This window comes from Oreochromis aureus, linkage group 8 (genome assembly GCF_013358895.1).
Source record: "Oreochromis aureus strain Israel breed Guangdong linkage group 8, ZZ_aureus, whole genome shotgun sequence".
Lineage (NCBI taxonomy): Eukaryota > Metazoa > Chordata > Actinopteri > Cichliformes > Cichlidae > Oreochromis > Oreochromis aureus.
Window position 1 is genome coordinate 2,946,242 of NC_052949.1, and position 71,513 is coordinate 3,017,754.

A 71,513-nucleotide genomic window follows, 5' to 3' on the forward strand; every position below is an offset into this window, starting at 1 on the left:
CTGTTCTGCAAACGATTGTTTTTATTTTTACTGTACATCTGATGGCCTGTCAAGGGTTTTCTCTTTTTTCGTTGTTAGTCACCGAAATGCTTGATGTGATTTTTACATCTAATGACCCCATCTCTGATTTTTCAAGCCTCATCGTTTGAGCTTTGGCTGCTGCCATGTCGGGTTTGCAGCTAAAAGTGACTACATCTGCAGAGAACTCAAAGTTTTCAGTCAACACTAGCACATGTTAATCAGTGCAAACTTCATGGATGATCTTTACTACATGCAATCGTTTCTTTAAAAATGCTCAGGTCAAACTTGCAAAGGTTTGTGAGGCGTAGAAGAAAACAAGTCCAAGAAAAATAAAAAGTGAGTGAGAGTGAAAATAATTGGCAAGTGGGCAAAAGGCAAAACCAAGTACAAAGCGCTGAGATCTGCAGGGGATGAGAATTGCGCTCCCCTGACTAATAAACCCGGGACTTATTCCACCGCCGCCCCTCCAGCCTCCTAATGCAGTCTTTGCAGGTCTATAAAGTGGGGCTGTTATTGTCAGTGCATCAAGGCAGCAAAACAAAAAGACACCTTGTGTGAAATGTTGAGATGGAAGAGGCATCTGGTAAAGCTTTTTACAACGTTAACTACATGTTAAAAAGCTCATTTTCCTTCTTTTAAAAGGGTAACTGCCACATCTAAAAGGTGAAACTGCAGTCATCATGCTCTGCTCAGACTCAGGTCCTTCTCCTCAGTAATGCTTTCTAGTTCCTCCTGGTTATTCCTGAGGCCCTCTCGGGCCAAATTATATACAAATATAATCTCTCCGGCGAGTTCTAGGCCCAACTCGGGGTCTTCTCCCAAGACGAAAGCATTCAGGACTGAAGCAGCTGATGTTCAAGCTCCGCCCCCTCTAAGGTTGAGCCCAGCCAACCTAAAAACTTCAAATATTTGTTCTAGAGGTCGATCATCTTTAAAACACAGCTATAGAGCACTAAGATAGTTTTCCAAAAACGACCCATCAGCTCATCAGTCTCTGTGCACTTACACTCCGAAGCTAATAAGCCTAAAATCAGTGACGGGAAAAATTGGGACATTCTGTCTATTTGACGGACATTCTGCAAACTTCCCGTTTCCTGAAATCCAACCGACCGTAGCAGGTGATGGAACCAGTCCACTGAACTTTTCTCCTTCCTATGTGCTCCATTCTTGAGCTCAGAGTGCAGGTACAGTGCTGTTAAAGCAGCGAGGCCAGGCACACCTTCCAAAAGATGCCCAGTGTTTTAGATTCCAGCTGCCTCGCTGGGCACTTACTGATATTACCTGTAACACCCCTGCTTCTATGGTAACCATTCAACCACAGCCTGTCAGGGATATAATCTAAATGAAAACACCTGTGTGAGTGGATCAAGTCTCTACCGCCACTTTCAGTAATCTCACTTCACCGGCTCTTCTGTTTCCATCAGAGAAAATGCTGCTGCAGTCAGCGCGGTGACAATTTGTACAATTTTCCCCTCAAAAAGACAAATTGTCACCTCATTTTTTTGGCTCAATATTTGCCTGCTTCACTCGCTTTTCCTCTGAACATTCACATACACGCTCACACGCACACACAGCTAGTTATGCCAGGCAATCAAATCAGCATCTCATTCACAGCTGGAGCTATAGCAGCAGGACACACTCACACACACAGAGCTCATCACCGGCCCTGCTTTCAGCTCCCTGCTGCCTTTAACTAACCTGGAATGCAAAATTGAGGGAATCGATTTTGCACACACGGTACCGTACGGCTTTAAAAACACCAATGAGCAGGGTGCTTTTAGTGACGACTGCCCACAGGTGCACCGTTCAAGTGACTGCAGCAGGAACTGATGAAACCGTGCTAGTGCCTGGCTCAGTCATTACAAGCCACACGGGTCAGGAAAGGAAATGCAGTCGCAGTTGGATCCAGAAACAGGTGTGGTGTCATTTTTTATGAAACGCACATCAGACTGAGCAGTGAACCACACAAGCCTCTAGGTGCCAATTTCAAGCTACATGCGCATACGTCCACGGGTCTAATGAGAGTGTTAGCCGTTGTAGTAGGGTGATTAATTAACAGAGCTGCTAAACAGACAGCATGATGAGAGTGAAAGGTTGGCTTGAGATGACAAAATTCTATATGTTTGCGCAATTTAGTAACTGCAGGGGCACAACAACCACAGAGACTGTGCTTCTGTGTGTCTGGGTGGATGCAACATCACAGCTCAGGCTAAGACAGTCAGCAGAATCCAGACCAGCAGAGAGTCGACAAAAATCAGCTCCAAGTCGCAAAGAGAGTCGAGATAGCATCCAAGTAACAGGGAACACAGTGTTATCCAGCATAGCTTCTTAATGGGAAAGATCGGCAACACAACGGGAAGGACAAGAAAGAAGATGCTGGACGTCTTTGCAGGGGCAGCAGTGCTTACAAATGTTAACAGTAACACAACCACACAACATGTGACTCTTACAGAAAGACAAAACTGTGCACACACAGGGGACTGATCAGACAAAAGAACCACAAAGGAGAGAGGACAAAGAGACAAAGTTAAAGCACAGGAGACGCACAGGAAAAAGCAATTAACAAAATAAAACAGGAAGTGGAAACTAGGAGGACAGCGGTACTCACGATTGGACAAGACAGAAACGAGTCGAGGAAACGCTGAGAACTCCTGCAGAACAGACTGTTGTGCTCATCTCCTGATTCATATTTTTTATTCTGGGACTTTATTACACTAATTTGCATGATTCACAGTTCAAAAACATCCTTATTTACCTTACACTTCATTACACTTCAATCACTCATTTCATCTTCTGTCTGATATCACCCGTTTACTTTCTTTCACTCTGTATTTACACCAAGAACGAAAGAAAAAAGAGGTTTAAAGAGGACTTGGGTGGAGCACCTGAGACAACCATGGGTATATCATCTCTGTGACGTCACACAGAGCCAAGAGTAGAAAAAAATGTCTCAAGCCTGAGATTTTGGTACACAGGGATTACTTGCACAAACACTTCATACATACATTTTCACATATATAGAAACAAAATAAAACCAGGACACATCAGGAAGCCAGGAGGCTGGACCGTTGCAGAGGTCACTCTGTGTTTGCGAGCTACCTTTTAAATTTAGACTTGCTGATTTCAGATCTACTGAAATCCAATCTGAGCTCTCCAAACTCATCCTGCAACATTTCAAACATCTCAGGAACGAGCAGTTCTGAACACAGACCATCCATCATGCAATACGTTTCCTCTTTAACAGGCGACCCGACCTCCAACACATTTAAAGTCTGTGCACTGGCTCACAGTTGATTGTGGAATTTACCCAGGCCCCGCCAGGGGGTGAGCTAGTGGGCCGGCCCCAAAGACCTATATGCACGTGTCATGAGGATATAAGTAATGAGAGTGTCTAAGATGTGGAATATAATTAAGATAAGGCGGCCATGAGGGCTCCGCCTGGAGTAGTCCTTACCTTTAAATCTAAGCCTTCTTCTTCCTCTCCTGTCCCATCTTTCTTATCTTTCTCCATCTCTGAGTGAAGTTTTTCTCTCCCTGTGAAATATAGCAGCTGGACCTTTAGCTGCAACACACTGTGAGACAAACTGTACACAAACATCCCAAAAGGTTGATTATGTTCATCTGGATGTTTTCAGTGGGAGAAACATTTGAATAAACTCATCCAAGTGACTTCTTCAGTCTCAGCTGACTGCAGGTTTCCCCAATCTTATAAACAGTACATTTGCACAACGACTGAAACTAGCACCACTGAAGGAACAATGGGCTGGGAGGTCAGTTCCTTCATCATTAATATGCAAACTGCCATGACCATTGATCAACAACCACTGATCATTGATCAATGGCCATGAGTACCATTCACAGAGAGTTGGGGAATGGCTGCAATCACAGCATTGTAAGATGGTGACAGATGTACCCTTAGGCCCCCTCCTCGATTCAGAGATGGTCTTTCCCTTTTCAAGTAAATGGTCTTGTTGACTCCGCGTTTAAACCAGCGCTCCTCCCTGTCCAGGATGTGTACATCCTCATCATTGAAAGAGTGTCCACTGCAAACAGTTTTTGTGTTTGCTGATAGAAACACTGCGTTTCAAATTACCTGACACTTAAAAAACACTCACTTATTTTCTGTAGCACTAGCTCGATGCTGAGGTAGCACAACTTATGGGACACCTGCAGTAGTTCCAGTGTTGTGCCAAAAGAAAAAGAAAGATGACCAACTATGGCACACAGTCTTGATTCTTTAATCTCTTTTTATGCCACATCTCCTGGTGATTAATAAATGAGCAGCACTTCCTTTCATGTTTTTCCTGTTTAGGCTCAAATCAGTTTGATGTTTGGAGGCTCGCAGTGACGTCAAACAATAACTCCACTAAAATGTGTTAAACCAAAAGCCTGTTTTTAAAATGTGAGGAGTAGAAACTACAGATACTTGTTTAAAAATGTCAGGAGTCAAAATAAAAAGCAATCCGAAAAATAAATACTCGAGTACAGATACCTGAAAATTCTACTTCGCTACTTCCCACCTCTGCCGGCATCTGATGTCACCTATTTTAAAAACCTTGTCATTAAATTCCACATTTGTAAAAATTCAGGTCAAAGTGTTCTTGAGTTGTTCATAACTGATGTAATATTTTTTCCTTCATCTACCTGATTCTACTTGTTTCACTTCCAAATGAGTGGAACGAGCTCCTCCACAGTGGAAGGATGACCCAAAAGTACCCCAAACATCCTCAGATCAAAGATCTTGAAATGTGATTTTTAAGAAACATATTTTAAGATAAATCTACAACGAAGAATAAGAACCAGGAAACTAAACTAAATCTCATTTTGTGGCCATAACTCCACACGCTCCCTGAACGCAGCGCCCTGTCTTCATTCAGGGTATCGACCCGGCGGGACGGAGACACACACTGTCACATTAAACAGGATGGATGCTCCTGGACCACACACAGGGAGCTATTATACCCAGTACAGCATCATTTATAACCACAGTGCACAGTGAAGGGGAGGTGTTGTTTCCAATTTATTAGAAACACATAATACAACACATCAGAGGCAGATTTATCCAGTCCTGCCATCCACTTTAAAGCATTCTACTTCCAATAATTTTACTTCATTTTAAAGAATATCACCTTATAATACAGTCGTTTACCTCCTTTTGGTGCATTCAGGGACCTTTGGACATCTGATGTTTCCTGTTTGTTTGTGAACCATCCATGCTAAATTAACAACAATGAATAAATGAAAATTAACAACAATGAAAGTGTTAAAATGGTCAGAGCTCACTACTCACTACTAAATCCTCTCAACATGTTTCTGTGTCTCCCCCACAAAGCCCTAAAGACTCCCATCCTCCTCCTCCTCCTCCTCCTCCTCTCAGACGGTTTCTCAGAGCCACAGCTCCCTCCTTTGGATCGCTCGTGCACTCTTTTACTTGTGAGGACCCCTCTGAGGTAACTGTATAAAATAATCCCACTCTCCTAAACTCTTCACTTCCAAAAGGATCTCGATCTAATTATCACTACTTTCCATAAATGTCCCCCTTTTGGCACCACACTTGTTAGATTCCCATGTTCTCTCACCTTTCTTAAACTTCCCAACTTTCCAAAAATTATCTTGACATTTTTTTTGTTTTGAAATTTTCTGTACATGTCCTCATTTCTAAACCATCTCCTTCCCTTTTTTCCAAGTTATGTTGGTTTCATTGGACATCAATAACGCAGAGAGACAGGGAAGCATGGAGGTGAGAGAGAATGACATCAGGCATCATAATCATCATCATCATCATCATCATAGAGTCATTTGTCGTCACTGTGGATTTTTAACTTATCGGGCGCCATGTAAGGCCAGCCAGCCTCGGGTCTAACCATAAGCTGCTTCACATACTGTAAGAATACGTGGAGAAAGATGAAAATGCATTGGCATGACATGTTAATGCATCACTGATACAAATGTAACATAAATACTAATTATTGATCCATCATATGTGCATAAACCAATGTTACTGATTTAATTGAATTCTTTCATTTTCCTTTTTTATTAGTTCTTCTATTAATTCACTTTTCCTCTAGTTTTAGAGCTTTGTTTCTTCATATAACCGCCATAATCGTCCGTCTGTCTGCTTCTTTCTTCTTCTTCTTGCAGCTGCTCCTTTTAGAAATCTCTCAAGTTCTTCACTACATCAATGAATCTTTTCTGAGATGCTCCAACATCCATTTTCTTCTGCTTGTCCTTATCTGGAGTCTATCCTAGCTTGCATAGGGCGAAAGCTGGAATACCGGCCAGTTCAGAACCACCTGTTAACCTGACATGCAAGCCTTTGAGCTGTGCAGGGTGGAGTACCTGGAAGGAACCCACACAGACAGAACCTGCGAAATGTATTATTCAAGAATGTTTTAAATCTATTATTCTCACATTATGTGCTATGGACAGCACTTGGAAACTGTAGGGAGAAAGAACTCCCATTTAACAGGAAGAGACCTCCAACAGGACTAAGCCCAGCCCAGGGGACTGATAGCTGAAGGCTCTGCCTCCCATTCACACAAGAGAGAGAGACGTACCTCTGTCTATTTAAGATTTTGTATGAGCCAATAAAGGGAACCTAATATGGCAAATGGTGCTCTTAGAAGACCAGCGTAAAAATGGATATCTGCTCTACAAGCAGGCTGACTGTGCTTGCAAGAAAGAGCCATCTTGATGATCTTGGACAACAAAAGAAGAGTTTATATAACCCAAGAATCTAGTCCCTTGCTTTCCAGATCTACATATTCATGTCCAAACACCTAACTATAAACATCCTCCACTGAATTTTGCTTAGAAACACAATTATTTTAAGGCAGAAACACATTAATAGAAACACGAAGAGACAAGTGAACATTGAAAGTTGTAATTTGACTCTGCTTCCTCTGATGGACTCCCTCTCTCTCCTCTCAGGCAGTATTCATAATCCAGGCTGACGTTTCTGTCATCTCCTCTCCCTCCTGCCTCGCGCTTCTATAATTAATCGCTGGTTGGTGGAGGTTACAGGAGCAGCGTCAGTCGGGGAGAAACAGGTAGAGGTCAGAGGGTCAAGTTATCACAGTGAGAAAAACACGGATCGTCTGTCAAAGGCGGAGACAGCTGAGAAAAGTGGGAGAGACGCAGAGTTCAGAGTGGCAGGCAGGAGGAGCGGGGTCAATAAACAGCGGATAAAAGGAAATCAGAAATGGCAGCAGCAGGAGAGGAAGGGTGGGATGTGAGGTACAAAGAAGGAGGTGAGAGTGGCGTCGGTGCAAAGACAAACGCTTTGTTTGTTATAGCTGCAGTTTGCAGATTTCCGCTAACGTGTCACATGCAGGCAGTCATAACATGTTTCCATCTCAGGACGGCGTCTTCTGGTGAAAGTGGGCGTTGGCATCATTACTCTTACACACCAACGTTATGTTACTTTAATTCTGTGAGGACGTTGTTATGGCTCAAACATTCAGTATGACTCAGCAGATGTGTTTGTAAAGAGCCAGCTCACTCATCATGTTTGGTGGCTGAGGAATAAAAGAACTGGTCAATCACACCAAACATAGGATGACAACCTCCTTGTGACAGGGATAAATCGGCCGTTGCACTGAATTTTTTTGCTTTCAGAGATGAACTGCATGTAGTTCTGATGACCAACCAGAGGCTGAGCATGCAACATCTGCACCTGTGCCACCTTTAATCGTTTTAATCGCAAGGTGATCACACAGGTCACCGGGTGGGAGGCAACCTGTCTCCAAACAATAGCAGTCTGACTCAGACTGAGTTCAATTACACTCTATTTTGCAAGTAATTGCATTTCAGGTTTTAAATTTAGACAGATTGGCAACACTTCCAATCGATCTGAGTCAGTCTTTGTGGATGAGAGTGACTCATCTGCAACACGTTTGCCAACTGGGCCAAAACAGAGATCACATCCCTGCAGTGTTAAAGCATTGCACTGGCTCCCTGTGCACTACAGAGTCCTGTATGAAGTGGCGCTGTTTGTGTTTAAAGCTTTAAATGATTTTGCACTTAAATATGTGGTGGATATGCTACATATAGTTAGTCATTTTTTGAGGTTATTTAGTAGAATAAAGGATACTGTGCTCGTGAATATACATACAATACTGATGCATTCTCATAAACATAAACATTAATGCATTAAAAATACAGGCTTGTGGTTTGTGGAGCCACCATGTTCCTGCACCATGTTTGAATACAGTGGCAAGAAAGACAGCTCCCTTCCAACTAATCATGTTTCACACATCTGGCCAGAAACCAGACACACATGTAGTATGCCAAAAGTGTTCGCAAACACCCACAACATCCTGCAGCTAAACAACAACAGCTGGTTATAAGCTAACATTATGCCAGCTAATGTTAGGCTCGAGTTTCCTAAAGATCACAGATTCCCTCTGATGAACAGTTTGATTACGTTCTGACATTATATGAGAGTTTATTCACTAAGTATTAGAAGACAACAATGTTAGCTAAACTTCAATGTCAGTTTCATTAATGCAGACTAACAGCAGCTAACAGAGGCTAACAGCAGCTTACCAACAGAAAAGTTTAGGCTGTGCTCGATAACTCACTGCAGTATCAATGTCACTGAACAGAAGTGAGCTTCACTGACTCTTTGGCTCATATTAGACTCCTTTCCCAGTTTTACAGCCACCCCCAGAGTGGATAAAGGAGGACACTTGTCCCCCAGCATTGTCAGCTGAGGTAAACAGGAGCCTGACAGCCTTGCACAGCTAAACTTTGGGGTGGATGCAGTCCAGAGTCACTTTGCTATTTGAGTGCACATACTACAGATGAAGGCTTGTCAGGGACACTGGGGTAAAAAATGTAAAATACTGCAAAATGTGCAACTGACCATTAATGGAGTGGATCCATGTTTTATTTCCTAATTTATTGCAAAGTGTTGATATTATTCAAACAGTAGGAGAAACCAGCGGGTACAGTCTTTATTTACCATTCTTGATCTTTCTTGGCTGACTAAAACTTGTTTGTCCTATAGCAGCCACCATAGTTAGGATTATTCACTTGAATTGGGAGGTCTGTCCTCTGTCTTCATGCTGTTTTATTACTGCCTTGATGCACCAAAGTCTCTTTGAAGATGGCAACTGACCATGACACAGGAATTATACTTCCACATAAGAGCTACGTTGTTTTCAATTCAGTTTTATTTGTAAAGCACCAAATCAAAACAACAGCTGCCTCTCGGCGCTTTTGCCATGTTGTAATCTACGCCACAACTGAAACCCCATTTTAACCCTACGCCGCATCCTTCTACGTAACCTGAAGTGCAGCTCCTGATAAATTTAAGTACACATTGGGACCACAATGACATGAATGGTGTAGAAGGTCGCGGTGTACAGATAAAAGGCTTTTCCAGTTACAACGTCAGTTGTAACTGGAAAGTCTAAATCAGGCTTGGCCAACTCCAGGCCTCGAGGTGTCCTGCAGGTTTTAGATCTCACCCTGGGTCAACACACCTGAATCAAATGATTAGTTCATTACCAGGCCTCTGGAGAGCTTCAAGACGTGTTGAGGAGGTAATTTAGCCATTTCAATCAGCTGTGATGGATCAAGGACACATCTAAAACCTGCAGGGACACCGGCCCTCGAGGCCTGGAGTTGGACACCACTGATCTAAATCAAGTTTAAGTGATCACAGACAAAGTCCCCGTTTTCAAAGCAACTATTGCAAGTTTAATGCACACAGTCACAGGGATTTTGCTGCATTCTCCAACTGCTGTTTTTTATAATGTGGCTGTGGCAAAAGCCAACAAGGAATCTCACAAACACAGAAGCACAAATGTATATTTGTTTCAGGAGTGACAGTGAATGCATCACAGCACAGTAGAGAAGCAAACCATCAATAAAATAAAGACTCACTTTTTATCTCTAACATGCACACACACACACACACAGCAAACATCCTGAGGGGCCGATAGAAGAGGCCGATCTTTCATTAGTGGGGCAACACGCCTGATTAAACTCCTCGTGGCCACACACACACACACACACACACACAACACTGAGCTGGACTGATCAATGATTAATGATTGGACCAGCAGGGAGAGAGAGCAGGAGGCTCCTGTGATGTGTAGTGAAACAAATAAGTGTGTGTGCATCTAAAGAAAGACACAATGAGGGAGGAAGGAAGGATCAGTGGTGTGAAATGAGACAAATGAGTGTGTCGGGGGCTTTGTGTATGTGTGTGTTCACTGTAGTGTGAGGCTGTTCTTCCATAGGTGTTTGGCTATTGATCTGCGTTTGTTTTCTCTGTGTGCGTGTGTGTGTGTGTGTGTGTGTGTGTGTGTGTGTGTGTTGGTGGTTCCTGTTGAATCACAGAATCAAAGCGTTTTTGTCACTCCGGAGTCCTGACACACACCAAGCCGGCGGCCGTCATGTGTGGACGACCGTCACCTGTAGCGCTTCCTGTGTGGCTCTTTCAGCATGTCAAATTGCAGCTCTCTGATTGGCTCCCTTTTCTTTTTTTTCATCTTTTGTGCAGCCGAAACTTTGTAGTCATGTTTGTTATATGAGACAGATGACACACACAGAACATGGTCGGCTGGTTCGGTCTGTTTCCTTCTTTCTTAGTTCTGTCTCCTCGTTAAGTCCAGCATATTTCCAGCTCCGAACGCTTCTTCAGTTCAAAATCAAAACTTCAAATTGGTCGAAATTCCTGAAATAACAGATCACTGTTTTCTTCACAGCTGTTACAATAATGTGTAGAAGACAGTGACATACAGTTATGGTCAGAAGTTTAATGACTTTAAAAAACAAGAAATAGGTGCACAAGTTTGAATTTAATTTAAATTTTTCTACAGGGTCTACAGGAACAACACAGGGTCAAAGGTCTACATCAGGGTTGTCGAACTCCAGGCCTCGAGGGCCGGTGTCCTGCAGGTTTTAGATATCACCCTGGGCCAACACGCCTGAAACAAATGATTAGTTCATTACCAGCCCTCTGGAGGTAATTTAGCTATTTAAATCAGCTGTGTTGGATCGAGGATACGTCCAAAACCTGCAGGACACCGGCCCTCGAGGCCTGGAGTTCGACACCTGTGGTCTACATAGAGGCTCAAATATACCAACATTTGGTTAAATTACACCTCGATCAGACAGTTTTGGTTTCCATCAACAAGTTTCTGGCATTTTCTTGCTGGATATTTGATTTTTAGAATTTATTTTAATTAGCTGGTTTATTGACACCGACAAGGCATTTACGTATAGTCTTAAAGGCCTTAGTATAAGTACTTAAGTATAAGTATAAGAAAAAGAAAAATGACTACTCCATGTGAGGTATTTCTACTGTTATGGTATTTTTATTTGTAGTACGGTATTTAAATTTTTTCTTATTTTATGTTCAGCACTTTGTTCAGTGCTCACTGTTTTTAAAGTGCTTTATAAATAAAGTTGGCTTGGCTGTTGTCCATCTAGCTTTAGCTTTAGCTGATTTGAGGTGAAGTTGAAGAATTTGGAAGTGGTCCTCCTTCATTATTTCATTCACTTTGAGCTGCCAGTGGTACCGGTACCAGAACAGGCCCAGAGCACGATGCTTGCATCACCATGCTTGGTACAGTAGTTTGTGGGTGGCCAAACAGCTCAGTCTTTATCTGACTGTAGAAAACTTTACCAAAAGACAGTTTGGCAAGTTCTAGAAGAAGAGCCATGTTACTTGGATGACACACTAGAATACATACATATTGTTCTTACATAAAATTGTTTGTTTCACAAATGTGAATTGTTTGATCTTGGGATCTGCAGTTGTTTAGAAATGGCTCCAAGAGACCTTCCCAACTTTGACAGTTCTGATCTTCACTGAGTTACTTGGACTTTTAAACTGTTCTGAGTATTGATCAGTCCAACGAGTGCTGTCATTTTTATGCTGCAAAGAGAAACCAATGTTAGTCAATCACGGTCAAAGATATTGTAGAACCTTCAGCATGACCTTGAAAATAAGCCTTTAATTCCATTAATGCTCATTAAAACTGAGTCTTGGGATTAAACATGTCCAGTCACCTTTCTCACTCAGTATGTGTTAACAGACCTCTCTGCATCGAATCATATCTGTTATTAATCTCTGTCTCTCTTCCACAGCATGTCTTTATCCTGTCTTCCTTCTCTCACCCCAACCAATCACAGCAGATGGCCCCGCCCCTCCCTGAGCCTGGTTCTGCCGGAGGTTTCTTCCTGTTAAAAGGGAGTTTTTCCTTCCCACTGTTGCCAAAGTGCTTGCTCATAGGGGGTCATATGATTGTTGGGTTTTTTCTCTGTATGTATGATTGTAGGGTCTACCTTACAATATAAAGCACCTTGAAGTGACTGTTGTTGTGATTTGGCGCTGTGTAAATAAAATTGAACTGAATTAAATACATTTTAATGTCTTTTTTAATGAAAGTGTCAAACTTTAAGGCAAACTTCAGACTTTTCTCAGCATTAGTAACAGCTCTCACGTCGTCCTACATGAACACACTCTTTGCTCCACATTCACTTTTTGGGATCTGGTTACTCTGCCCAGAGTGTACTATCACATTAGTGTGTTTGGTGCTAAATTGACTCAGACTGGTTTGCTTTTTAGCCAATTTGGGTGACTTCTAGAGTGTAATGGTGCTTGGAAAAATGAGGAAGCTTGTTAAGATTTCAGATTTTGGCAGATGGGTTTTCAGGTCGACAGACTCTGAGTGAAAATAACCTGCAAAGAGAGGCAAAAAAATGTAAGCATTTATCAGACAGCTGGTCTCTGACGCAAGACACTGAAATGAACATTAAAAATTACAGAGCGATACCACTGCGGTCATGCTGACTGACATCCAGCCTGTGTGTTACTGACACGCTGGGCTTCATGTTCACACTGCAGGCTTTTATACCAAACTCAACAAAAGAAGCAAAGATGAAACACATGCTTCACCCAGGCAGACATTTATGATTTTAGAAATCTTTTTTGGTCCCAGTATTTACAGCTGTGAGATAATTCATGTCACTTGTGAAAATGGAGTCATTGTGATAACGTGACCGTCTCGAGGCAGGGTCAGGTAGCTTCGAACGGTGGTGAATAAATGTGGGGTAAAAGATTTGAGTTTATCTGGACAGAAATGACTTGTTGTGTTAAAGTCCACTGTGGAGAGAAAGCTCAGCTGTGTTGCTTCACCGACTCTGTGGAAAAAGGGTTTGATCTGCAGCCCATGTCGGTCCGCTGGCTCCAACGAGCCATCTCATTGGGTTTAATAAGGCACAGCGTGTTAACGAGTGACGCCAAACCTCTTACTTCTAATAACCACTCGTTCCATGTTTGCTTCCCAAACAGAGGAATGCAAATGTGCTTTCTGTCAGCATCAGAGAGCAATTCATTCTTTTCATTTCAGGGCTTTTTGTTGTTAAAATACCTGCACATCAGTTTAGGATAGCAGCTCATGAACTGAGCGCATCTCAAAACCTGATTCTCATTCTTTTACACCACAGAGCTCAATTTTGTCCAAAAACTACTGGAAACACCCCCGTATCCCACCATGACGTGTTCCTTCATGGCCACAAACACATACACTAGTTTCTCTTAAGCCACATCCTGCTGCTGCAAATATGGAGACACAAATGGGGATTAATGCTCTGCAGAAAATGCAGTTTTTCTTCTATTTATGAAAAATTAAAGAGTAAAGACTGCAGTGACCACATGTATACACAAATAATTAAAAGAAAATAAAGCTGAAGGTGAAAGATGTTTCCACCTGTAGCTGATGGCCCGTGTGACATGTTTGCTACCTGTTTCATCTACAGGAGCAGAACACCTGTATGCTTTCCTCTCCTCTCAAATAATAATAATAACAATAATAACAACAACAACAAATGCACTGGCCTACAAATACTTAAAGGCAGATAAAGCAGAATAACATGTCAGGTTTTTACAGGAAACAAACAAATATTTATACTGTAAGCAATTTTTAGCAATGCATAGCTAAGGTTAGGTTGTGCAAAAGTAATTTTGAGTACTGTGTTAATTTTTGATCATTTTGTGGGAAAATCCAATATTTGTCCATCTTACTTTGTAGGCAGACTGTAGTGTTTGTCGTGGGCTGAATGATAAAGTTTTACCAAACACAGTAACATGCTAAAAAACCCTCAGTAATTCAAATTAAACAAAAACAGTCAGTTTAACTGAAGAATCAGAAGAACTTTTTAAAGATGTGAAGTGAGCTCGTGCTGTGCTGTGAAATCAGCTGAAACACACAAAAAGTGTTCATCTGTTTAACTTTAAAAAAAAAAAAAAAAAAAAAGGAAGTGAAACTTTTTGCAACAAGACCAGAAAAAGCCAAACTTGCAGATGTGCAGGAGTTCGGTGTGGCGTGTACGTGTCATCTGCACGGGCGCGTCACAGCGGTGGGAGGGTTTGATCTGCAGCCTGTGTCCGCTCTCTGGCTGCAATGAGCCATTTCATTGGCTTTAATAAAGCGGAGCGTGCCAGCAACTGTCAGCTAAGGCGTGAAGCCAAACCTCCCCACGTGCTCCAGATTGGAGAATAAAAGGAAAATGAGCCAGGGGCCCCAGACAGCGAGGGCCCCCCCACCCCCGGCCATAAGGAGTCCATTATGCTCCCGTGTGTCACGCAGCTATTTTTGTGGCATCTCGGTGGCACGCTGTGGCGTTTGCAAAAGCCCGGCCCGGCAGAGCGCTGGCACACGGCGGCCAGGACACGCTGCTAAATCCCATTAGAGTCTGTCCAGAGGATACGAGGCTGCCAGCGGCTGTCAGTCATCGTCAGGCTTTAACCTCCGGGATCACAACACTTTTAATTAACCTTAAAACAAGTTCCAGTGACGAGCTTTAATACATCAGACAAATGTCTCAGCAGCCTGCAGAGGGAAACTCAAGGACGCTACAGCCGTGAAACGCTGAGCTTTTTAGTGTGCGACGCTAACATCATCCCCCAACCATTTAGGAAAAATACTATTAAACCAAGAAAATGTCTTCACCTACGTGCTCTATGTGGTATTTATTCATGTAACTGTTGCATGAATAATTAATGCTCAGCCCAAAGTCGGACAGGATTACAAGGCTGGGACGAAAACCAAAAGCGGCTTCTTCCTTAGTCCTTCGATGGCTGGAGATCTGAATCTATATTTACACACGTTTAGTTGCAAAGTGCTTCACAAGAGGAACAAAATAAGAATTTATTTAACTGCAGTCAAAATGATTTCTCCAGTGAAAGTGTGGTTTAAGGCGCAGCCTCAGGACCCCAGCTGGAAACAGAAATGTTGTTCCAGGGACCCGGAGGCGATGCGAGGTCAGAGATGTAGTAATCATTGTGTCCTCTCCTCCACCTGTCCAGGCGACTTGTCCACCTGTAGAGAGGCAGGGAGACATTTTTGTCCTTTGCTGAAACAGAAAAGAGGCCTAACTTCATATCAGACCAAACGACTGTGCTCATCACTGCCGTTCCTTCAGTCTGGAAGCTTTAGCTGGTTCTGGAGGTGTTTCTAAAGATGATCCAAACATCATTTGTTTCACAGCTGCTTAAAATTTAATTTGTTATCAAACCAGAGTTCTCTGCTGCAAGCTTAAATGTCCCAACACAGGCGTGGAGGGAGAATCTGTTTAGCCTGGACACAAAAAGAAGGATTGAAGTTTTCTCCCAGCTGAATTCAGACAAAACTTATGATTAATTCTGATCTGAAGGACAAATGTGTTCGCAGAATAAAAAGTTACCTGAATTATGTGAGGATATTACAGGTAACTTTAAAAAAAAAAGCCACATGAAAAACGAGATCCTATCTGACCGATCATGAGGAAAATTATACTTCTGTAAGAAATATAAAGACAGTGGACTCTTCTTCACTGGGCGCGCCGGTGTTTCATCACCACAGAAGTAAGAAAACAAGTAAAATCATGACGTTTAAGAAAGGTTCAGCCTCAACATGTGAAAAAGAAACAGATCTGATGTCAACTTTCAATCAAATAACAGAAAATAAGACAAAAACCAGTGAAAACATCTGATTAATTACGATTAGAGATCATTAAACATGGCTGCTGTGTGACAGGACGGCCTCAAACTTTCCATTTAAACATGCGCAGATTGGGAATTTATTAATTATTTGCTTCCAAACCTTCACTCGATCTTCAGCTGAACCTCAGAGTTAATAACCTGCGTCTCTTTTACAAAGTTCACATTTAAAATTTGATTTTCTGAAACACAAAACCTTCAGAGGAGGATGATTAAAAAAACCCATAAACAACAAGAAAAAAAATTGGAGAATTTCCGTCACCTTTGAATACTGAATGAATGATGCTCCCTCCTGTGTGGACCACAGTGCGCCCTCTGGCAGGCCAGTTCTGGTCCCAAACCACATGTAGCTTTTTTTATTTTTTACTTTTCGGTTTTATTTTAATTTTACTCTGTTTCTCTTCTTCATTCAAACATTATTACTCTGCAATCTATTCATCTGCTGTTTGTTTTACAAATGATCCCTTTTCACTGATCTTCGTCAAATTATTAACTCAAATGAAATTTTTTAAAATGTGTTTGCATTAAATTGATCGGGCAGCTACACAGCATCAATGATTGTTCCAGCTGTTCCGTGTTGGGATAAATGTTTCTGTGTGAAAAAGAAACAAATCATGCAGATTTCTGATGACAGAACAGAGAAATATTTCATTCACTAACATCTGTGTGGTGATGGAAGCAGCGCACAGTACCAGCTGTACTCAGACTAACATACAAATACCCTTGTTTCCCTTCTTTTTTTAAATCTGAGTGCTAAAATGTTTCTCCACAGTTGAGGTTCACTTCAGTGACGTCACTGCGGTCTTCAATGATCTATTGCATGACACAAGTTTGCTTTCAGTTTGAAACTCTTATTATAAACTTTTTATGATTGAAAAACTTTACGTGCAGAAACTGTACGTGAAGTTTGTGTGAGTGAAACTTCACACCGTGGCTGCTGGCGCTCTCCGTCCTCTTCGGCCCTCAGCGGCGCACTGAGACGCTTCTAATCCTCTTTTGATGAACTCGGTTAATCGACTTCCAGCTGCGCATCTGGCAAAGTTCACTGAGCAGCACACGACCCTGTCCACGCCCCCGAAGCACGCAAGGCCCCCCACTCCATAAATTCTCCCATCAATGCCGAGAAACGTGAAGGGTCCCGGTGAGGCTCAGCGGCTGTGGCCGTTTGGTGAAGGAGGAGAAGGAAATAAGAGGAGGAGAGGAGGAAGAAGGAGAGGAAGAAGCAGACAGTAGGACAAAGACACAGAGTAGAGGAGAAAGGGGAGAGCGGAGGAGGAGCAGAGATGCCTCCACGTAAAAGCCTCTTCGCTCCCTTCGTGTCCGTGGACTCTGAGTGCGGTCCCGGTCCCGCGGTCTCGGCGCTCCACGCGGATCTCCACGCGCTGCTGCAGCGGAGCCTCGCACAGGACCATTCCGGGGACTACCGGGACCCCCCGCGCGCCATCGTGGAGCTCCGGCTCGGTGCCGCCGGGGGCGCGCTGCACTACCTGCCGCCGGACACGAGCGCTCTGGAGCGCGCGCAGAGACGCCGGCGCCTCGCGGCCAATGCCCGCGAGCGGCGCAGGATGCTGGGACTGAACGTGGCCTTTGACCGGCTCCGCAGCGTTATTCCCAACACGGACAGCGACCGGAAGCTGTCCAAGTCCGAGACCCTGCAGATGGCGCAGATCTACATCTCCACCCTCAGCGAGCTGCTGCAGCAGGGCGCGGGCGGAGCACCCAGCCCGGGCACCGACAAAGCGCCGGCGGCCGGGGACCCGCCTCGGCCCGAGAGCCACTTCCACACGGCCAAGAGCAGCGGCGGAGGCCCGGGGTGCCCCGAGGAGGACGTGCAGGGGGGACGTGAATATCTGTGATTCTGTCTTCGGCAGCGTCAGACTTTAAAGGACCAAAACGTGTTTCATGTGTTCGAGGACTCAAACACCGAGGACGACAGAAAGAAAAACTCTGTGCCAGAGTTACTCAAAGTATCAATTTTTATTATTTTAAAATTATGTACAGGTAACCAAAGACATCGGTCTGCAAATTGGTACAAAGATCAAGTTTTCCTGCAGGCGGCTCGTTAAGAAGCTTTCTGTCCGTCCAAAAACAACAACACAGCTGGGAGAAAAAGGCTTAGAAAAAAGAAAAAATAGAATCGGATTCAGAAAAGTAGAGTCTACGGTCTAAATTTAAATTTAACCCCGGCCCACCCGTGACCCTCCCCAAACTGCCCCCTCCACCCCAAACTCCCTCCATCATTCCCCTCCTACATGAGGAGGTCCAATCTATTTACAGGAAACTATGTACAAAAAGCTCTTCCATTCATTCTTCCAGACGTCTGTGAATAAAGCTCTTGTAAACTTTTCATAAAGGAGTGTGAAGTTTTAAGGTGTGTGTGTGTATGTGTGTGTGTGTGTGTGTGCGCTGATGTCCACAGACAAACAAATACAAAACCACATGAACAATGACACAATCTTTAACTTTAACAGGTCAATTCAATGTCATTTTTTTCCAGCTCTAAAGATGAAACAGCAGCAGGAGCTCACGGTGCTGATGACAAAACGCCAGAGCAAAAAGGAACAGATGATTTTAAGTGAAAACCTTAAATGTTAGCTTGCTCAGACGATGCTCTCTCTCTCTTAATCTGGACTTTTAAAAAATCTGTTTTACAGAAAAGAAATTCAAAGGCGAATCTTTAGCTTAAAGCAGGAACGAAGGAAATGAAGCTAGCGTCAACAACTGCAGGTCCTCTAGCATCCACTTGAGGCTCCAAAAGCGAGTGGGTCCCCACAGACTCGCATTAAAATGTGACAAATTTACAGCAGTAATTAACACGCGCAGCCTGCTGGAATTTAAAAACCTGTTTTGGTCTCTATGGACAGCTTCTGTGTCCTTTACCTCACAGCAGTGACTTTTAGTGTCACAGGTTTGCGTTTCAGTGTTGATGAGCGACTGTGGGGACCTGAACATGGCTGCAGACAAAGAGCCAACACTGAAACGATGGTCACGGCCATCTTTCTTCTTTTACTTCTTATTCAGGCTTCCTAGATAACAAGCTTATTAGCTGGAGGTTATTAAAGGGTTAATAAAGCAACTGAAGGGACACTTCAGTTTGAGGCGCCCAGTGAGAGTTAGACCGTGGCTGCATGGTTTGAATGGAGTGGGCGGGGCTTATCCGAGACATCTTCCAATGAAATTATTGGAAAAACTGTTTCTGCTGTGTGAAAGACTCACATATTCCCCTGGAGTTTCGCTCTTTTGCGAGTCTCCAAACTGAGGAAAACTTAAATAACTTTTTTTTTAGCTTTTTAACAACAATGAGGCTGAAAATCTTTTCAAACTAAATCATATCTATTTATTCTATTAATAAAGCCTTTAGTTACAACTCAAATGTGCTTCAAGAGAACGCTGCACTTGAAGGAAAAAGGAACAAAAATGACTCGTTTAAGGCTCCGGACTTCCCTTTCCCCCATCAGGGAACATTTCTGGAACTTCACTGACGGTGCACAGAGGACAGGAAAGGCGGGGGAGGTTAAAGCTACAAGTGCAATGGCTGACGTGTAATGAGTTGCTGTTTGTACTGTAAGTGCTGCTGGAGTTTTGACTTCTTCACACGTGTGCCATCTGAAAAGGCTTCAAAGATGAAAACCACAGAAGGCCTAACGGAAAAGCACGGGGCCGATTTCTATCATTTACAAATTCCCAATCAAATCTCAGGATCGCTGAAATGTACGTTAGAGAGTGATGCACTCTTGGAAAGTCCAAACACACAGGATTTGAAGTTAAACTGTGGGTTTGAGGATCTTGAGCTCCAGCTAAAGTGTTTCCTCCTAAAAACACCTGAGCAGGAGGGACAAATAATCGACCTGCTCTGTGAAAACCCCTCTGCTGGCGGCCTGGTTCAAAAGCAAAGTGCCTCGCCTTCACCTCTCAGACTGGGGGGGCTTCCTCGGCCGCCTTTGTGCTGTAATTGAAGGCTCCACCACGAGCAGCGAGCTCAAACGCCTGGCTGTAATTGAAAGGAGCAGGAGAAGGACAGGTTCTGGTCCGGAGGGCTCGGGAACCCGCTGAGACACGAAGCTTTTGATGTCGAGCAAGAGCGCGATCGATCGTTTGAAAGGGAAAAACTTTCTGCTTTTTGGAAGCAGAGGTTGTTCAAAGTTTCTAAAGCCCTCAAAAGCTTTGAGAGTCAGGTGTGAAGTCGGCATAAAGGTGCCGCGCGTCTCTTTCAACGCCACCACGAAACGAGGTGTCATGCAAAAACAAGCAGTCCCACCTCGACTTCACCGCGGGTCAGGCTTCCCACCCTCCGCCCACAAATGATCAATACGCGTGGTTTCTCAGTGCCAAAGCACCTCCTTCAGACAGAGCCAAGAGGTTACAGCAGCAAAGAGAGGAGAAGAAGAACACAGCGTGAGAGAAATGAGGCGGCCTGTGAGGAGCTGGGGTCGACGTTTTCAAAGTAAAAGCCATCTTTTCTTTTCTTTTTTTTCTTTTTAAAAAGCTCAGTTTGTTTGTTTGGCAGTTATCGGCTCCAAAAGGCCGCGCTCAGGGCCGCTAGGCTTTGATGGCAGGCTGGGGTGGGGGAAATGGAAGCTTCACTCCAATCTGCCATCGCTCTATACGAAAGGGGTTTTCACGAGGGAGGGGCTGAGAAGGTGAGGAGACGCTTTGAACAGGAATTTATCAGACAAGAAGAAAAACATCGCTCTGAGCAACTTTTTTTAAACTGAGGAAAAAGGAAGAAATAACAACCAAATACTGACTTGGATTCTTCAGAAAAACAAAAGCATGTGATCTCTGCTGCAGCTTTAAAGGGTTTATCCTTTAAAGTCACGTTTCCAACGTGCACGCTGACGAGGTGAAGCTCCTTTAAGAGGAGGAAGAGGACGACGTCCCGTCAGTTTACTCCAGCGGTCGACTGAGGTGGAGGTGGTGGTGATGATGATGGTGGTGGTAACGATGATGAAGGAGATGGTTGTGTTGCATGTGTCTTTTTGTGTGAGTACGTATGTGAGACTTCTCTCTAGCAGTGCTCCAGATAGTCAATGACCCGGGAGATGGACTTCTGTCCTGTGGTGCCGACGTCACACTGCAGAGAGGAAGCAGGGGTCAGTCATGAACACACACACACACACACTTCACAGATCGTTCAACAAAAATAAATCAAACGAATTCATTACAACTGGAAAATTAGACGTGCAGATCGTTTCTTTCTTACCATTTCAACAAACTCACTGCTCGTTTTTTATTTAAATCACAGATTTCACTCTTGAATAAACTCGTCTGATAATCGTCGTTGAATAATGAGTATTTTCTCTCATTAGTCTGCCTCTGACAGACGTCGGGCGGAGAGCAGCACAGGCAGATGAAGGATTACGTCGAACACTAATCAGAATATATCACTTTGATATTGTGGAAAGAGTTTCTTCTATCAGTGTTGCATTAGTCTGGACTTACAGCAGCCTCACGTCCACCTTTGTGAAATAGTGACTACATTTTGCAGACAGCAACAGCTGTGATAGTTCTGTTTGGAGGTAACGATGATGTATAAACACATTATGCTGAACAAGCAAATGCTGGAATTGTAGCTAATGTGTCCATTAATGTAACACATAACAGCCAGTATCCTGTCAGAGTAAATGTACGCCGTCTTTATTACCTTCACAGTGAAAACAAACGTAGATGCAGCTTCATTCATAAAAGTGAAGTCAGTTCAGAAGTGCCAAAAAAACCTGCATTCTATCTGATGGCCACCAGATGGCGATAACTGTGGTTGCAAGTCGACTTCTGGTCCTAAAGCATCCTATGGGAAAATGGCTCTCCGTCTAAGCCTCAGTACACAATATCCTGGTTTTGTAAATTTTGGTCATACCACGTTTCAACAAAGCCAATGGCGCTTGCTCATTGGCTAATGGCTTGTGATTGACAAGTCTTTAGCCAATGAGTAAGTGATTTCAGGAAGAGACCCACCCCTCCTCGTTACATCCAGTTTTTTGTGACAAAATGGCTTCAGAATAGTTGGCGTCAGCGTAGCGACGTCCATCCTTTATACCGTGTTTTTTCGCAGCTCTGACGCGTTTCTACAAACTCGCTCGGTTCTGAAATCTTCCCTCCTTCATGTATTTCAGTAAAACGACCCGCTCTTCTGGATTTATGTGCTCCAACATGAGCAGGATATACGGTAATTTGATAAACTAGCTTATAAAAAGGCCAGGGGTCAAAATTTCCATTTTTTTGTGTCTTATCTGCTTCAGCAACATTTCTTTATGTAAAACGATGATCATCTCCACAAGAAGTTTAAAGCTTTAATTTAAAAAAGTAAATAAATTATCCCCAAACATATTCAGAGTACAATTGGATCAGAATCATCAGGACTTTTCTCTCCGTGTTCACTAGAACAGAACTAAACACATTACAGGGATTCTTTTGTTGAAGCTGTGACTCACAGTGAGGTTCATGAAGTTGAGGAACTTTTTCAGCATTTCTGTCATGATGGAGAAATCTCCTTTAGGCAGGTTCTCTCTCACAGTAGTCACATTCATCTGCAGGACAGAGTCAAAAGAAATCGATCAAACACACAACAATAAATCAGACAAATCAAAACGAGCTCTGAAGCCTCATAACAACAAGTGCTGCTGTGAACTGTACGCCTCAGGTAGTGTGTGTCATGAGTCTGTATTTATGTGTTTTTGAGGGTAAATGTGTTTCTACTGTATTTAAAATGCAGGTGAAAACTTTAAGAAACTCCCTACAGACACACAAATCTGTCAGAGTCGCATTATGGGGACAAAAAGCACAAACCCAGCATGCAATTCATTCATGTTTTGATGTTAGTTTCCAGGAAATAAATGAGTCAGGGTGACATCTTCTCAACTTACAGATACACAACTCTGTGTGTGTGTGTGTGTGTGTGTGTGTGTGTCAGACTCACCGGGCTCCCCTGGCAGAGGCAGCCCAGCAGCAGTGCCGTGTAGGAGGCCACAATACTGTCCTCCATGTGCTTCCCTGCATGCTGCAGAGCTGGGACAGAGAAACGAGGATCATGTTTCACTTTGTCCTGCACGATGGTCACGATCATCAACAGCAGGAAGTAATCAAAGCCACACTCTGGTTGTACCTTTGTTTAGGTCCAGCTCCTCATCCTCCTCGTCATTCTTATTCTTCTTGCCTTCGTCCTGTTTGTCGGAGTCGTTGTCGTTGGCGACCCACTGGATCTCTCCGCCCGTCTCCTGCCACTCGCCGCTCTGGTCCAAAGCAGCTTTCGGCGCCTCCTTTATGAGGTCATCGGTCTGGGCCTCAGCCAGGACGGCGGCCCGCTCCCGCTGCAGGAACAGCTGAGGGCGACAGAGAACATCAGAACCAACGCCAACGGATTTATAGGCTGTACATAAACGATCATCATTTTGTATTCAATAAGATTTGAAGCTAGCCACTGAGACGAAGTCATCAGGAAAGTTTCACAATAACTTCCTCTCAGATTTCGATACCATCTGATTGTTTTTACGGAGGAGTCGCCCCCTGCTGGACAGAAAAAAATGCAGGTTTAACGCTCCACTTTTCAAATGGAGAAACTATATCCATAAAAATAGTTCACAGATGGTTTCCTGACAGGCAGTGACTGATATTTAGGACCGACTCCCCTCCCCGGCTTTTCCGCAGACGAGACAAACTCAACTCCGAGGATCGCGCGAGTATTAATTTTCACGCCAAAACATAAAAGTGAGCTTGAAATATTCCTCACAGCAGCAGCTGCTGCAGACATTAATCAGACCATGTTTGTGCTCCATTAATCAAAGACGCAGTGAGGGAATGATCAGCCTTTTCTTTTAATGCTGTGAATCATCCGAACATCAGGAGACAAATTAAATTCAGTCTGATCTTAACTGTTTTAGAGGGAAGCAGAAAACTAAAGTCTACACCTGACAGATGACACCAAAACGACGAGACGCCGGTCATACAAAGTTTTATTTTCTCCTTCCAGGCCGGCTGAGAAGGGTCCACTGAGCACCGAGATGAATCTGAATGAAGGTCAGCATGTGAGAAAGAATTTAAAAGCATCCACTATTATTTTGGGGGGAAATTTCACCTTTTCTGGTGAAATAAACCAACTGAAATGACAGTGAGTGCAGCAGATCTGCAGGTTCATTCGCTCCTCTCTAAGTTTAATACAAACGAAAACTAAAAAAATAACCTGATTTACCAAAACAAAACATTTGGATAGTTTGTTCCTAAAATATGAGCATTTATGTTTGTAAAATGGCGACTTCACTTCAGTCACACTCCTCTTTGGGTTTTTCCATCCACTCCTGAGTTTGTACCTGTACAAGAGCGGCGATGGCGCTCAGCGGGCCCGTGCTGGCGATGTCCTGGTGCTGAGGGTTGAGCAGGACGGTGGAGTCGCAGGGACCCTGTCCTCCTTCCATCTCCATCTCCATCAGGCAGTACCTGTTCCTGGCACTGTACTCCACCAGGTTGATAAGCAAACCCAGACCCTGAACGCAGCAAACACACACAGTGGCACTCATGGGTCAGTCATTTTAACTCCATCAGTTTTCACTGTTGTCATCATATTCCTGTTTCTTAAAATACTTTTAATACCACTTAAATCTAATTTTAACCCAAACCTGTGATGGAAACGGTCACATCACTCGTGTTTAATACGCACCAGTACTCTGATGTCGAACCTCTGCTCCTGAGGAAGATACTGAGGGACTTTGAGAACACAGTTCAGAGCCGTCACTATCAAATCCTCCTGCTCTCCTGTCTTCGTGCTGCCCCACTCTGCAGATGGAGTTTCACATGCGTTTATCCATCAGATTAACTATGTTTAAGCGTTTCAATAAGCCGCAGTAAAGCGTGTTTGGAGTGTTTTTGGTGCACCAACCGTTGTCGTGTGTCAGGTTGAGCAGGACTCCTATGATGGCCCTCATGCAGTCCTCCACCGCTTTCCCCACCGCGGCTCTGTCAGACTTCACCTCCCTGCTGTAACGCTGGATCATCTCCTCACACCTCCTCAGCGCCCTGACAGACAAAGAGAGGCCTGGTAACTTCGCAGAACTAGACTCAGTATTTTTCCTAATAATTACTGACCTTTCTTACCAAGTGCTAAAAACATAAATGAAAGTGCTGCATACTGATAACTCAGAACAAATGTCCCATAAACCTTAGTGTTACCAAGAAATTCAAAATGAGGCGGTCCGTGCGGGTTCACCTGGTCCTCCTTTTCACTTACAGTCACTTGATCGTCATCAGTGCAAACTACACTCACATCCAGATGTCTGAACATGGCTCGCCTTTTTCCTTTTCTACTCCATCATAAAACAGAGCAGCATTCACACACACACACACACACACACACTCATACACTCTTTCTTGAGGCCGGCTGCAACTGCAGAGGGGCAAGGCAGGGCAGCAGCTTGATGTAAATAACCAAATTAAATCTAATGACAGTGGTGACTGAAAACAGAGCAGAAACCAGAGTCTGAACATCAGGACACAACGAGAGGAAGAAAAAAAAAAAAAAAAAAAAAAAAAAGGCAGGTGGTGTGTCACAGGAAACTGAATGTGGGGTACAGAGGAGACGGTTTAAGTAGAAGGGAAAAGAGGAGAAATTATTTACACATGAATGTAAAAATGAGGCAGAAGTACTTGGTCCACCTTTGGAAAATGAATGTGGAAACTTGCAAATACTAAAAACTGCAGTTCGTCAAATGTCCACTCGAGGCCGGCTCTAGCAGTGAGTCAGTCCCCACAGACTGCAATGTTCAAATATCCAACTGTACAGCAGAAATAAACATGTTTACAGCCTGATACAGAAATACGGTTTAGTCCTCTCAATCGACCCCTTGCTGAAAATCAAGCCGATTTAAACCATTTTAAGGTTTAGAGTTTGCATTATTAGGTGCGTGACTCGTTTTACTGACACAGATTGCCGTCAGTGAACTGCACCTCTGCGCCGTGCTTGTGCTACTGGAGCCTTTTGGAGCATTTTAATGCAATTGTCTGTCAAATAATAAAAGACCATCCAAGAAGTCTGAGCTCCAGGTTTGGTGAATGAAATTCTCAGGTTTTAATTGGATGTTAATGAGCACTCATTAGCAGTTATCTGTGTGATGAACAACACTGTTTGTGTTGTTTGATACCTCAGCCTAGTGCCTCTGGGTGGAAAACCCAACATGATTGTGACCAAAACACAAACACTGAGACAAAAGGGGGTCAAATGTGTGACTGTATGGTGGCTACATCCATCTGTTAAAACACGCTACAGAAGGCACTGTTAGCAGATTTGCTCCGACACAGATTTTATGCCGGGTGTCCTTCCTGCCTTAAATCTCCCATTTATGGGGCGTGGAACCGACACTAGGACTGAACAAGCTTTGTGTTTCCTATTATGATTGCAGTTCATTGCATTGATTGTCTCGCTGCAGCTCAGAGGTGCTTCATCAGAGTTCAACAGTTCGAGACTTGCTAAGTCAGGCCTGAAGCTGGGCTTTCACTCTTCTGGTTCATTTACAGTGAAATACAGTCAAGACAACAAGTGCAGGCAAAATAAAACAAGGAGCATCATTAATTTCCTTTCCATGATAATTCTATCAGCAATGAGTCCGGGTCAGGAGAAGAGGGTGCAGCACACAGCTGGGCGCTCTGTGACAGGCTTCATATTCACAACTTTTACATTTCGCTCTGCTTAATTTAACACAGAGTGATGCGTTTGTGTCCAGATGCAGACGAGGCTCGTCAATAAGCAAAAGGACGGGTGTGTGTGTGTCTGTCTGTGTGTGTGTGAGAGAGATGGGGTTGTTATGGGGTTTATTAAATTAATCCTGCAGACAGCTGAAAGTCTGAAAGCAGCTCGGGGTCGAGTTTGGTTTGAAACAATGAGGGCAGCGTGTGCAGGAACCAGGAGGAGTCAGGAGGAAGAGGAGGAAAACAGGAGTGAGTGATGAAGAGTAAACACTGTCGGAGTGTGTGAGAGTAACTTCACAGTTTCAGCTGCGTGTGTGTGAGTGTGTGAGAGAGAGTTTAGATGGCGGTGCTCGCTCGCTCTCCCGCTCACCCTGCAGTTTCGGGGGTTAATCGAGTTAGTGCAGCGGACAGCTGAAGGCTCAGACTGAGGCCTGTGTCACCCGCCCGCTGAAACAGCGGCTCTTTGTCGAGCCATTTGACCTTCATCCTCATCATCCTCGACCCCCACCCTCACTGCAGACCTTCTGCAGAGGGCGAAGGTCCGGTCACACAAAGGACGCAGGAGGAGCGAGAAGGTAAATTAACTCAGCGCAGCGTGACAGATGCTTGAGTTTTACTTAATGAACAGTGAGTGCAGAGATTCATGCATCATTCTGCAGCTGAGAGGAGCTTCAGTTTACCGACGGAGGGACCCGACGCTGGGCTGACGTCAGGTGCTCGCTTGACTGGTTCATGTTTACGGAGTCGGATCAGCTGGGCCTCGCAGTGTGGCGCATGTTCTCCAGGTGACTGTGTTAAGCCCCTCCCACAGGCCAAAGATTCAGGTGAGATTAAATGGTGATTGCTGGATAAAGTGGTCATAAAGACCAGAAAAGCACTTTGTGCCGGTCGTACATTTAAAACCTGGAAAGCTGGTGGAAAATCAGATGTAACAGGACAGAAATCTGATGAATCCACAAATGATTAGAGGGGCGATTTTAACTCTGAGTGTTTATTCTTCAATACAAAACAGAGCATTTCAATCCTGTAGACAGCAGCGCTTACACGGCCAGCTGTAAAATTAAATTAATTTACTTAGAGTTTGTGGAAGCTCACTATGAAGTTTTCCTTGTTTATTAAGTATGAATTATAGTTAAATTTAACCAATGTATAAAACAAACCGGAAACGCACAAAATCTGGTCGGTCTGTATAAATCAGAACACCTCGACGACTCGAGGACTAAAACACGTTAAAGAATGAACAGAGACCACAGCGGAGACTCTGCTGACAGCAGGGGTCAGGGTCAGGGTCGAAAGGTCACAGCTATGACTGACAGGATGTCACAACCAGGAAATCAAGCAACAAAAAGATGATGGCGATGACACACACAGGATGTTCAGCAGCTGAGGTATGTGACCAGGTTTAAAGATTCTGCTGTTACAACACCACATTTACTGATTTTCACAATAACAGTGGAGAGCTTTCGTCCATCTCTGCTCAGAAATCCGACCAGAAAGGCACAAAAAGATGGTAAAAGAGGAAAAGGCAACAAAACAGCGAGTACAAAGTAGAAGTTTTCAGCAGACGTGCCACCTGATAAAAACTGCTGAATCTAAGCAGCACACTAAGCAGAGTAGAGCGACACCACAATGAACACATCAGGGGTGAGGACAGTGTGTTATCACTCACTTTGCAGAAGAGATGATGAGCAGCGAGTCCTTGTAGGCGATCAGGTAGCTCTGGTTCTCGGGGTTGTGGACGGTCACCTGTGAGTGCAAACACAAAGTCAGCAGGAGAGCACCAATGAACTCGCTTATTTTCCTTTAACTTGACTTCATGTTTTTCCCCTGGCTCTCTGCTCCACAGTGTGAGGACGCTTCTCCAAACAAAATAAGTTTGCAAAACCATCATCAGGTTCAAGCCAACTGTCAAATTTAGTGATAGTTTTGATTTTCAAACATCAAAACAGGTGTTAAACCTTTTCTGAACAAACATGTCGGGAAACGTGACAACGAGCATTCAGCCCGAAATCTGACAGAAGCTTCAACGTGACTGAGTGGGTGGGACCCAGACCACCAGGTCTAATGCAAACTGCCCCAGCTGTACAATCAAAGAAGTCCTCAAATAGCTCATTGGTGGTTCAAAAGAACCTGTAGTTTTATGCTAGCTAGGAAGAACCTAATTCTTCATCAGTATCATCTTAAGCTTCTTTTCCACAAGTACCTACTCAGCTTGGCTTCACTTGGTTTTTAGCGTTTCTCATTAGGCGGTAGTACCTGGTACCAGACACTGTTTTTAGTACCTGCTCAGGTGGGGCTCCAAGCAAGCTGAGAATGCAATAAACAGACAGCATACTGCTGATTGGCCAGGGAGTGACATCACTAGATGAGTCATGAGCGGTGACTCCGCAAGAATCAAACCCCCAAACAACGAGGGAAACGACCACACAAACCAGTGCCGTGGTCCAGCATCGATTTAGCATCACCTCGACGTCCTCCATCACCGTGACGGGGCTTTTGGTCTGCGTTGCTATAACGACAGCGTCCTATTTAAGTGGTACTCAGTCGTAATGGAAAACTACCAGAGACGAGTGGGGCCGAGCAGAGCAGGAGCTAGTGGAAAGGAGGCATTTGTCTTGTTTGGATGTTTTCAGCCAGACCAAATTTTGTGGTGCTTTTCTGGCTCGCCTGTAAATAAATAAATACAGACTACAGCTTTAACATAGTCCTACTATGTGATCGAGAGGGGCACAGGGGTGTAAACAGCAGCATTTGTGCAGCGATGCCACTTTAAGACTTTTTAAAAGGATTCATTCGAGGAGCTGAGCGGTTGTAGTCGGTGGTCTGCTTGTCACAGTCGTCACTGGTACAAAACATTTGAGCAAGTGGACCTCAGCAGGCCCAAAGACAATTGTAAAACTTTAATAAGGTTTCCTCACAGTTCATTTCCCCCTCCCATAATTTAATTTCTCTCTTTGTGTAGAATAACAAACATGTCTCCCAGCGAAGGAAGCATGTCGGCTCAAACTTCCTCGCCTGTTCACACCAGCAGAGTTTAAAATTGAACTCTTCTTTTCACTTTGTTACTTTATATTCTCTGTTTTTGGCATCAAAGTAATAATGTGTGTTTATTGCTGTTTTTTTTATTTCCAATTACATTTTACTCTGAGCCTCACAGGCTTATAAAAAAAGAACATAAGTTGACTTAAAAAAAAAAAATCCCAGTCATGTCTTTTCTTGTTTTTATTTGGCACTTACACTCTCCAGCACGCGTAAACACCTCTCAGCTCCCCACAAAGACGACACCAGCTTCTCCTTATCGTCCTCTTGGTTCAAGTTATCCACACATTCCTTCACTGCGGGCAGAGAAACCAAAACAAGGACACGAGGTCAGAAACGAAACGCTTCGACAGTTTTCCTCTTTCTCCTGGAGTCTGCTGGACTTCTGCGTAATGGTCTACCTTTGTCTACTATGTGGTCCAGTCCTCCCAGCAGCCGCAGCTCCTCTTTGAACCAGTCACCTGCTCGCTTCGAAGTCAGAGACAGCAACGTCTCCATGGCCAAATGACCCGTCTGGAGGGAGAAGGAGGAGGAGGAGGAGTCAGGAGCTTAAATCTAAACTCAAGAATCACTTCACACGTTTAACGTTTTACACATTGGAGTTATTTGGGGGTGCACCGTGGGCCGCTTCCTGTGGTTGTACAAGTTGAGTTTTGTGTTTTTCTGGCTCAGCTCTAACAGATCTGTGAGAAACATCCTGACACATGTGGGTGTCTGTGAGTCACCCCGACTGGAGCGCTGCAGCAGCCGAAATAATCGCTCAAAGCTTTTTCCGCCCTCAAAATAAACCCCCTCGCAACACGTGAAATTTTAACGCCGCCATGTGCGTTTCTGTACCGTGATGTTCTGCAGGTCCAGGTGCTTGTTGTGCACCGTGTCACACAGCTTCCTGATCTTCTCCTTTATTTTGGCGATCTCCTTGGCGCTGAACTGGACCGTGGAGTCCGCCCCATTCCCACCCCCCTGGTCCTGGTCCAGTTCGAGCAGGCGGATCATCAGGTCCAGGCAGGACCGGTCTAGATCCATGTTGAGCCGGTCTCTGCTCAGGATGTACATGAGAGAGGCTGTACACAGAGCCAAGTTCTGCACAGGAGACAGAAAAAGACACTTTAAATTATTTACTGTTGTTCTCAAACCTCCTTCAGCTCTCTCAGACATCGCCTTCTTTGTGTTTTAAACATTTGTTTCCAGATTACAGACACTGGATTTCAGCGCATTTACTCAGTACCCTGATGCAGAATCATTTCTCACCAAATTATTTGTTCATTCTGTTAAACAACAAATTCTGAATTTCAGATTTGAAACAACAAATAACAAAAGTGAACCGTGAGCAGCACTGAGTCTGGAGCTCAGTGCTCAGCTGCTGATCCTCACCGGGTGTTGTGGGGCATCGTTGAGCGTTTTGAAGACCTGAGCCACCTTCCCTCTGGCCCTGAGGTGCATCCTGAAGCTGGGCATGGCGCAGCGTGTAGCCAGGCTGATCACACTAAAGACACAACACAGAACATCAACACAAAATAACAATCACACAAAATGAGTTTTATTCATCAACAAGAATTTTTAAGTGTGAATTCTGAGGTTTAAATTTTGAAAATGTATCGCTCTGCCTCCTTCATTAGCGCCCCAATGCTGGCTTTCAGTGATTTTGATGTGAGATGGTGTCACTGAACCTCACACCCTTCATCCCATTGCGCCAAATTTCAAACACTTTTTATATCCCACTTCCCAAATCTGAACCCTGACGCATGTTAGACACTGCAAGGCAACCTTCACAGCTGGTTACATCTGATTTGTATTGTTGTTATAACCAGAAAGTGAGTGCACGAGGGGTGCTCTTTGTAAATATCACCTGGAATCACTGGCTGTTGGACTGTTGTTGGTAAATTTGGGAAAATTTTGACTTCCCGTGGAGACTCTCACCTAAGGCATCGCGTGTTGAGAGGTTGTCCACTCTTCAGACCAGTAGCCAGGTATTCAAAGTCATCGGTGAACTCCTGGTTTTCCCCAAACTCCACCACGTCGTTGAAATGCTTCACGTGCTGGACGACTGTATACAGCTGCAAAGCACAATGAGAAACAGTGATGTTTCTGGTGTTTCACCCAAACATCAGCAGGAACTCTTCAGCGTGATGTGAAGTGATCTCAAGGATAAAACATTTTCTGTGCACCTCTTTATGTTCTTTGTGACACTTGAGTGCAGTGACAGTGTCCTGGTATGGATCTGTAGGTACAGTGACACACTTTGTGACCTTTGGAGGAGGGGGCGGAGCCTTGAACACACCATCATCCTTCTGAGAGTTAGAGGGCTCCTTACTGGAGCCTCCAGCAGAGGCTGAGGCCTAGAGACGGAGGAAGGTTGACATGAGTAAGCTGCAGCTGCTTTGTTTTTGGCTGAAATCCAATGTTTGGTCTGAAAGCGAGACTTACAGGAGTCGTCTGTGAGCGCGCGAAGAAAGGTGGAGGGGGCTCCTCTTCGCTCTCCAGCGTCCAGTGCCTGGCGTTGTACACCGCTTTGGTGGGAGACTGAAAAACGAACCCAACCATATAAAAATGTAAACATCGCAGAAGCTGGAAACAGACATGCAGTTCCTCAAATGGCCACTTGAGGCTTCAGCTTGCGCTGTGCTGTGGGTGCTTTTTACAGCAGTATTAATGAAATACCTGAACAACAACAAGCCCTGCTATGTCGTGGGATGCTACTGAGCACACAAGTATCTGCATGTTTGCACAGCACCAGCAGAAGGATGCACTTCTACCAATCCAACACCATACTGTAAACTCGAGGCTTCAAAACAGGAGCCAACAAACCAAACAAATCTAAAGTCTGAGAAGATTACACTGAATAACTGAACTGTTACTAAAGCAAAGCATCTCAAATTCAGGAGATTTTGGCGAATAACAGAGAGAAACCAAGACACTCGAATCTGGAGTTGTTTAGAAACCAAAGTGTTTAATGTGAGAACCCACATCAGAGGATTTTTAGGGCAATATGGAACAGGGTCAATATTTATAAATACAGATCCATTTTAAAATGAGATCAAACTCTAAGCAGCTGTTGTGAACTCAGCTCCATTCACCTGAAACCTGTTATAACCAGTATGCAGACATTTCTGCACACGTGCAGTCGACGTCTCATCCTTGGTAAATCTCTTGGCAAATCATTTCAAAAGAGAAACGGAAAAGAAGAAGAAAACTGACTTAATTAATTTTTTTAAACCTTTTCTGACTCCCGATTTTCTCCAAATTTCTAAAAATATTAAATTCAATATTTCAAGTTCTGTATTTTTATTGTGTCACCAGACAGAAGCCTTTGCTGCTCACTGTGGACCAACTGTTCTTTTGTATCTTTATGATTTTTTAAAGAGAAACTTTGGAATAAAATCAATAAATAAAATAAAATCGACTTGAAACAATCGAGGAGAGCAGATAAATAAAAGCGGATAGAAACTGATGCTGAGAGTGAAGCAGAAACAGCGCATTATACTGAGCAGAGTTTGCCAGCACTGATCAAACAGCAGGACACACACGCACACACACTTAAAAAACAAACACACACACCCTCCCACGCCACCGTCCACCCTCATCCTTGGCTCGTCTCCTGTCCTCTTTGCATATTTTTGCCAAACCTGTGGTTGGTGGTTGCCGGGGCATTCATAATGAAAAACAAAAGAGGACGAGCGGAGAGAGTTGGCTGAGGCGAGGAGTGGTGAGGAGGTGGGGCGGGAGGGGATTTCTGCACCGCGGGGTTAATAAGCAGAGACAAAAGGGGAGTTTGGGGATGAGCTTTGCTGTGCTGGAACATCAACACACCAAATTAAAGCCTGCGACAGTAATCTGAATGACACAGGCAGACACCCAGCCCACCCGCCCCGCCCACCTGCTGCTAAGAAGTATGGGACAGATGAGAAGGGGGGGTGAACGTGCCGTGTCTCTGCTATGGGCCAGATTAAAAATATAAGAAAAAACAAAAACACGCCGTTTTTGGCATTGCGGGGTGTGCGTTAGGAGCAAACTACAACTTCACTGCCAAACCTCGTGAATTAGTTATCCCGACTTCATCGGAGGGGTCAGAGTGGCAGGAAAACGATGTCCGCCATGATCAGAATATGAAACAAGTGTAGAGTGGGGAGCATATTTGATTCGGACAGCCCTCTGATTCTGGCTTTCCCGCTAGCGCCCAGTGCCAGAGTGGACATGGTACTAAGAAAGCGAAGAGCAAAGGGCCAACAGTTTGGAGACGTTTCACGCATGCCGACAGATTTTCTTTGATAAACTTTTCTCTCCCCGTCAGCTTCTCCCTCTCATTATGCTCTGTTACCACTGATCGGGACGCTTTCGCTGCACTGATGCCAACATAACACGTTGATGTTAACTTGATGAATATCGTTTCATTTCTCCCGTCTGTCTGCTCCTCTCTGCGTGTTTGGGCCATAAATAACACTCAGTCTGCAGTAAAGATTCCAACAATGAGCTGAAATTAAACTAGTGCAGATAAACTGGGCGACAAATGTCAGTTTATTTTATATAAAACATCAGGACTGCAACGGCAAAAACGCTCATCTCTAAGCTTTGCCGTGGCGACGTCATCGTGACTGTGTCCATCGGCAGGACGGGTGATTACTCATTCCTGTCATCCTTCTCTCAAGCTCACTGCTTAGGGCACACGCACAGTTGGTGCTTTGCCACCCGCATAGCAGCAAACTCACGGAGGCGGAAAGTAAAATCAAATCCTATGTGAACATCTCCATCCAGCGGATACCAGCTCCGTGTGACTGAACCATGTAACGACGTGTCTTACTTTGTGTTAAAGAGCAGGCGCGCTCCAGTTATGCTGTCGTGTGCTTGTTTCAGCCCAAGCACCTATCCTCATTTGTGTGTGTGTGTGTGTGTGTGTGTGTGTGTGTGTGTGTGTGTGTGTGGTAATTTTGTAGATTTTATACAATGACAATGAGTCTTTATGGTACAGCAGTGGAATGAAGTGGAGAGGGTCACTGTTATGGATGTAATAACCGCTCGTCCCTTAAAAACATTCCCCAAACAAAGTCAGTGCCATCTCCTAAATATGGATGAGCCTGTCCAAGTGTTGTCATTATGGTAACATCTAATATCTCCCAGAGTCCTCAGCTCAATAACCTAACAACACCCAGGCTCAGCTGATGGCACAGTCGTACAGTTTACTGTAATCAAAGCAGAGTTCTGACGACTCCTCCGTAGGCCGCTCACTTCCGAGGGTTATTATTTTTATAATGAGCTGCACTCCTCGCTCGCTCTCGATCACGTTAATGGGAGATGGAGCGAGATGTGGGATGTACTGCGCCGGGGGATAATACAAGGAGGTAAAAAGTAAGATGAAGCGGTCAAGAGAAAGCGATGGAGACAGAAATTCAACTGAGAGGGAGGAAAGTTATTTTAGGAGTCAGAGCATGAAACTGGAGAACAAGAGAGGATGAGAGCGTACATTAAGTGCGTTATTATGCTCCTATGGGCACCGTGTCTTCTAATGCCATTACTGCTTGTCTGTAACATGGAGGAAATTAACTTCATACTTTGGCACTTCAAAAAGTTCTCTGCAGGTGTACAGATTCAAAAGCTTCAGACTATCAGAGCAAACCAATCGGGTCATTTAAAAGCATGCAACGAGGCTGCAGTGCATTAAATGAGTTTGTGCAGAAGACACGAGGAGCAAAATGAGCAAAGTATTCCCCTTTCTAAAGGAAAGCCTGTATATAAAAGAAGGCTGCAGAAATATGTCCCCCACAATGCCATGCTTTTTCTTTTTTTTCTCTTGTAGCCAGAATACACCGTGACAAGACAGGCTGCTGGAAGTGCTGTGGACTCTGAAGAATTTCAGTTTTAAAGTGTCTTGTGTTTCGGTGCGAGACTACACTGCTAAATTACCAAGCTACATGCAAGGTTAGTACGTTTCCCACCTCCAAAGTTCCTTTTTCATATCATACAATCTGTATGTATCAGAGATCTATGAGGTATGAGCGTAAAATTTAGATATAATTAGAAAGGATGAGGCCATGAAAACTCAAAAGGCTAAAAGACAGATAGCCACCGAGCTGTCACTGAAAGCACTAATAGAGTTTTTTCCTAACTCTATAGGAAAAAAATAAACAAGTGAGTAATAAAAAAAAGGGTTGTTGACAGTATAAGAGACACTGAGCACTCCAAGAATCCTGAGCTCAAAGCAAGTCTCCAAAGACGGGGTGGAAGGAGAACTTCCAGGGTGGAAAACGCCTGCCACTGCAATGAAAGTTAATTTAGATAATGTCCCACACAGATAATTGTGGCGTGGGACCCACCTGACATGCTGGAGGAGTATATGAGGTTGTATGAGGCAAATATGAGGCTAATTAGGCAGATATGATCAGCTGCGATCAACACATCTTTCTTTTTAATCCAGTTTCAGGATTTCTGCTACAACTTTAATTCCTTTATTGGCTCTGAGGAGTCTGCTCACAGTGCTGCAGCTGTCCTTTGCCTTACACGACCTTATAATAAGATGACTCCAATGCATTTGCAGCGGGTTAAAGTGAGGGGAAAACAGTACTGGATCAGCAGATTCCCAAAGATACGGCACTAAATTGGCAATGAAAGGACAATCAGCGTAGCAAAAACAGCCTGCGTTATTAACTCCAGAGGCAGAAACTCTGGTACAAATGACCACATTACAACAAATCCTGACACGCTGCCGCAAAACTAATCTGAATGCAGAAATCAGTCTTACTAATTAAAACGATAATCACGCATCACCTTTTCAAACAAAGTTAAAACGCCTGCAAACTAAAAAGAACACAATTAACAAGCGCCCGTAATAGAGAGGCGTCGCAGAGCTCATTAGGACAAACTCAGAAAAGTACGGAAGCAGCAGAGAGGCCTGATTAAAAACACTCCTACAGTTTAACGCGAGTAGGTCCAATTAATCTCTCACTTCAAGTTTTTCACCTGATGAGAGGCTCTGAACGCAGAGACTTGCAGGCAGGAGATAAACACCGCCTCAGGTATGAGACGCTGGCAACTCATTTACAGTAATATTAAGATGTGCACTTCCACCGCTGCGGCTCGCTACCATCGATCCGTCTCCGCTATGAAAAGGGGACCCGGCTCTTATGAGATCAATAGTCTGATCTGCAGACGGGGAGGTAGAGGCCATTAGCAGGCAGATAAATAAAAGACAAGGAGTCAAGAGATGTTCAGAAACAACTCTGTCCGTCCCTCATCGATGCACCGATAAACCTCAGCTCTGCCCGCCCCCACGTGCGCGCACACACACACGCACGCACGCACACAGTACTGAGTCATACAGGGCGTGGGTGGACAGTCTCGTCCCCACAGGTACATTGAGATCTCTTTCTGTAACGAGTCCTGGTTTTACATTTAGAGATGAGGATGTTTCTGTGAAGAGGTTCATATGGATTAACAAGCTTCATCTGTTGATTAGAATTCTTCATCCGTCAAAGATGAAACTCCTTTGTGTTTGGTTTAAGTTGATTTTCATTCACTCATTTTGTCTGAATTCTTGTTTTATGAAGATGTTCACTGATTGATTTTACTCCAATCTCAGAATGGGGACTAATTCATCCTACAAATGTTTGCTATCAGGTTGGATGACACGCTTTCTTCTAGTGAGCACACTGAGCACTTTGTTAAATGCTCCTGATTATAATTATGGTGACACTTTGACTCTTTGTTGTCTAGACTCTGCATATCACAATTCATGTTATCGTGCTCATTATCCAGCACGAACATTACCACTGTACCTCATGATCTGCTACTTGGCCTCTAACTAAGCCTAAAGGAGACAACAGCACCAGTAGATTTTATTTACTGATCTATAATGTATGCAGCATATTATGATTTTGGCTCTTCTCAGTGGCTCCTCAAATCCTAACTCTTAAGTTTAACTAGCCAATTATTTGTAAGATCTTGAAACTGCTCCTGCTAAGCCAGACTTCCTATTCTGCTCCTTGTTTTCTGATTTCAGTCTCATGTCTGTTTATGTTTCATATCTTTGTAGCTCTGTAACTGTGTGCTTCTTTGGATCTGTCCCTGTTGTAAAGGATTTTACTGCCAAGGGGCTTCCTGGTTAAATAAAGGCAAAATAAAGTTTTAGTCACGAGATTTCCTGGCCCACACGTTTGCAGTGCATCCAGGTGACATTTCAACACACTTAAGTCACTCTCAGCCTGTTACATAAACACTGTGAACCCTCATGTGACTCAGCAGCGGTGTCACGTCTGACCTTCTTTTGTGCACTGAAGATCCTCCGGAGAGTGTCCGGGTTCTTCTCTGCAGGTTTGCCCTGAGGCGGCCTCCTCGGGCCGCTGGCCACCACCCTGAGGCCGTCCTCTGAGAAGTCCAGGACATCTGCAGGGAAACATTTTTTTAAAAAGTAATTAAATTTAATATTATGTCACATCTATTTATAATTTTAAAGCCCTTCTCCTGGCCAAACTAATTATTTTTAACAGGACACATAGAAAGAAGTGATATACTCATGAGCTGCCCGAGTCTGAAAGCACACGCTTCCTCATCATGTTTAAATCCAGGAGTTTTTCCATATGAGAGAGGAAAAAACATGTTATCAGAAACAAGGTCAAATTAAACTGACTGTGTGTTTGTGAGCTTTAGCTCATTTCCAGCAGTCCTAACAGTGAGCGCCTGCTGGATAGTGAAACAGGATTAGCTGTTGTGTTTGTTGTTAGAGTGTGACCGTTTGTGCGTGTGTCCGTGTGTTCAGTCTATGCTGGCGTGTTGGCTTTCTCTAATGTTTATCCATACACAAAGCAACAAGAAAAGGACACACAGCCCAGTCAGGCTGTATTTCTGGTCCCTCTGCACAGCTACAGTTTTATTCCACCCGATCGTGCCATTTTTACTTTATTCAGCTTTTTTCGTCTTGTCGTATTGTAAATATATTCTATTGAGCTATTATATTCTTCTCCATTTAAGATGAGTAATGTGAATGCCCCTCAAACCACCGGCGCTCATAGAAGGAAATACAGTAATGAAAAGGAAAATCCAGTTTCAGGGACTCAAGAGTCACAGAAAAGAAAAAAACCTACAAGCTGAATAAGGTGCAGGGCAAAATGTGTTGGCGTATTTTGTGACGCTAACCCACTAAAATAAACTGTTCAAACCTACTTTTATGGCGCGCTTTGAGTGATAATACCTTCCATTTTCCTTTTCACCAAGCTGTGCTTAATGTTTTGGCTGCTGTTAGACAGTAACTTCCTTACTTTTGGAATAAATGAAATGTATCTCATCTTATTTCATATGGAATTATGGCACACTGTCGTAGCTACAGAGTCTATGATGGCCGTTTCACTGTGACCTTAAAATAATGACAAAATAAAAAAAAAATCAATGTTCACTGGGCGACTGCTAAGAATCTCTCACTCTCTCTTTGAAAGACTGTTCCAGAAACAGCGCGATGGACAAACTGGTGTCAGAGGGTTTGTCAGTCAGACTCAGAAGCATGTGTCAGCAGGCTCAGGGCAGGCGTGCAACAATCCTGTTTTATCATCACTTCACATATAAGGTGACGTCCAAATAAACTTGAACATCGTTTCGATTTTGCAAAACAAATAAATGTTATTCGACCAATTTATTTGAGTTTCATTTCAGTCTTCACTGCTGTCGCTGCAGTCCATTCCCCTCTCAGCTCACTCAGTACACACCTCACACACAGTGTGAAGCAAACAGAGGCGCCAGACATGAAATAACACAACAGGACCTTCCCAACAAGTGTTACACTGAAGAGGTCGAGTGAGCCAGTCGTGTCGGCTTACGTTACCACAGATTATACTTAAATCAGAAATTTCAAATATGAAAAGCCAAGAAGCACTCAGAACGCTTTTTAAGTAGCTCTATAAATCATTATCATCACTTTAACCTTCAGATCAATGTGTTGACCTTGAAGGAGAGGTCAAACTGAAGGAGAGGTCCATAATCACGAATCGGCGAGTTGGGATCAGGCTGTTATTTGATACACGCGTCAGCGCAGTCTGTCCTTAATTAATTGGAAGATACGCACAGGGTGAAAATAACAAGCCTGCTCATGTTACTGTAACACTTTGCACATGGCTCTTTGGCTGATTTTGTAAAAAGGTGGTTTCACTAGATATCCTCATCACTACCTCGGCGTTATCAGTCAGACAGTGTTGGTGTTTTAACCTGTTCGTATCCTGCTCTCCTGCTTCTCAGAGTTCTTCTTGCTTTCCTTGACCGCCGGCCTTTCCTGGACCTCCAGCCTTTCCTGGACCTCCAGCCTTTCGAACGGATCTGGTGGGTCATCAGCTGGCGTTTCCTCTACGGTGACCACCGGGGTCACTGTGGTGTTGGCGGCCTTCTTTTTGGCCCTCCTCCTCTCTTTAGCTCTGCCGTCGTCTTCGTCGCCGTCACTGTCGCTCATGTCGTCAAAACCAAAGTATTTGATTTTGTAACTGGACCGGCCATCCGTGCTGTCGGTACTGTTCTCCTCCTGCTGGGCCTCCGAGTCCTCAAAGCCAAACAGGTCCAGCTTACTGTCCTTCTTCGACTTGGTCTGGGTCTGCCTGAACCTGCGGAGAGGACATCCAGAGGAACGGCGTTAATATTCTGCTGAGACGACTTAATTAAAACTGAATTTTAATGTGTAAAAGTATACTTGTGAAGAGGATTTTTCAATTCAGGCTTCAGTCTAATGTGTTTCATGATTAGCACGAACATGAAATGGCAAACTACCATATTCTAATTAACACTTTTCTCAACCCTTTCCCTCATAAAATTTATCATTTTCAGCCCAGGTAATGAAAGCAAATTCAATTTAAATTTGATTTCTTGCAGCATTTTAAAAGAAAAACCCTGCGATTCAAATGGATGGACTTATCTGTGAACAAGGTCATTTCATTCAAATGAAAAAAATCGATAAAATCACCGAGCGCTCGTTCTTCTTGGCAAAACAAGGGGCATTACGCTTAACAGCCAAAATATTACAGTGGAGTGGAAGTAAATGAAGTCTCAGCAACTGAAATGAGACCAAAGAGGCACACAGGCTCACGCTGAGATGGAAATATGGTAAAGATGTAAAACGCGTGAAATGAAAGGCATCATAGATTGGTTTTCACTGAATAATATGTCCCCGTGCCTGTGAGAAGTCACACAGCATAAACAACTACCTACATACATTTTTATGTATTTGCTTTATGTTTTTCTCCTCTCAAACCTGATATTAAATGGCTTTTCGCTTGTTATAAATAAACTACTTTCAAACTGAAACAGTCTCATTTAAACCTGTATTTTCTCTCTCAGTCTGTTACAAATATTTTATTAAGTAGTTTGACATAAAATATTAAAACCCAACCATGTATTTAGTGGCTGCAATTTCAAATGAAGTACTCTGGATGTTTCGTGCTGGCATGTTCAGCATCCAAGTTCTGTTTATGGACCTAGTAAATCACTTTCTACCAGGTCTGTGGATGTGGACTAAAGATAATGATCATTAAGCTTTGTGTCCATCACCAGATGTTGCACACCTCAGTTACTTTAAAAAAAAGAGAGAGAGAGCGCGAGTTGTTTGTCTGAGGGATGAGGTCGATCTGTTAGATGAAAAATAAATCTGTATGTGGGAAAAATTGGGATAATTTTAGACTTCCTGTAGCTCTTGTGGGATATCAGCAGGTGTAGGCAGTTACACATTAAACTGTCCACACTGTGGAACACCCTGACACACAGGGTCCGCCGGTCCCCGTTAACCAACCTTGTATTCTGTTGTTCCGGCTTCTTCCGCTGCCATCCGGCCTCTCCCAGTTGCGTCGTGCTGCCTGAACCGGTGGAACCACTACCACAAGAGGGTGCTGCATCAGTCCCAAACTCCTCCACCACTCGGTCCTGGATGGTGACGTTACACATAGATATGGAGGACGGGTGCAGCACTGTGTAGTCCCTCGTCCTGCCCCGGTTCCCTCTGCCACCTGTTGTTTTGTTATTGCTGTCAGATGCGGATTTGGGAAGATCTGAGCCAAAAACAGTGGCTGCGAAGCTGCTGGAGTCTGAGGCTTTGCCCTGTTTGTTGGGCCTCCTGTATGTCCGACAGTTCGAGTTCCTTTCAAGTGACGATGAGGTCGACATCTGGGAGTAATCCGATGTCTCGGTGAGGTCAGGGTTGCCCTGCAGGTCCTCACTGTCGCTGAGGAGCAGCTGTGGAGGAGAGGGGGTCTTCTCGTGCCGGGTCTGCACCGGGTCACAGCCACCTGCTGTCGTGACGCCCGCCGAAGCCCATGACAGAGTAGGGGCGGGGTTGCGGGGTTCCTGTGTGGGAGAAGGTGGCCGGAGGCCCATTATAACATCCCACGAGTCGTAGGTGGATTCGGCCTTGGAGCCAGTCTTCAGGGTGGTGGTCTGGGCCAGGGGCTTCTTGTCGCTCTCAGAAACGTTTTGGTACCACGTGTAGCTGTGCTGGTTCTCTGACGACGAGGACAACGAGGACAACGAGCTCTGCTTGGACTTTCCTGAGAATGAAAACAGACTCAGAATCAGTGCATCAAAGTCACTGAAGGCATCGGTCATCTTCATGCTGGTCAATTTTTCACAAGCAAATTTGTATTAAAAATCAAATCAAATGGACTAAGCTTTAATATTTGAAAGAGGAAAAGGTGCTGCACAAATAACTAGAACAACAATGAAAATGCAGGCAAAAAAAAACAAACAAACAAAAACAAACATCATTGCTGACTGAAATAACAGTTAAAAACTAGATCTGTGTGCTTATACAAATAATGAAAAGAAGATAAAAATACACATAAAATGTCAGTTTTTATGCCTAGAGGGGAAAAAAAAGACCTTCATACTAGGGCTGCACAATGAATCGTTAGAAAATCGCGATCTCAATTCATACTTATGTGCGATCTCATTTCCAAATGACAACGATTTACAAAAAAAAAAAAAAAAAAAAAAAAAAAAAAGGGGATGACGATTGTACTGCATTTTGATCCGGGACATAATCTGCATGAAAACAAGCGCTCACTCTTCCTGCTCAACAAATGACAAGGGCGAAGCCTTATACCACGTGATACAGAAGCCAGCTGGCAGGGAAAAAAGTGAGCGATGAGGAGGCTGTAAAGGCCAAGAAAGTGACAGGAGAAAATCCGTCCCGGTCAACCACATCAATAACGGGAACCTTATACAGCGCTTCCCCATACCCGTCAAACTCCCGCAGGCACAAAGAAACTACGGAGGCTATCACTTATCACCTGGCTAAAGATATGGCTCCCATCAACACTGTGCAAAACGAGAGATTTAGGAAAATGATCAACACCCTAGACAAACGCTACAGAGTGCCGTCCCGCAACTAGGGCTGGGCTATATCATACCGTTCACGGTAATACCCGTGTAATTTTAGGCAACGATAGAAAAATGAAATGTCGCGATAGAATGTGGGTAAAACGCGCATGCGCACTGCCTATGTTTACATACGCACATGGCGGCGACGCAGAGTGAGAAGCGCGAAAGTGGATCGTTAAATGAAACGGATGAACCAGAACTGGTTTGTAAAAATGCTGCAACTTCAGTGGTGTGGAACTGGTTTAGCTTTCGTCCGTCAGATACACAACAAAGCACTATTTTTGGTAGAGCATGCTAGCGGGCCGTCGTTATTACCGTGTTGTTTGGAAAATACGGCACACTTAAAATCAATCCTTTGATTTTTCTGAAAATCGACAGTGCTCCTTATAATCCCGTGTGCCTTATGTATGAATTCTGGTTGTGTTTACTGACCTCGAAACGATTTTATGTACACGGCGCTCGAAAATCTGTCAAATGTTTCAGTACGACTTTGCTAAGCTACGAAGCCGCACTGCTTGATGGATTGTCGGAGCATTACGGCTAACGTAGGCAGGCAGGAGCCTCGCAGAGTGATACGTACTGTGCTTCAACATAATATTACCGAATTTTGTGTATAACCTCTTCTTAAGGTTTGTGGATATTCTACATGGTTATGCTGAGGATATGTCGGCCAATTTCCACTGGAAATGCCTTTTGGTTAAACTGTCAGTGAGGAATTTGCACTGTTAAATTTTTATATAACTTTAATGCACATAAAAAACAGCTGCTTGTTTAAGTGAAAATACATTGATGAGGTTTTTTGCACTAATAAAGTTGTGGAGTTGTAAAGTATTTTGTCTAGTGTCAATTATATCGTCAGTTATATCGTTATCGCAAATTTTCAAATGTATATCGTGATAAATATTTTTGGTCATATCGCCCTGCTCTACCCGCAACTATTTTTCAAATGTTGCACTACCTGCTCTATACACGCAGTGTCGAGCAACAGTGGAGACGGAATTACAAGCAGTACAACATTTTGCGGCAATGACAAAATGTGAGACATTTATTGTTTTTATGTTCATTTATTGTTTTTATGTTCAGTCTCAACTGTTACGAAGTTGATGTGCAGTTAATAAGTGCAATAAATATTTATACTGGAAAAGAAAATCGTGAGAGACTCATGATCTCAATTCTAAGCAAAAAAATTGTGATTCTCATTTTATGCAAAATCGTGCAGCCCTAGCTACAAGACTTTTGCGCAGTCATCAGTAAAAATAAACTGAAATTTTTTGTGTGTGCCAAACTACAACTTAAGGGTTTCAAGGTGAGGTTTTGCTTTTGAAACCTGTCGTGGTTCATCTACAAACCAGAAAAGACAGAATTTTTAAAAAACTAGACAACATGTTGGTTAAACTGAGAAACTTTTCTACCAACTTCCAGCTCCAATGTTCTCTGAGCCGGACTCGAAGGAATGAGACACCGCGTGGTTCTGCATGATGTGTTCTTGAAAACCGAATGCTAAAACTTGTTTAAGCAGCTTGGATCTGTTTGCCAAAAGAAAAAAAAGAAAAAAAAGAAAGCCCCCCCCCCCAACCACACACACCCCCAATATGCCCCACATTCACTTTACATTTTACCGCTGAACTTCACAGACACCTCGGCACAATGATGATGCACCCAAAGATTGCACCATTTCAAAAAACACCGTTACGCAATAAAAGCAGGTCACACACACACACACACACACACACACACACACACCTGGAACAGCAGCCAGGTCTCACAGCAAACAGTCATTCGCCAGCAGCTGTAATTCTTCAAGAGAATCAAAATGGGTCTGGAGCCACTTCCAGGACAATTCACGCTGTTTGATTATTAGCACCCCCGGTTATTTGTGTCACTTCTGCCGTGGCACATAACTCACAATGCTTCACTTTCCCCTCTGAGCAAACAGGAAATTGCTTCACGCTGTAGCATCACATAATACCAGCTTCTGCGGTTTTTGATTCAAGGTTGAGTGGTAGCAAATCTGGAAAGAGGCCATTTCAGCTTATGATTCTGACTTTGAGAAATTAAAAATAAAGAGAGAAGATCAAACGCAGAGAACGAGCGAGGCCCTCAGAGGACTGCTAAAGGTCCTTAAAGGCCACACCGTCAAATGACACCGAGCTAAAATCATGTATGTCTGTGGACACAGGTCTTTTTCTGGCTAAGATCTAAATGTAGTTTGTTTGTTTTTTACCAAAGTGTTTATGCTGATATCAACTGAGTGCAAAATGTATAAAGGGCTGTGATTCCTCCATTACTTCAACCATTTTACTGTATTTTCAAAGCGAGACGTGAACCGAGACCTGCAGATGAGTCATTTAGTCTTTTCTGCTCAGCGCTCCAACGATTTCTTCTAACTTTATCAAAACAAGTCCACGTGAACGACGCTGTGCAGCTCTGAGGGTTTCCGTGGCTACAACTCAGGTACAGACACAGGTTAGCTATTAGTGTCTGCCAGCTCTACGAAATTCTAGATTTAGTTATTCTAACTAAATCAAGTTTTTATTGGACATGAGACGATCACCTTCATGACGTCCAACCACAAGCAGTGTTGGAAGCAGGCCTTTCTGAGCGCACTCCAATCTCCTTCTTTTGAACATGCACGTGTAAAATGTCAAGTCTTAATTAAAGAATCTCAGATAAGCTCTGAGTTTGGCGTTTTTGGAAACCAAAGGGCTCGGGTTTGTTTTTCCAGTCATGTGCTGTTTTTACTGCTGACGCGGTTGCAAAATGTTCTAGTGATTAACACACTTTCAGTTCTTCGGCAGATGGCAGAGCGAGGAGCAGGCTGTACACACACACACACACACACACACACACACACACACACACACACACACACACACACACACACACACACACACACACACACGGCGTTCTGTAGCCTATGAGAAACTCAAAATGTTGCTCTGAAGCCGTTTGATGATGGAAGCTGATCACCTTGCATTCCTTTAAAGCCGGGCAGATAAAAATAAGAGTCTGGAGAGGTGACACCTCGGGAAGGTGCAAAGCCGGCAGTTTGCGTACTTTGGCTTTGCGAGGCAGATGGGGCTTGATGTCAGCCTGTGTGGGTGTGCAACTGTCTAAAGGGTTTGCAGAGCTGTGTGCATTAAAAACAAAAATTAAGCAGCACAGAGGTACTCTGTGTTTAATCTTTAACCAGGTAAGAACCACCAAGTCAGAAGGACTCTGGGCTCCAACCTGCACGAGCCTCCGAATGTTTGTCTTGAAATAAAAGTTTAAAGATTCCTTCACTAAAGGAAGAAGATTCCTACTCGTTACCCTCAATACCGTTTAATAACCCGCGTTCATTAACTGTGGAGCCAGCTGTTTTCCCCATCAACAAAGACTTGGTTTATCACCAGTCGGCTTCATTAGTTTCCCTTTTTTATCAGCATGAGTTTAGGACAGAGTTTAGTGTTTAGTTTAGGCTCTCGTCTTTGGCAATAACTTGTCTTCATTTTATTAAAATGCCTTCAAATGCAGCAACTTTGTCAGCTCTAGTAAGTTGGATTATTTCTACAGCAATGCAATGTCACAGAAAGTGACTCTGAACCCGGAGAGCGCAACACGTCTGTGACGGGCAGATAAGAGTGGATGTAATCATTAAGAGTCTCTTCTTCTTAGATTCATAGTATCTAAACTTTCCCAGCAGGACAAGTCCTTAAGAAAAAAAAAAATGTGTGGCAGATAAAAAATTTTTCTCCAAACGGTTTTAAATGATGATGCAGCACCGCTCCTAAACGAACGGGTGTACAGGGTGTAGCGTCTCAGAACGCTAAATATGATAAACAAGCAAATTTTCTCAATAAAGTTCAAAATCAAGCTGCATCTTTAAAAAAAAGAAAGACTTCACTGTGAGTCACCCTCACACTGCAGTAGTACAGTACAGTAGTTTGCATTTGTTCAGCTGATTATTAACCACCTGCTGGCGAAATGCTCAGTTTACTGGACAATCCAAGTCCCTTCAGCTTCAGAGCACCCTTTTAAGAAAGCACAACACCACCAACAGCACCACCTTCTTCCCTCCACTCTGTCTGTAAATGTTGACACAAGAAGCCTAATTTCTGATCGTCTGTGGCAACAGAAGAATGTGCAGTCGATCTCAGCGGAGTGATTCCGCTAAAACAATTTCTCCTGCAAAGTGAATTCTGAACTGTATTCTCCTCTGTTCACATCTGAAGGTGCGAGTTTTTGATGGGTTTTTTATCGTTACCCGTCACGTCACCACATCGCAGAAAGCACTTCCTTATCATTAGGTGTGAACACTATGGGGAGAAATTTGACTCAAAGGTTTGCTAATGTGTACGGTATGATCCACAAGCGTAAACGAAGACTTACAAATGTCTGCAACATTGTAAAAACAAAAGTAAACGTGTACGGCTTACCATGCAATTTAACCACCTTACCAATGTCTCGGTGCAAACCTGAATAAATACTCATCACTTAATCATAATTTCTAAAGTTCAGCTTCACTAATCAGATCATTTTCTCTTTCTAAAACATTTCTTTGCATACAAATGTCTAAAACTACAAGTAACATCCTCTCACTGACGCACAAAAGCTTAAATGTGTGTGGACGAATCTTCTGACATGCACAGATCACGTCACATGCCCTTGTGGAGTTTGGACACAAATTTCACGCTGCCAGCTTTGCACAGATCCACAAATGTAAGCTGCTGCTTTATTGGTTTTCTTTGTTTGTTTGTTCAAAGAAAGGCGGTCCTTCTAAATAAACAGAACAGCCTGTGACCCTCTACTAGAAACAGTGTTAATTACAGAAACTACTCATTAGCCTGTGATGGTTAAAATATGGTTTAAATAAGCTGCTGCATCCTGAAATGTTCAGGATTAGCCATTAAGCTAACAATAATGTAAGCCTGCTGTTATTACAGAATAGTAAAATTAGCATCAAACTGCTATTACCTTTACCTGGATTAAATCTATATTCAAAAGGTACAGAGATTAGCTGCATATACTCACTGTGGAGCACGATGCACAGTAAGAACAACCAGCACATAGCAGCAACTTATTTAAATAATGTTTTAACCTTTATAGGCTCCTGCACAGGTCCCAGTTTTATACTGGGACGTAAACAAAGCTGACTGATATCTGTGCGTATCAGGTGATTCGTACACTCGTATTAGGTTTAATAAGTGAGCGAGAGGGATGTTACCTGAAGTTTGACATTTGTTTGGACAGAAAGCTTTTTGTAAGAGAAAAACATCTGTTTGGTGAAGCCGAATTTAATATATCGGGTGTAAATGAAAACTAGTCCTGTGTGTGGTCAGATTTGCGTTTGGATTGAAGCATGCATTTGTGAGTCCCTAAAAATTACACACAAATCACTGCACACTGCTTGTGGATCATACTGTATGCATTTGTAAGCCTTCTGCGGCAAATTTCTCTCCATATAAGATGCTGGTACAGCACTGAAGAAGGTAATCATCTGGGAGTCTCCCAGTGCTACTGAGGATCAGACGACATGGACATAAAAAGAAGAGCTTTCAGCGAAGAGCGGGAAAACTAATCACAGAACTTCCTTGTTTCTGTAACTCGAGTCCAGCTATGAGTTGTATGCTGGTGGCGAATATCTGTAGGCATATGAGGCAAAACCTCATATGCCTACAGATATTTGCCTCTTAAATGTAATTTATGGTCTTGCAAATGTGTCTGTCTGCGTACACGTTTCCGTTTGTATACTGAGTGGAGAGACATTTTCACCTATAGCACTCACTCCTGTGTAGTTCTCACTGCACATCGCTGGATAAGGAGTGTGTATGCATCTACCAAACCGCTGATTTCTTGACATATGGGCCAAAACAGGGAACAGAGCGACTGCAGAGTTCGCGAGGAATGGGAGAACCATGGGAAAAAACTTTGTAGATCGTAGCCTGAAAAGCAGATGGTGGCTGCAGTGGATGCTTTTCATTGTTTTTAACACTCTTCTTCACCTCAGCTCATTGCATGTTATAACTTTGCTCTTCTTCACAGCTGACCGATGGACAAACGGCAGCACAAGCAAGTGTAGCTCACAGACCTGTGTAGCACATGCATCAATCGACAATAGCTTTTTCTGCAGGTAGACAGGCCATCCACAGACCCCAGTCGACTGCGAAGATGCTAGCCCCACTGAACTACAATTCTATTCCACAGGGTAAAGAGCTCAGAGTACAGCTGCTGCTCTTCCAAGAGGCTGATAAAGCAGTTCAGGAATCCGACCGGACGCCTCCTGGATGAGGTGTTTCAGTGACGTCTTAGCTGAAGGAGACCTGAGAGAGGTGTGTGCCTCTGCTCATATTTAATCCTTGTTAAATACAACCACACCAATGTTATGTAGGTCCCATAAGACATTATTAGAGTTTGAAAGGAGGAAAGTAATCAGCCTGCAACTAAACCGTGCTGGAGTCTGTTTAAAAACCACAATACCCCTCATCTTACCACTGCAAACACAACAGTGGCACATTCAGCGTACCTGTGGTGTAATAATGCCAGCAAAATGTGCTTGTTACTCACAATCTTTACAGTCCTTTGTAAGCCAACAAGCTTTAATGTACTTTTTCTGATTCACAGCCACGTGCTATTGATTTGTTTAACTGTACAAAAATACCACTCTGAAAGAAGCAGTCGTCAGCCCTTTATTTTATAAAAAGAACCATTTTATCAATGACATTACCATATTTATCGAGCCAACATCTCCAGCCTTTGTATGCAGATAATACACATGTTTATGGCAGGGTTTAACTTCAGTGTCATGCTAGCTTCCCGTCAGTGTGGCTCGGTCTACCATCAGTGTGAAAACAGCCCTCTGAGCCATCTGAGGTGCTCGCTGGGGCACAGCTCGCTGTGAGGAGCGAGCTCGCATCTCTGGCAGGCGGCCAGAAGCAGTCACAGAAAGCTGAAAGCGAGTCAAGCTGACAGGGAACGGCTGAGAGGGGGTACAAACAGGGAAAGTGATTTCTCTGTGTCTGAAAAGATATCACAGCCAACTGAAAGGGAAGCAGCTGGAAGAAAATAACAAACATTAATCGACTTTTCTTCCAAGTTTAAAAGACTTCACCCTGATGTGCTCGACACGCGATGCAGGACGCCCGTCTCCTGAGCTTACTAGCTGGCTCATTTAAACTAGTACCGCTGTGAATGTCACCTCTTTGGCGTTATACTGACACACTGCAGATTTAACTTTCAGGGAATTATTAACAGACTCTGTATTACCTGTGCTGGCACTGCTGCTGTTGAAGAACCGAAGGGTGTCGTCCATAGCCCTCGGCTGGGTCTTAGATGCTCCCTGGAGGCTGGACCTGCTCCCCGTATCTGGGGACACCCCGGGTCGTTCTGCCTGGGGTGGCTCTGCTGAGGCCGGCTTGGCGGGAGACGACTTGCTCCCGCTCCGGGATGACACGGGCTTGGATTCCTCGTCACTGTCAAACCCAAACGGGTCATCCAAACTGTCCCCGCATGGACGGGGCCTCTTATACACCTCCAGGACTGAGTCATTCTTGGGAGCGCCGGCACGCTTCGACCCCACCTTGGCCTTGTAGGTGGTGTCGCCCCATTTGGTGCTCAGGGTGCCTCTCTTGGTGGAGAGAACTTCATCAAACTTGGACGTGCCCTCACCACCCTTGCGGCTGTAGGTTTTACCAAATCTAGACGTCATTGTTGCATCTGGGTCATATTCTCTGAAAGAGGAGGGCCAAGGAGTAGAAAGAGAGGGCATCTTAGGCGAGACGAACATTTATATGATTCTCTAAATGTAATTTCTGGTTTACAACCTGATCAGGAGCCGCGAAAGATAAATACACACACAATTAATATCTGTAAAATACAGCTCTACTTTTTTTATTTTATTAGCAGGCAAACTAACAATTCACAAAAAACATATATTTTTGAAAAAGAAAGTCGTTTATTCTTATGTTAATACAGGGCAGAAGTGCCAGGTAACAGCCGGAGTACTTCTCAGCCAGCTGGTTATACAAAACAAGGCTAACATTAGCTTAGCACCATGCTAACGTGCTCATTTGCAGCTTTCTGCACTGGTTGGTCGCTAGCATAAAAATTAATGAAAACATAACAAATTTTACAACTGGATATCACGCAGAGCAGACTGAGTGTCCATGTAATTGCGTGGTGAGAGCTCTTCTAGATCCCTGAAGTTGGTATTCAAGCAAGTCGAGTGTCAGCCGTTAGCATTAGCAGTAAGCTCAACACAGAGAGCGGAGTTAGCTCGAGGCTAGCGGCTAACAATAACTAAAAACTGACATGGCCTTACGTCGAAACTCCAAAAGAAAAACTCTGAGAATATCCTGCATTAAAACCGGCGCTATCTGTTTTCTGGTATTTTCACTTACTTGGTGAGCTAAAGGGCCGATCCGCACAAAACACGCTCCAGCCGCAGGACGGCCGTTAAACGGGCACAGGAGAACCGGGCCTGCTTCCCCGATTCAAGCAGCCCTGCACAGTATAAACAAGGCCGAGCGGGCGCCGTTATCGGCCGATCGGTGGGTTTGAAACCGAATGTGACAAACCACAGGTCAAGGCTGTTGAGAAAAGGCGCGGTTTAAAGACCCATCTAATGAAACCAGCTCCGCTTTCGAGTTAAATCTCACTCGATTGTCTCCTCCGGGCTGCGACGAAGGCTTCCATTGGACTCCCCCGCGGTGTCAAGCGAGCCGCGAAAATAGTGTAACCGGAAGTCATGCTGCCGACATTTCAAAGTAAAAGCATAAAATTGGCGTATGTGAAGGTAATTTGCGGTAAAAGTAGCTGATGTGAACGCTTTTGTAAAGACAGAGTAGTTTGAAAATGTGGATTTAATGGTGAACTCTTCGCCAACATATTATTCACTGTGACGTGGATTTATTATTTTGCTAAGTTTCTGTAAAACCGAAGTTTTTTGTCTAATTTTACATTTTTTACATCAAGCGGAACTGCCTTACGTTACATTTCAAACTTCACACAAGAGGCTTCATTAATCTTATCGTTTCAAATGCTGCGTTCAGGTAAACTCGCAAAATTTCCTCTTGTACACACAAAATGCGACACGAATAATTGTAGAGGCTTTTGGAGTCTGTAAAGTTAAAAAAATCAAAATGAGTTCAAGAATCACCGAGTTAATAATCTAGTGAATTACTAACGTATTGTTTGCAACGTACTGTTAATAATTCACTGGAAATGCAAAACTACTCTTATTAACTTTGTATTCACAGTTTAAAAAAGAAAAATCAGAGTTATTTACATGATGACCAGTTTATTGAAAAAGCAATCTTCCACTGTTCACCAGGCTCTTCATCAGCTTTTAAATAAAAAGCAACAGAATTAATGCAAAAATACTCAAATTCATTAGTGCACCTTGCTTACCTGTTCATATAATAATACACAAACCAGCATTGAACAACCAGCTGTGTTCATTGTTGCTTTTTGTAAACAGATCCCTGCTATGATTTATATAGGCCTTATAAATATTTTCTAAGTGTTCATTTAAGGTACCACATTTGACAAAATTACATTTAAAGTCAAAATAATTTGTTGTGCAACACAAATAGTTCCTCTGTTGTGTGTTTCATGTGACAGCTGTAACCCAAACTGACCCAGTTCTGGTTGGAAACATTCAATATCCTCTGCTGTGTCCCGTGGTGCAGTCCCACATGAGAGAGCGGTATCGATCAACCAGACTGAGGCCACGGCAGTCTCCACGTTACTTGTTAGAGGCTTGAAACTCGTTAGCTCAAGGAAAACAATGCCACGGTCACACCTGTGCTGGGTGGAGGGGGTGATGTCCTGTCTCAAAATGGAAAAAGCTACACTGTGTGACAATTTGTCCACTCTTTCAAAGATGAGCTCCCCATTATTGATAAAATATAATATTTTTCACTCTTAAATCCACCAAACACGATACAAAGAATAACATCTCAGAACATGAAGCAGCATCTTTGTTTTTGTATTTTGGACTGTTGGGCGCTACTTTGATTATGTGATATGCCCTGAAAATCAAAAAGATTAATTATTGTTAGATTAATGGTAACATCACAAAGACACATAAAGATGATGAAAAAACTGAACACTAGATGGTAGTTATACTTCATATAATTATGTCAGAACCCATAAGTGCTGCTTCTGCTTTAACCTCTTCAAGTTACTGGAACTCTAAATACACTTGTATGGAGGACAAGAGCAAGTCTGTGACCTAAACTGTACAAGACAGGCAATTATTAATGATATTACGTGACTCACTGTCGCTCTATTGAGATTTCCTTGGAGAATATCAGGGCCACCATCAGTATACGGTAAGTGTCGTACTCGGTGCTGTGTTGCGTCAGGAGTGTTTCCACAGAGGGTGTCACCGGCTCACCTGGAAATATGATTTGTGCCCATGCCACCCACACCCATGCTACTGGGCTACTGTTATTCTTACATTGTACAACACCACCGAATAGGAGCGTGGAATTTAACTCAGTACTTTTAGGCTTCAATCACACAGGCCTAGAGACCTGCTGGCAACCTCTGGTTGCTTCACAGTCGTATAGATGTTGGTAAAATCATCTGCTGCTTAAACTTTTGTACTACTGCTACTTTTGCTTAGGTAAAGAGTTATTGCAAAACAGTAATTGACTACACTTCTTATCATCTGCACGAGCCTGTTTTCTGCTCCAGTTTTGGTCACAATCCTGGAAACACTCCTGGTAGCAAACTACGATAAGTCAACTAAGGTAGCACAGTGTATATTTGCATTTCAACTTGCCAGCATGTGCAAACTGAAATGCAGCAGTATTTACACAGTAACAATGCGCCCTGACATGGCTTTATGAAACCATTCAGGTATGAGTATGTTGACGAAGAATGCCAGATTTGTGTAATTGTGACTGTGCACCGATCTGACCTTCCGGCGCAACTTCCGGCGCCCCTCCGTGTGCGGCAGCCTGTTACAGCAGCTCTGCTCATTCTGAGTTTCTTTCTTTCTTATCTTTTTCTTCTCGTAATTTTTTATAACTACAAATTTCCCACGTGTGGGACTAATAAAGGTTATCTTATCTTATCTGTCCTGTTTCTAATCTGTGATCTAAAGCTGTACTCTTACATGGTAAAAGCCCAGCTAGCCGTACCTTCACTCCTCCTGATCTGTCAGTTTTCTCACACACACTTTTACAGGCACTATTTTCAGAAGCTGTGGGTTCCTGGTGCAAAGATAGGGGCACAGTTTTTCAGTGAATGTGTGTGTGAAAGTGTGCATGTGTGTGTTTGTATCAGGCTCCAAAAAAGACAGCTTCCCTTCGTCCCAGTCCAGATGAACTCTGACCTTCTTGACCTTCTCTGTGACCGAGAGAGCGATGTATTTGTTGGTCGGGGAGTACGCTCTGTATCCAGCGTGGCTGCACTCTACGCTCCACACTGTGGAGCCCACAAATTCTCTCCTGCACATAGACTCTGCTATCACCCCAACCTCCCAGTCCTTGTTGTCTCCAACCTCCACATCCCAGCTGTGAGTTCCCGAGTTAAAGCCCTCCGAGCCCAGGACAGAATCCCAGAATTCAAACCTCTCGGGGTTTTCTGGAAGGAGCCTTCTCTTTCCGTGCCTCACGCCAGTCAGATCTTCGGACAGGATGAGCTCTGGATTGGCTGAATTTGGATCCAGAATCACAGGACTGTAGGAGACCATGCCTTTCATCTTATTCCAGATGTTGAAGGTCAGGTTGCCCAGGTGTTTGGCCACATCTATCAATGCTCCTGAGCCCAGCTGTGGATCATCCAGCTGGGGGTGCTGCTGGACTCTTTCCACCACAGCCTTGTAGGTCCTCAGGAAGGATGGATCTCCAGCTCTGAGGTGCTCCTCTGTGGCTCTGACTGTGTCTGAAAGAGCCGCCATCTCCCTGCACAGAGCCTCCATCTTGTCCTTCATCACTTGGCTCTTCTGCGCCTCTTCCTCCCTCAGAGCTAACATCCGTACCTCCTCTTCCTCCTCTAGGAACTGGCGAAGCTTCTTAAACTGCTCCTTAAGCCTCCTTTCTATCTGCAGAGCCTGCACTTTAATGTGCTCTGCTGTTTGATGTAAGTTCACTTTAACTTCATTAAAAAGCTTCAGCTTGTGCTGCAGGGGGTTCAGGAACATCTGAAGCTCCTCTCTGTGTTCCTGTGCAACTTCATCAATGGGTCTGAACTGATGGTCAGCGTGGATTTTTGCATCCCGACAGATGATACACGCGGGCTGCTCATGGTCCAGACAGAAGAGTTTGAGCTTTTCAGAGTGCAGACTGCAGAGACTGTCAGACCCTGATGAAGCGCTCTGACTCTGCAAAAATCCCTCACAGAGGTTCTTCAGTGCCCGGTTACAAGGTGGGTCACTCCACTCACACACTGTCCGACAAACCGGGCACTCTTTGATTTGCTTCTCTTTCCACCAGCTCTGCAGACAGGCTTTACAGAAGCTGTGGCTACACAAGAGGAGGACGGGATCTTTAAAAATGTCATGACAGGCAGGGCAGCATAAATCCTCCTCTGAACGGAAAGCCATTTTCCACTCAGCACCAAAGACACCAGGCAGGGACGGACAGCAGGGAGGAGGCGGTGCCAAAACTTTCTCAACAAGTCTTGGGGAAAATCTTTCTTTCAAGCGTTCTTTCTTAATTTGTAAAATCCCAGTGCTCCCAGTATTCTTTCTGCTGCTCAGCGCGTCAGTGTAAAGGTGACGCTTTCCTTCCCTTTACTGTCAAGAAGTCGTGTTTCCTGATAGTCGTGTTTGTCAGGTGAGCCAGAGTGGGTGGAGCTCTGTCAAACAACTGTAACACTCCAGCGACTTCTCTCACACCGCTCTCTGGAAACTGCAGGTGCTTGCACCTTCCACATGCTCTTAGCTTTCAGTCATGCACAGAAACCAGCGGCATGTGTGAGCATGCTGTAGATCTGGTAAATGAGTACATCAGATATACACCATCTTTTGGATGAGAGAGCAGAGTGATAAGTTCTTCCATAAACACAGATATCTGCTAATCAGTGCAAAGTAGCAGAGTAATAAATAAAAGTGCACTCTCTAAAACTGGAAGCTTCTGTCTGCCACAGAATTCCATTAAAGAAATGCTCCAAAGGGCACCAGCATTGGAGCGGTCCAATTCAGTTACTCCAGCTGTGTCAGAACACCTGTCAGTCAAAGAGGCCACGCCCCTAACTCCAGTATCCAGGTGAACCTGCAGAAAGAAATCAGCCAGGCTGTAAATGTGTTTATTTTAGCTGTAAAGTTTTCACTTCGGCAATTGTGAGCAAAGTTTGCCACAAAAATCACTTTTATTAAATTAATTTCCTATTTTTCCCCCTGGTTGTCTTTGCCTCACCTGCTGCATGTCAGTGGGGCTCAGCACACAGTTTGAGGAACACTGTCTCAAAAGCAGTTCCAGATATTTATTTTGTCCATCTCACAGCGCACCCCCTGGTGTTATTTCACTAAATTACAGTACAGTTGCATTTCTAAGAAGAGAGCATGCTGTCTGCAGACATGCTCTGCTGCTCTGATATCTGACATTGCTTGTTTTGCTTGAAAAAAGTAAAATTATGGGCGCTGAAGATGCTTCGCTGTGGTTGCTGCATGTGCAGAAACACGTGGCAGATGTTAAAGTGGAAAGTGTTTCAGCTTGAACACAAAGCTTGCAGGTATGCTGACTTAACTTCACTTTAAAAGGAAGAAGGTGTGGAGGAGGCAAAAAACTGGGCTATCCGGTATGTTCTAAACTAACGCCAAGTCAGACCTGTCTCACACACACCCAGCAGGCTACATGTTACATGTTACTGCATTACATCATAGATTTATTACCATAAAGCAAAGAAGAATTTTCAAGAAGCAAAATTTTCCCATGAGGCTGAAGTCGTACCTCAATTATGTGTCACTGAATGTGATCTGTTCTGCTTCTCTTCGTATCCTGCCATGTGTACACCTCTGATGGTGGATATTTGCATTAAATAAATTATAATGTCCATTATGATCCATAACATGGATGTGGCCCAGATTAAGATGCAGAATGATTATTTTGAGCACCAAATGAGAATTTTGCATTTGAATGCTTTGTGAAAAACTAGTTTTTGAAGAGAGATGGGGGGACAACATCAGAGTTGGAAGGATGTCCCAGTACTTGTTGACATGCACCCCGCTGTGGCTGTCTGTTTCTCCGGGCCACTCAGGTCATGTTGGCAATGACCCTGAAAAATCTTTCCAACAGTTACTGAGGAGCACTAAGCCTGGCTGAAATCCCTGAGTGGCATGCTGGGGCCCCTGTGCCAGCATCAGCCTTCCTGCCAGCCTTCAGACCAAAAGTTACTGTACCGGGAGGAGGGGTTTGATATTCTGACAATAAACAGATCTCAGATCTTCACGCTGTTGCCAAACGCTCCCTGAGCAGGAGCTGGTTGTTGAGAACCTGGCAGAGCTTTGCAGTGACACCTGGAGAGCTCAGGCTTCACACAGCTCTGAAGAATAAGCTGGTACAGCAGCTGGCATCAGCACTGGCAGTGGCTTCTTTAAAAACAATTAGGCCTTTGACATTCGGCAGACAGACAAAGAGAAAGATGAGTGCAGCCAAATGACTTACCACCCAATTCACTCACTTTCTTAAAGAGATTAAAATAGAGGATTCTGTGCAATACAGTCTGTCCGCTAACAGCCGAAAGGGCTGAATCTGACATATAATATATCATCGTCTGCATACAAAGAAACTTTTAGTTACAGAATAACTCTTTGTCAAAAAAACAACAACAAAAAAAAAACAACTAAACTAACAAAAACATCAAACTCACAGGTAGCCTATTTGTTTTAGTACAATAGTTTTTATGTAACGAAAATGAGATACACAGCATGAACAGGAAGTGGGAGGTGTTCAGTGTCCACATTTCAAGTATTTCACAAACTGCTTTGTTACTTTGTTGTAAAATCAGGGGCTGGATCATAGTGTTAGCGACTGCTTTTACCAAAGGAAGCAAAACTATCTGAATAAATGAATCTCTGCTCCTGGCTTTTGTGATAGTGAACCAATTTAGATTTTGTTTTTTTGTTTTTTGGCTAACTATGCAACTAAAACTCTGTTTAAGTTGGATTTTGAGACCCTCAGAGCTGAAAATATTAAGCTTCTGGACAAAAAGTGGCATGGAAAGCCTTGTTTGGGTCCTTTTAATGGGTGATAAAACACATACATAGTGGCTGAAAACCTATAATATCAGCAGCTAAAACATACCGAAGACACAGAGGCGTTCCCAGGTGTAATCTCTCCAGTATGTTGTAGGTCTGCTCCTCCCAGCTGGACACGAGGCTCTGCCCTGTGGGGGCCTTCAATGACTGTCAGGCTTTCAGTCACTATTTACAGTCTGTGGCTGTGCTGTAGGTGAAGGCAGGAATGGTTATTGACCCCAAAGTGGTTCTAAATACATTTTTTCCCCTCACACAACCTTCCACACAGATATAGACAGGTACATCCTCCTGTTAGGCCTAAATCAGGCCTTAGTGATGGATTTATCACTGCAGTGATGTCGTCACAGAGTGAGTGAGTGGATTTAAGATGGAACAAAAGAAGAAGAAGTCAAATATCTCAAAGAAAGCTTTTAGCTATTCTATGCTGTGATTGAGCAGGAGTCTCAGGGAAATTTGGATCAGTTTTGCAACACTTCCAGCCGTAGATGTGAAAGAAAAGACATTGCATCACTGTGATTCTAGTCTCTCACCACTAGATGTCAGAATTTACAAATAATCTGTTTCTGCTTCATCGTCTTGTTCTTCTGCCTCAGCCTTTTTATTTTTCCTTCATTTTTGCACCTGCTGATGTCTCAGTTTCTGTCAGTGTGTGTGTTTCGGGGGTAGAGATGTGCATTTTATTTGACGACTCACATGTGTAACAGCTTCTCATACTAATAACATATAAAGGAAAATATAAAAATGCAAAAAAAGAACATATTGTGCAAACTTGCATTTAAAAAATCTGTGAAAAATAAAAATTTTGATATTTGGAGTGGGAGCACAAAATGCACAGGTGAGCAATGAAGCGATGATTGTGCCTTAATGTTACCTCTCGTTGGTTTGAGGCTTAGGGTTCATGTGTGGTCAAGTTTTCACAGGTCTCTCTGTAGTGCTGTGAAAAACTAAATACGACCCACAGCTCAGCAGCTTGTAGAGGCTCCTTTAGCAGCAGTAAGTCGAAGTCATTGATGTCTGCATGACTTTATTGCTGTGGAGGAATTTTGTCTCACAGTGCTTGACTTCAAAGAGGTTTTCATTTATGCAGAGCTCTCTGAAGGTTGCACCACATCATCTCACTCAGGCTGAGTTCTTTTTCAGCCATTTTCTTGTAGACTTGCTGCTCTGCTTTCATTTTCCTGTTGCATGACCTCATTTTGGCCAAGCTTTAGCTGTGAAGCAGGTGGCCTCACATTTGCCTCAAGAATTTGGTATGCAGACGAGTTCATGGTCAAATCAGTGACGCAAGGTGCCCAAATCATCGTGCCTACTCCACTGTGCTTATAGGTGCTGTGTGTTCTTTTTAGACAGCAGATGTTTCCTCCTGGCAGCCCTTCCAAACATGTTATGTTCATTTGCTTTTTAAAAAAAACTGTACTGGCATGAACATTAACCTTTAACATGCTATCTTGCGCTTGCAAAACTGATTGATGGATTAATCAAGTGCATTTCATTAGCAGCACTTATCTTAATTCCTGTGGAAGCAGCAAGGATGGAGTTTATGTCTTTCAGTTAATAAGAAAGTATTACATTTGAATCACTGAGTAAAGCACAGAATTGTTTTTAGCACGTATAGAAGATGACAACCTTCTTCACGTTTTACCTCATCTTTGAACAACATAGAAGCAAAGTTAAAAGACATTTTTTATTGTAGGGCTGTAGGTCCTGGTCTGTATCTATATATATCACAGTTTCACTGTGTTTTTAATAGTTCACACAGGAAGTGTAAAAGACGAAAACCAGACTGATAAGAAGGGAGGCTTTTTATTGGAAGTGCTCACAGCCTTTAGTTTGGACAAATGAAGACAATCAGGTCTGAGAGAGGTGACTGTAAACACCGCCTGTCTGTGTGTGTTTGCACGTTTGTCTGCCCACCTGTTTATTCGGCTCCGTCCTGTGTATGTGTGTGTGTGTGTGTGTGTGTGTGTGTGTGTGTGTTGGTTTTGTTTTCTTCCTCCTCATCATCGTCCTCACAAAGAGACTATCCACACGAGGAAACAAATGAAACAACACCCACACACACACTTAAGGCCAGTCACGGGCTCTGGGAAGTCCCCTGATTGTGTATGAAATGGTATACTAGATCATGTTTCCTTCTGTGGGGTATGCATTTACTTTGCATGTTTGCAGTAACATAAAACATCCAAGTCATTAGTTCCAGGCCTCAGAATTGTAATATCGGAGCAGATAATTGAAACGTTTCCCTGTGCACATAGATCTGGATGAATACGTCCTGCTGAAGAGCCCCTCTTAAGCACGTCGAAGACTCTGTGCTCGCTGTCCTTCAGCTGACCTGCTGACATCCTGCTGCACAGGGCCTCCGTGCTTACAGCGCTCTGTTATTGTTTCTGTGCATCTACCATAATCCTTTGCAAAGAGAGCGAGAGACGAGAAGGTAAAAAAAAACTTCATCTCAGTTGATTGGCTGGAAATCTGCATCATGATCAAGCTGCCAACGGCAGGAATGTGTCACATGTATACTCCCTTCAAAATAAAAGCAGAAATGTGACCATTCAGACAAAATTGGACAACATTCATATGTTTCTATGAATTATGAGTACTGGAAACAATATGTGAAAACGTAATAAAGAAAGACATGTAGACCTATGTTGATTCATTCACTTGTCTGTCTTGGATTGGATTGCTATTTCAAAAAGAAATGTGAATAAAATATGATATAGTTTAAGATTTTTCTTCTTTACAGCTGAAATTTGACGTTTAGCAAAACATTCTGCTTAGTGTTTGAGCAGTTTTTCTAACATAATCACTGTAAACTAGGAAAAGATGAAATAGTCTCCCCATTAGCACCTTTTAAATGAAATAATTTCCCCCCATAAAATAGAAAAATTGTTTCATTTAAACTTTGTGCATTAAACACATCAAAGGTATTCAATGAGGTAAGATGACATCAGATGTCTGTGTTACAGGAGCTAAAACAGTGAAGAAAACAGTAACAAAAACAAAACAAAACAAAATATCTCAGCAATATTAAAAAAATAGAAAAACTAAATTAAAATATTGTAGCTGAAGCAACATAAAATAAGTTTAAAAAGTAAAATAAAAAATAATTTAAGTATTTTAAGTATAGATAATAAAAGTGAATGTAATCCAATAAAATTACTACATCGAGTAGGAAAGGCTCAATTTAAAAAGAGAGCAAAACTATTCTCAGAAAAAAGAAAAAAAAATAAAGCAAACGTTTACTTTATGTACTTTATTTTGAAGTCCAGAAGAACGTAACGTAGTCGTCAGCAGAATCTTTTATTTTCAAAGGCTGTAAGCGGAAGCAGTGTGGGTTTATTGTGGTGTAACTTGACGCTGGTGCCGGACAGCTGCCACACTGGACTCAGACTGAGCCGGACTGTGTAAGTAAACCTGAAATCCGTCGCTTTTCCTGCCGCGGTGCCGCTGGACGGTCAGACCGTGTTTGTAGGGATGGTTTACCCGGGCAGCAGCGGCCTGGTTCAGGCCACAGGCTGTCGGAGAGACGGTTAATGTAGGCGGGAGAGGAAATGGGTCGATGTTTTTAGGCCTGTGACTACAGTTTGAGCTCCACGGGGAGGAATTGAGCACTGGTGACAGTTTAATAGGCATATTTACCACAGTGAATATTATATCTGTACCAAACACGGCCGGGTACTCATGAAAATGAAAAGCAGAGGATTTACAGCAGTGTAATTACACCTTAAATGATTCAGGCTGATCTGATTCATGAGGTGAATGAGCTGTAAAATCAGGGTTTATTCAGCTTTTGTCAGTAAAAAATTTATATATTACCAAGAGCGATTGTAGGATTCTCATGGGGTTGCACATTTACTTTAGTTTTTTGTTTTACTATTTGTTATCTTTTTGTTTGATTTCAGCTCATTTTGCCCGTTTTGTTTGTTTTTTTTATTTCCATCTTTTGTTTTTTTGATAAAAAAGTTATTATATATTTAAGGCCCAGAGGAAATCAGAATACCTGATCTGAAATAAATATAATGTAGAAAATTGGTGTTAAAAAGATTAGGCGGTATTTTCAGGCTCACGTGCTGCCCTGTGGCTTCGTGCAAATGTTCTTACAAGAAAAGAAGTGAATAATTTTTTGTTTTGAATAATTGTTCAGGTAGTGAAACAGTGTTTAGACTCAGAGCTTTCTGTGGGATATCACTAAGACTGTCCAATCCAGTGTACTTCTTGTCATTCCTTTGTGTGTATTGTGTGTATTTTAATTTATACTTATTCTTTTCCCTCTACTGTAATTTATTATATTTTTTATTAATACATATATTGTATTAGTTTCATAAAGGAAGTCTTTGTAGAGTCTGTATAAAGTTTTTACTTGATGTGTCGTATTTGAATGCATCACTCGGGCAGATGTTCTAAATTTCATTGTACACCTGTACGATGACAGATACATTCAGTCTATTCTATTCTATTCTATTCTATTGCTTAATCAAAAATTATAGTCCTACAATAGTATAGAAGTCTTAAAATCAAAGTTAGGGGTCGTCAGGTAGCCTCAGAGTCATATTTCAAGTAAATATGAGCATTATTGTGTATTAGTAGTTACCCAGCAGTATGTACAGTGACATCATCAGTCAGATGTGAGAACAAAAGAATAGCTGTGTTTTCCCCTGAGAATTTGAAGTAGCAGTTGAATGTAACTTCTTAACAAGTTTTCAGTAACGATACATCAAGCTTGTAATCTCAACAGAAAGCCTTCTGCACGTCATAAAACTGAAAGTGAAAAATATCATTGTGGGGGATTTAAAAAAACAATCTTGGGTCAGGATTTTAAACCTGTTGTTTAACCCCCATCATTAATTTCCATTTACTGTTTGCTCTTCCTGTCATATAGATCGCAGCTAGCAAGTGCTCCTGCGATATTGTGGCAAAATAGTATCAATACAAATATCAATATTTTATTAATTAATAAGAAAGGCTTAGCTAACAAATCTACCTGCTAATTCAGAGCAAGCTAATTAGGGGCTTACATGCAGCCCTCACTGTCAGACATGCCTGGGCTTGCCTCATTATAACATAAATCCATGGTGTCACTATATCATTGATATTGTAACACTTTTATAGCATTTTATAGTATTATTGTGGATGATATAATGCAGCACAGTGACCTGTGGTGTACAGTCTATGCAACAACAATCATAACATGGTTGAAGGTATTTTCAACAGTCCCTTCGTAACCTTTTTAATTTTCAGTTGTAGACCTTATAAATGTGAATATTGTTAAGCAAATAGCTCCAATACTTACTATGTACTTATAAATATGCAAAATAATAAGAAAGGAAAAGCTGTGTTGGCACCAAAACACTAGTTGGTGGCAGAATTGTTGCCTTCAAGTTGATCCATTCTCTTCTAGTAGTTTGGACAGTGGAATAATTCGGTGGAAATGCATCATTTACTTATATTTCTATTTACAGTGTAGGGTTTCAGAAAGGGGGAGTTACCTGAGTGTCACTGGGTTTTTTGGTGTTTAAGATTTCAATCACTGAGGAGCTGCTGAGCTGGAAAAAAAACTAGACTTAAAATAGCCACCATGACATCACTTACTGGTCTGTGGATTATGGTTTTGAAGCTTTGCATCTGCCATTGTTGAATTAGAGACCTTGCATGAATGAATGACAAAGGAAAGTCAATACGTGGTATGACCTCTTTTATTATTTAACACAGTCTGAACTCTCTGAGGCGACTTTCTTGTCCCTTCTTTAAGGAGTCTTCGGGAATAGTTCTCCAGGCTTCTTGAAGAACATTCAAAACTCTTCAGTTCCAATTATGGGATTGCATAATTCCATCAGCTTTGACAAAGCTGCTGTCAAACTGTTACAGAGCCTTCATTGTTTTTCACAGATGGCTGAAGACACTGTAAGAAGCATGAGGGGCGTTTCGAGACTTTTGCACAGAGTTGATTCTAGTTTGTTTTACTCCTTCTCTACTCGTGTGCTGAATATTTGCACATTTCCAAAAATAACCCAAATCTTTTTTTGCTCGAGTAATTCAAAGTGAAAATTCGAGGAACTGCGTTTGTGTTTTTTAACACTTCTATGTTGGCGTCATCCAAACAGTCGTAACTGGTGACACCAATACTTCCCCTGTTAGCTGAGGAAGGAAAGGCAACAGTATGAAGCTCTTAGAGTCTTTTTAGGAAGAGAACTATTTGAGTGTCTGCCTCTTATCTGCTGTACAACTCAGACCGAGATAGGTGGAAGAAAATGAATGGATGGACTGTCTTGCATTGCTAACATTCATTCACACTTGTTGTGTTCTAAATTTGCAGTCCCATACCTTTGCTAGCTATCTGTCTTTGAGCAACTCCCGTGTTATGTTATTTTCCTTTTAAAGTGGTTAAAGTCTTAAAAGGTTAAAGTGGAAAAAAGCAACCTTTTGCTTGTCTTTCTGATTTTTGTGCTACTCTAAAACTCTTATGGCTTCATGTTTTCTATTGATCTCTAAGTCAATAGAGATCTTAAAACTGTAAGATCTCTATTCCCTCTTAAAACTGTAGTATCACCTCACTGTCAGCCTTGTACATTAAACTAATATTCATACAAGTTTGTCATTGTTTGGGTATTTTCACCAAATTTAAAGAAAATTGAAGAACTCTAAAGGCATTAAATCAGATGTAAGATATAGTCATCCTTCAGCAGTGCTCTGAACTGTTCCTACAGGAATTTTTTCCACTTTGAAATTGAAAATGAAAACCACAAAGTTGAGCTCTGTGACAGCGAGCCGCCTCCCTGCGCAACTTCTAACCTGCTGCTGCTTTTTTATGGCTTAAAGTCTGCTTTTACGGACCAATTTTTACTCTTCCCATGATGGGTGGGTCTGCCTGAGACTCTGAGGAAATTGCACGCTCTTACAGCGGTGACTCGTCAGTGACAGGGTAGTCACACCCTGAAGCAGTGGTTTTCAGGCTTTTTGTGCCCAAGCCACAGCAAACTGTCTGCCATAATTTGAAGCCACACCTGTATTCATATCTGCTCAAAATAACATCAGAGTCATCTAGCGTGCCATCAGTTGTTCTTTTGATTGTCTTTTGTGGTTTCTTGACCGTGCACGGCTCTTTTATGCCAACGCATTAGCGTAAAGGTTGCCTCCGATGTCTTATCAGACACACAGCTCAGTAGACCAGTCCTGCAGCGTCTGGTTCAGATTTGACTAGACCAAGTTTGTCTCAGAGGGAATGTTTGGTTTCAGAGTGGCTGTTTAGTTTGTTCGGCACTATGTTAGCTTTACCCAGATAACACATTCTGAAAATGACATCCCCACTCCAGCTTCAAGTAGCTTTAACTTTCCCCCTACTTCTTATTCAGTCGCTCGGTTAGCTGCACTAGCAAATTGCAGTTTTCCATTTAAGAAAATGATCTATTTCCCTTTTATTGTCAGTCAGGGCCTTTGATGTGTTTTGTTCTAATAATTCCCACCATTGTGCAATAATGGGAATGGGCTGGGGTTTTCCTTTGACAGACATTTTTAAAGGAGTATTTTAGAGGAAGTGACTGTGTATAAAGTACTGATACAGTACAGTATATTATGCAGAATACAGTATGTGATATATGGCTGTCAAAAAAATTCAAGGCACACCTACACTTGCCTCAAGTCACACCATTGTTCCTTGGCACACCATCTGGGGGTCACTCCCCTCAAGCATGCCTGGCCTTATTGTCTATTTAAGTCTTAAGAAAAGTCTGCAGAAATTACAAAACGAACATCACTGTTGTATTGAAGAACTTTGAACTAGCGATTGAAGCCTTAAACTCTTCAGGAAACTGTTTACTCAAGTACTGAATTAAGTTAGCAGTTGGACTATGTTTAGAGACTTCTACACCACTGGATGTTTTTTGTGGGTCGTTAAAAATTTTTTTCTCAACGTCCATCTTTCTTATCTGCTTTTTAGATGCTAACATAATTTATAAATTTGTAAAAACTCAGAGCGTAACTACAACCCATGAGCTCATGGAGTCATGGACACTAAATATTCGAACACTCTCAGGCCAACTGGACATTAAGCTCAGCTTTATGACTTTTTAATAGTCAGTTGGATGGATAATGTCAGATGTTCTCTTGGCTTAAGTTTGGTCTGTTTTCCACGTCTTGGCTTAATGTTGTATATTCCCTTTTCTTGTGAATGTGAGAATATGTTTATAATATCTATTTATTGTAACACCGGTGGTAGTAGCTAAACTAGAATTTTGCAGGTATCTGAAGTCCAAAAGTGCTAACTTGAATCTGGGTGTTAAAACTCTTTGTTGGCCAAAATGCTCAGACAACACTTTGAAAGAAAGGGAAACGTTTGGCCTTTCCTCCTGCTTTAAAGGAAAATTGAGCAAAGCTGGCCATAACATAAGAAACGTGAAATGCAAAAATCTCGTTTTTTCTGATAGCTGGAGCAAAGTTGAAGGTCAGTTTGGACCAGACATTCAAGGCAACTTAAACCAGTCATTGAAAATGTTGATACATCGTGAGGTTTGAAGCCCACTCTGGGGTGAAGACACAAAATAAATGTCTGTATGATTGATTTCAGCAGACATGTTGATTCTGGCATTGCAGTGTGAGAGTAAATCACAGAGCTGGAAATGGAAAACAATAGTCTTTTACCTCTTAGGGTGTGTGTGTGTATTACACATATTGTCACGGCATGAATCTGTTTGCATAGCCTCTATGGAAACAAAAGACAAATCCCTGTAATGTAAATCATTAATTTTCATCCTGAAGTCCTGGCAGCGTTAGGGTAAGGGTAGGATTAGGATTAGTATAGTGAAGGTTAAGTCAGATGAATGTAAGTCAATGGAATGTCCTCTGAAGTAATGGAAAGACAAGGGTGTGTGTGTGTGTGTGTGTGTGTGTGTGTGTGTGTGTGTGTGTGTGTGTGTGTGTGTGTGTGTGTGTGAGTGTGTGTGTGTGAGTGTGTCCCTGAAAGTTTTTAATGTGACAAACCACACTTTACATCTGCATGTTTCAATGACACGTTACGTATTTGATGTGAAGAAAACTGTCATTTATGTATGAAAGGAATCCGGTGCACAAAGGATTCTGCACAGGAAGGATCATTCACGTTTTCCCTACTTGATGACAGTGGCATGCACTATGCATGAAGGAAACTGTTGAAGAAAAAGTAGATTCTGAAAGTGAAGGTTGGATTGCCTGAGCTAGCATTTATCACCACAGGAACGAGTATTATCTTCCTTATCTGGAAAACTTCATGCCGGGCTTCATTAGCTATGAAAAGGCTGGAGGCTGTAGGCGTTTCAGCTACTTACCTGCCAGTAGAAACTCAGAGGGGACTGAGGCTTTTGAAAGACATGAATCTTAGCAGCCAGGCAGTAAATTGCTGTAATTGTTTTTTATTTAAAATTAAACTTTGAGGTTTAAGTTCTCGCCGTATAAAAGCAGGTGAAACATGCAGTCCAGTGAAGTCCACTGCCACTGGAACAGTGACCCTTCAGAAACATTGAAAAAACTTTGGGGACAGAGAGTGCACAGAGAGAGAGAGCAATTTATGTGGAAAGGTAAAGACGCTACAGTAATACAGAGAAAAAGCCCAAAAAATGAGAAAACCCCAAATGAGCAAGCACTTGGCAAAAGTGGAAAGAAAAAACTCCCCTTTAGAAGGAAGAAACCGCTGGCAGAACCAGGCCAAACCAAATTAATTGGCTCCTTTTATTGTGGAGGAGTAGCAGCTCTACATGAGTTCCTGCTGAAGGACTGAGCTCTGCAGCCCCCGCTCACAAACAGGAACCCAAGATACTTGAACTCCTCCACCTAAAGCAGCAACTCCTTCCCACCACAGCGTGGGCACTCCCCACGTTTCCATCTGCAAATTATGGTGTCAGACTTGCTAATTCTCATTCCTGTCAGTTCTTACCTACTCAGCTGCAAACTGGCCCAGTGCAAGCGACACGTCATGAAAAACCAGATCATCAAATCCACAGAGCACGGTGCTGGTGAGCAAACCAGTCTACCCATCCTTACTGGAAAAATGGAACTCAAACTTTCACTTGTTTCATTTCCTCTACATGTCTTTGGGATACAAGTTTACCAATAAGATAAAACACAAAAGCAACAGACTTGGTAAAAACAGAAAAACACCCAAGCTGCCAACCACCTTTAATTAGACCCGTATGTCTGTACTGAGTCAGCAGTGTAAAGAAATGTGCATTGTTTACTAGTCATAGGTCAGCCGTAATGCAAATAAAAACCTGAAGTACAAAAATGTGACATCACTGCAGCTTTAGAATTCCAAACCTAGCACCTTAAACCCGCCTTGACGCTTGTGTCTAAATGTCTGTGCAGAGTTCCTGTGATGCCCCAGAGCGGGCTGAGCTGGTCGGGGTTGCGATGCCTTACGTGGACCGCCAGAATCGCATCTGCGGCTTCCTGGACATCGAGGAGAATGAGAACAGCGGCAGGTTCCTGCGGCGTTACTTCATCCTGGACACTGAGCAGGGCAGCCTGCTGTGGTACATGGATAACCCCCAGGTAAGGCTGTTTATGAGCGGAAAACATCTTTATCATCTAAAAATAAACAGTTTTTATAGGTTTTTTCATCTGAGATCTGGGTCATAAAGTCTTGGGGTGTGTCTTTAGTAAGAACATAAATGTAGGGCTTTTATTTTGAAGTTCAGTACAGGTATTGGCTTTGGTTTTCTTACCTCCAAGCGGCAATAAACAGCTCGTGAAAATCATCATGCAGGGACTTGAATCGCTTCAAGGATGTAATCCATCACATTGTTGCACAGCTCATATTTTAGATGCATCTTAAGAATCAGCTGCATGAAGCATCAAAGTCTTTATGCTACAGCATCATTTTTCTATTGTCGTGCACTGACACCGTGAAGCTTGGCTCTCATATTGTTCTGCATTTTTCCTACTACCTAAAAAGATGCTGCAGATGTCTCTGCCCGTGACTATGAAGCCCACTGCTTCTTTTGCAACAGGAGGAAGTAGGAACTGTTGCACCGGGGAATATATTTTAATTCACTTTCACACTCTGCTGTGCAGCAGGATGGTGTGTGGGAGTGAGTCAAAATTAACTCCTCTGTGTGCGAGCTCATTGTGATGAAGGGACATGTCAGACACATGAATCACACCACTGATGTGTTTAAGCAGTTTTAACAGTTTTTCAACGGCGCTGGAGCCGTACAGACCCCTGAGACCCTCTCTCCTCATATGAGGACATTACACTTTGGCTTTTCTGCACCTTATACTTCATTAAAGGGTTTTGTTAAGCAATGGTTACTTTAGAAAGAATGCAGGATTAGGGCACTTCCTCCTTGGCTTCACTGTTCAAATCTGAAAAGCTGATGATGTGCAGGGATGAGGTGGGTGAGGGATTAACAAAAAATCCAAAAAACAAACAAAAGTGAAGACAGAATGAGGAAGTCGTGAATTTGCAGGATAGAAATGCACTCGGCACAGATTCTTTTTCACTGCTGATTGAGTTGTCTCACCTCTGCATGAAACCAAGCAGACAAACGGGAACCAGAACAGAAACAGGTTAGCGATAGCACTGAGATTTCCTACTGTTGGGGAATTTCTAAAACACATCGCATCCTCATGCAGAAAGCTGGTCGGACTGCCAGCGCACAGAGCTTTGGTATTTTCCAGATGATCTTCCCACATAGATTATGCTCATAACAAGTATTGTGAGATCAGAGAAGACTGAAACAGGGTTTTACCATTTTTTTTATTCATATCTGACTCTTTGGATAAAGTTAAGTTCTCTTATGACTCCACATCATTGTCTTTTACATTATTTTGTCATTTTTACTAAACTTTACTGAAAGGGGAAAAAGCAAACGTGTTTGCACGTTCATTACAAACAGAGATTTAAGAAAAAGAATAATTAATCTTCAAATTAAAGGTTTTTAAATATCATGTTGTGAAATCTGTAAATAAAAACATGAAATACTGTTGTTGATTTCCATCATAGCAGGCAGCACTGATGTTAGCACTACTACCTTGTTTACTTCTGTTAGTTCTACTTCTTCTCGATACAATCACGAATGGCTGATGCTTATACATTTGTGTACATTTGTGCTTTTCTCTTCAGAATCTGCCCAAAGGTGCAGGAAATGTGGGCTCTCTCAATCTTTCCTACATCTCCAAGGTTAGTCCTCACTCTTCCACACACACCGTTTCCCAGTGGTTTCACCTGTACTCTCTGTGCGTATAAACGTTCTTACATCTGTAAAATCCGTTGTTATTTTGGCGTGTGATTTCTCTTGTTACCAGCTGTAGATTGAACAGAACATCTGCTGGATTCTAGCCTCTTCTTTTTCATGACGCTATCCTAAAGTCTGTCCAATTCCTGTGGCTTCAGCCGGATTTTAAACACAAAAAAATTAAACGTTATATCACAACAACCAAATAAATTCAGAAATTCATTTGAACATCACACAGTAAATAGATGCTTCAGAACAGGAAGAAACCTCCAGAGGAACAGGGCTCAGAGAGGGGCGGCCATCTGCCACGACCAGTTGGGGGTGAGGGGAGGGAGACAGGACAGACGATACACTGTGGAAGAGAGCCAGAGATTAATAATAATTTGGACTTTTCTAATTTTAGAGATATTGCACAAATGCAAGAAAGCAAGCCTACAGTTTTTTAAATTATGTGCATTGAAGAACAACTCCAAGATTCCTCACAGTGTTGCTGGAGGCCGGGGTAATGCCATCCAGAGTTAGTATCTGTTTAGATGCCACATTATTATCTGAATTTTGAAGCAGGAAGTTAAAGCTTATTCTAAGCTGGGTATCATCTGCGTAGAAGCGAAAATGTATGCTGTGCCTTGTAATAATACTGCTGAAGGGAAGCATCTATAATGTAAACAGAACTGGTCCTAGCACTGAACCCTGTGGAACTCCATAATTAACCTTAGTGGGTGAAGAGGACTCTCCATTTACATTAACAAATTGGAGTCTGATAGATAAGATTCAGACCACTGCTGTGAGTGTAGCATAGCATATTTATAGTATGATATGTAGTTTTCCTGATGGCTGAGTTTTTCCCACATAGCAGTGAAAGTGTTGGCCAAAATGTGACTTCTGTGTGGTTTTCTGTAGGCCACATTGGTCTTGTCCCATCCACAAGTCCACCTTACATCGGCTAAATGACAGCTGTGCCAGGATTTATCAGTCCCATACTCTGCCATAAGCAGCATGGAATTATCACAAATGTGTGGGTTCATGTTTTTGGTGTGTTGTGCTGAAACATTTACCCTTTACT

The 71,513-nt window shown here is 43.0% G+C and overlaps 4 protein-coding genes across 6 annotated transcripts in view; 2 read left to right on the plus strand and 2 right to left on the minus strand.

Moving 5' to 3' along the window:
- Positions 1-15,996: 15,996 nt before the first annotated feature.
- On the plus strand, positions 15,997-20,743 carry atoh1c (atonal bHLH transcription factor 1c). The gene has a single exon (XM_039616276.1). It carries the CDS (start codon positions 17,305-17,307, stop codon positions 17,875-17,877), a length of 573 nt encoding a protein of 190 aa, XP_039472210.1. The 5' UTR covers positions 15,997-17,304; the 3' UTR covers positions 17,878-20,743.
- On the minus strand, positions 17,984-51,756 carry waplb (WAPL cohesin release factor b). The gene is made up of 20 exons (XM_031745418.2): positions 51,439-51,756; positions 50,306-50,769; positions 41,478-42,228; positions 39,914-40,299; positions 37,980-38,104; positions 32,159-32,254; positions 31,900-32,070; positions 31,652-31,788; positions 31,106-31,217; positions 30,569-30,814; positions 30,133-30,244; positions 29,930-30,027; positions 28,362-28,438; positions 24,891-25,027; positions 24,672-24,787; positions 24,325-24,498; positions 23,124-23,340; positions 22,938-23,026; positions 22,453-22,548; positions 17,984-21,095 (listed from the first exon to the last, which is right to left on the minus strand). Exons 2-20 carry the CDS (start codon positions 50,745-50,747, stop codon positions 21,030-21,032), a joined length of 3,648 nt encoding a protein of 1,215 aa, XP_031601278.1. The 5' UTR covers positions 50,748-50,769; positions 51,439-51,756; the 3' UTR covers positions 17,984-21,029.
- A 582-nt stretch (positions 51,757-52,338) lies between these two features.
- Positions 52,339-55,789, minus strand: LOC116324715 (nuclear factor 7, ovary-like). Its single transcript, XM_031745430.2, has 2 exons — positions 54,190-55,789; positions 52,339-53,070 (listed from the first exon to the last, which is right to left on the minus strand). Exon 1 carries the CDS (start codon positions 55,593-55,595, stop codon positions 54,192-54,194), a length of 1,404 nt encoding a protein of 467 aa, XP_031601290.1. The 5' UTR covers positions 55,596-55,789; the 3' UTR covers positions 52,339-53,070; positions 54,190-54,191.
- A 5,780-nt stretch (positions 55,790-61,569) lies between these two features.
- Positions 61,570-71,513, plus strand: part of plekha1b (pleckstrin homology domain containing, family A (phosphoinositide binding specific) member 1b) — a 25,256-nt gene continuing 15,312 nt past the window's right edge. For all 3 annotated transcript variants that reach the window (XR_005614063.1, XM_039616325.1, XM_031745422.2), the window contains exons 1-3: positions 61,570-61,654; positions 68,580-68,765; positions 70,339-70,395. Coding sequence is in view for 2 of the 3 variants with exons in the window: in XM_039616325.1 (XP_039472259.1) it covers positions 68,625-68,765; positions 70,339-70,395 (198 nt within the window). In the remaining variant the exon portion in view is untranslated. The remainder of the gene's footprint in view (positions 61,655-68,579; positions 68,766-70,338; positions 70,396-71,513) is intronic.

Coding starts and splice junctions, on each gene's coding strand:
- atoh1c (XM_039616276.1), top strand. CDS start 17,305: ATGCCTCCACGTAAAAGCCTCTTCGCTCCCTTCGTGTCCGTGGACTCT.
- waplb (XM_031745418.2), bottom strand. CDS start 50,747: ATGACGTCTAGATTTGGTAAAACCTACAGCCGCAAGGGTGGTGAGGGC. Junction 30,815..31,105: donor ACGATGCCCCACAACACCCG/GTGAGGATCAGC, acceptor TCTCCTGTGCAG/AACTTGGCTCTGTGTACAGC. Junction 23,341..24,324: donor CCATCGCCGCTCTTGTACAG/GTACAAACTCAG, acceptor TGTCGCCCTCAG/CTGTTCCTGCAGCGGGAGCG.
- LOC116324715 (XM_031745430.2), bottom strand. CDS start 55,595: ATGGCTTTCCGTTCAGAGGAGGATTTATGCTGCCCTGCCTGTCATGAC.